General features: G+C 35.3%; 3 protein-coding genes across 4 annotated transcripts; 1 reads left to right on the forward strand and 2 right to left on the reverse strand.

The window, feature by feature from the left end:
- Nucleotides 1–264: 264 nt before the first annotated feature.
- Nucleotides 265–4,047, reverse strand: LOC120267960 (enoyl-[acyl-carrier-protein] reductase [NADH] 2, chloroplastic-like). Its single transcript, XM_039275640.1, has 13 exons — nt 3,859–4,047; nt 3,110–3,386; nt 2,417–2,526; nt 2,248–2,303; nt 2,059–2,143; nt 1,933–1,980; nt 1,644–1,718; nt 1,438–1,549; nt 1,115–1,166; nt 969–1,020; nt 830–887; nt 648–746; nt 265–570 (listed from the first exon to the last, which is right to left on the reverse strand). Exons 1-13 carry the CDS (start codon nt 3,874–3,876, stop codon nt 440–442), a joined length of 1,173 nt encoding a protein of 390 aa, XP_039131574.1. The 5' UTR covers nt 3,877–4,047; the 3' UTR covers nt 265–439.
- Nucleotides 4,048–28,735: 24,688 nt separating this feature from the next.
- On the forward strand, nt 28,736–33,211 carry LOC120267426 (zinc finger CCCH domain-containing protein 14-like). Of its 2 annotated transcripts, XM_039275071.1 has the most exons (3): nt 28,736–28,965; nt 30,053–30,104; nt 32,149–33,211. In XM_039275071.1, the coding sequence occupies exons 1-3, from the start codon at nt 28,884–28,886 to the stop codon at nt 32,951–32,953; spliced, it is 939 nt and encodes a 312-aa protein (XP_039131005.1). In that variant the 5' UTR covers nt 28,736–28,883; the 3' UTR covers nt 32,954–33,211. The 2 variants fall into 2 exon arrangements, with proteins under 2 accessions (XP_039131005.1, XP_039131006.1); XM_039275072.1 differs by lacking the exon at nt 30,053–30,104.
- A 26,794-nt stretch (nt 33,212–60,005) lies between these two features.
- On the reverse strand, nt 60,006–60,731 carry LOC120267915 (11 kDa late embryogenesis abundant protein-like). The gene is made up of 2 exons (XM_039275591.1): nt 60,576–60,731; nt 60,006–60,485 (listed from the first exon to the last, which is right to left on the reverse strand). Exons 1-2 carry the CDS (start codon nt 60,681–60,683, stop codon nt 60,216–60,218), a joined length of 378 nt encoding a protein of 125 aa, XP_039131525.1. The 5' UTR covers nt 60,684–60,731; the 3' UTR covers nt 60,006–60,215.
- Between the last annotated feature and the right edge of the window lie 11,358 nt (nt 60,732–72,089).

Here is a 72,089-nt window from a genome sequence, read left to right on the forward strand (position 1 = left end):
ATGACATCTCTTTTCTGAGTCATCAACTTCATATATAACAAACCACGTATACTCACCAGTCCAAATAATCTTATTATAACAATATTATAACAAAAACTAAAAATAGAGGATTAAATCGTAATTATTTAAAGTTAGGTGTCCAAAAATAAAAAAATCTTCAAAGGACTATTGGGAATTTTTGTTCCTTTCAAACATGGTCCTGCCATAGTCCCATATAATTAACACCAAGCAATTCAAGTGCTATGAATTGAGAGCTGTAAAAGAATGAAAGAGAGAGAGAAATGGACTCTTAAGAGCTCTAAACAAATGTCTGCTTGTTTCATCAAAAGAAAAAGAAAAAAAAGCATGACAAATCATTCTACATTTCATTCGCTACAAATACGAAAATCCTCCATTATTAATCAAAAATTGGAAGTAAAAAAAAACTAAGTCAGATGGCTCATACTGCAAGTGTTGGACTATCACCTGCAAGTCCCATGACATTCAGTCCATTGTCCACATACACAACAGAGCCGGTAATCGCCGAAGCCAATGGAGATACCAAGAACGCCGCAGCGTTACCAACTTCATCTGCATTATTCATTTACTAGTGTTAACAAATTTCTGCATGCATGGGAATCAAATTTCGTTAAGAATTAGATATTCACCTGCACGCAACTCTTTCTGCAATGCTGCATTGGCGTAGGAGTAGTCAATCATTTTTTCAATGAAACCGATGGCTTTTGCTGCGCGGCTTCCTAATGGGCCTGTGCTCGAAGTTTAAATGAATACAAACAAGTTAAAATCTTTCTTTTATTGAGCGTGATGTGTCGAAGAATACTAGACATACCGGCAGATATTGTATTGACTCTGATTTGCCCTTTCTTCCCTGCTTCATAAGCTAGCACCTGCAACCGAAACATCAACCAATGCAGATCATGAATTAGAACAAGAACAAATGAGGATTTGAGGATCTAGAGATATCTTACTCTTGTATCACTCTCTAGAGCTGCTTTTGCTGAACTCATGCCTCCACCATAACTGCATGGTGATCAAAAGAAATCCAACTTCATATCTATAACTGATGATTTGTCTAGATTAGTGATTCAAGCAAACAAGCAAAATAACATTTTACCCGGGTATAGTCCTCTCAGAAGCAATGTATGTTAGGGAGATTGTAGCACCACCTGCGAAATAAACTATTAGTAAATTTCTTGTGAATATACAGTGAAAAATCATTGGAAGAGCTATATATGGAAGCAGGAAAATTTTTGATGATTAGTTTCTGTCTGTCATTAGCACAATACCAACTACAGAATCCATCAAGCTTGATGAATATAAGATCCTCTGTTCTCTATAAGTGCCACTATGCTTGTTGATCATCATAGACCTCCAATGAACCATCCATTATGGGCAAAATCAAAATTAAATAGGTTGCAGTATGCCTAGAGTAACTACCTGGATTCATTATTGGAAGGAAATGCTTGAGTAAGGAGACAAAAGAATAGCTTGATGCCGATACTGCAGTGAGGTATCCATATCTTGATGTCTCCAGCAGAGGTTTACTGACCTGTTAACAAGAAAAAATTGCTTGAGATTGAGTATCAATAAGGATTGCAAAAGGGGAAGTAATAGACAAAAGATTAAAGGAGCAAAAGATGAACCTCTGGTCCATTGGCAAGTGAATGAACAAGGATGTCAATAGTTCCAAAATCCTTTTTCACGGTTTCAACAACTTCCTGCACAAATGTTATTAAAGTCATATGCTAAGCAGATGAAGATTGTAACCATCTCACATATTAAGCATTTTTTATTGAATTGTTGGTCATAACCAAGTGATAGAGATAATGAGACTGTGCTACCAAAATTAATGTTTTTGTACACTGAGCAATCACGTATCCACCAAATCCAGAAAATGCAACTATGTAATAAAACAAGAAGATAGAAGTCTACCTTGACAGTCCAATTTGAGGCACCAGAATAACGTTTGTTTGTTTTAACCTACACAAAATACCACTCAAAATATTAGTTCACTTTACGATTTAGCATCCACAAATAGTCTGTATTTTTCCATCTTACATCCTCAGGAACATCCTCAGGGCCATCATAAACTGCATCCAATGGATAGACTTTAGTAATCTCCATAAGGGAACCATTCCGCAACCTGCACCAAATTCATTGCTGTGCTCATCATTCATATTTTACGGAGGGAAAACCAAACAGTGACTATCGCAGAAAAAGCAATGATAATTGTAGAAAAGCACATACACACGGGACTCATCGAATTTGCCACGTCTTAAACTAGTCTCAAATATGTTCAGTGCCTGCAGAAGTAAAAGCTCCAACTAAGATGGCAAACTCAGATAATATCCTGCTGAACAAGCATTCTTTTATTTTTATTTTTTAATAAAAGACAAGATGACTGCAGATCACATACAGGCACCCATGTACCAACTAGAATTTCAGCACCAGCAGCAGCAAGAGACTTAGCAATTGCCCACCCATAGCCATTGTCATCAGCCACTCCAGCAATAAACGCCCTTTTACCTGGACAAATTCAATCATATACACACCAGTATTAATAAAAGATAGAAGTTTATAGGTATATGGAAAAATGAAGTCCTCCACACAAACACACACACACACACACAAAGTTATAGGAGAAAAAGGATTCAAAAGGACATTAAACCATCTTCTAAAGCCAAAGAGAGAAACTGGATAAAAGACTATCTACATAAAAATTTAAAAGAAGACATAAAAATATGCTTCAGTTTATGATTGATCTTTATAAAATGACATTGTTTATTTTGAATGATAACACAATACAGATAAATGCTTATGGTAGAAATTAATGCAAAATAAGCATTTAATTCCTTAGTTTTACAGAAAGCCAACATTTGAATAGGCACATTGACAGACAAATGTGATTCCCTAAGCTATATGAGAGATTGCTTCTTCAAACATGTTTTAGCAATCCTAAGATGGAAATACAAGCCATGGACATCGGGAACTCAAATAAATTAGGAAACAATAAGGCATGGTGATATCAAAAAGCATAGCTATGAAAGAAGTGTCCATGAATGAAGACTAGTAACTAAAACAGGAAACACAAATAAGGTGAAATTCTTACCTCTCAAATCAATGGGCAAACCTGGAGCACTTCCCTTGTCACTATCTCCGGCCATAGCCCTTGTGACAAATGGATTTGAATTCATAGCAACAGGTGTGCAACTCATAGAGAAGGGCTGAACGGAGGAGATACGCCCAGAGCTTGCAAGTTTATATTGGGCAATGTCTTTCAATTCCAGAACCGAAATTGGTGATTTAGATGTAAACATCCTCCGAGAAGACACCACACTTGGCTTGACTGTCGCCATTTGCAATCCAGTAGCTGCCGTTGACGCCATCTACAATCAGAAAATAAGACTTCAAACCTTCAAAGATTCACTAGCATAAACAACAGCTTGATGGTCAAAGATTGCACTATTTGCTTCCAAACACAATAACAAAAGTTCAAACTTTGATTTCCAATGGAGACTTGCAATGATGCAAAGAGAAACAATAGCACAAATACATCAAAATCATAGCATCAAACTAAGCTCTCGATCCACCAGAACTCATACATTTACCACCATTGATTCAAAGCGTAAATCCACATTAACGTATCCTAACCCAAAAATCAATAGCAACAATCAAACAGAAGAACATATGGAACAAAAATCGCAACTTTATTGCTGTAAACCCAAAAGATCAAACCTTTTCAAGTTAAAATCAAATCTAAATGAACAATCATCAAATAGAGACTATTATGGATCAAATTCTTCAGCGCTTCTCCCAAAAAACCCTTGGAAAACAGAAGCTAGATCAAGAGAAACTCACCAAGCTGTTAGAAAACATAAAGTCCTCCTCGAATGAACTCGTCTAACACTCAAATCACATCTAAAAATAGAAAAAGAAAGAGGGAATCCTCACTCCTCGATGCTATCGAGGGGATCGTTCAAACCGAGGTGGATCTAAAGCTCAAGGCTTCGGAAAGATCGAAGAGCTCGCGCGAGGCCTCGTCTCTATTCACTCTTGCTTTTAGATTCGTGTTTGCAGGATTCAAAGCACCGCATTCGGAGAATGACGAAGGATGAGCTCTTATTCTTTGGACAGCATTTAGAGATTAAACATTACGTGGCTGAATATTATTTGTTGTGATGATATGATGTTTACTGCTGCTGTTCGTAAATGAACAGGTAATTTAGATTTTAGACGTTGGTATTGCTTTGAAAAGCTGAAGGAAAATGCCGAAGTAGTTGGTGAGTTTTTACTTATTATACCCTAGAAAAGATAATAATTGTTAAATTTGCATAACATTGGGGAAAAAAAAAAGTAGGGTGGCAATAATTCGCTCAGACCCACCGGCTCGGATTTACCAAGCCCAGAATAAAAAAAGTTGGGACATAAGTTTTGTAAATGTAGGCCGAGTCAGGATATGGCTTGGTTGTTCAGATTTAAATCCGGGCTGGGTTCGAACATGAAAATTAAAACAACCGAGCCCTATTACCTCCTAAAGTTTAAAAAATCCATTATCTTAGGCCCATTTGTTTTAAATCCAATATTCTAAAAACTTCAAACATATATTGTTTTCTTATTAAGACTTAGATTTTTGTATGATTTGAGTTAAGTTTTAGATTGTTGACGTTGTTTAATTTTCATTTAATATGAATTAAATTATTTTTTTATAATTTAATATTTGAGTAAACTTAAAAATAGTTTATAAAATTCGAATAAATTTGGACATCCGGATAATCCTATTTTAAAATAAACCAAGTTTGAACATGTTAAGTTTGTCTAAATTTAAAATCGAGCCGGGCCGGGTCCGACGCAATTTTTTCTATTTATATTAGAAGTTGTCCGAACCCAATTTTATCTGGACCCGGATTTTTGCTACCCTGGAAAAAAAAACATACTTTATTTAGAATAGAAGTTTTAGTTGAGTTTTATTAAAAAATTCTGATAATAAAATTTTGAGATGAAAATCTTGTCATAGGAGTTGAATTTGGAATTAATGGAACTAATCCTGAGATAAGTCTTAAATAGTGCTAGTTGAGAAATTAATAAGAGAAGCATTTATTAATTATTATTATTATTATTATTATTATTATTATTATTATTATTATTATTATTATTATTATTATTATACCTCATCTCTCATATAAAAAATAAACTCATTATTATCCGGTCATTAACATACCACCAATAACGGTTTTTATTTGATTTTAAAATGTTAAATAGTTATTTCTATAATTTTTTTTAATGAAATGTGGACAACCGGTGTCAGGGACATGGATATGCATAGATGTTAAGTTACTACATCAACACATCGTATAATTTGTGGATAACCATTATCAATTATTTTGAATTATACTAAGATTATTAGTATAAAATTAATTATTGATATTATTTTAAAATATAACACACCTTAATTCAAAATGTCCTAATTTCACTGTAGATATATTTTGGGTCCTAATATAGATAGGGCATTATGAGTTGGACTATCTATATATAACTCTTGAGAGGACCTTGCTTTATGCTATTTATTTGCATATCTCTTCGGTTCCTCATATACGGAGAGTTTTGTTTCTAGCAAGATAGAAAGAGAATAGTTAACTCTCTATTCAGGAATACAAATATGGGTACTCTGCCAATGCCAGGTATGCCACTTCATTTAAGTTTATGTTATTTTTATTTAAGATCATTTTATAATATGCATCTATCTTTATGATCTTTCGTTGTATAATTTGACAATTTCAACATCTCTATCTTGCATGAGATAAGCTTTGAACCCATTTTTTTTTATTATGACACGAACATCCTACAAAAGGGGGTTGGTGCCAATAGACCAAAAGTTTGTTGGTTATTTATGTAACTTTCAAATAATTAAAAAAACTTGTCTATATAATTAGAATGTTTTTTACTTTAATCCGAATAGGTTAACTATGGGGTTTTGTCTTAACTGGCCATTTAATTATTAGTTTGCATTTAAAAAATAATAATAATAAGTCACAAACTCTCCAACTTTGAGTTTGGAGTGCCAAAATATTGGCTATTCTTTGTGGTCTCATGGCTTATTTATTTATTGAAATTTTATAGACTAAAAAAATTTATAATTTAGTATGATTAATATAAACACATGCGTTCATTAAAACATTAAATTCAAGAGATAAGTGATGCAGTTTACTTGAATTTCATTATAAGTAATAGGTATAATTCTTTGAAGAGCCTCTCTATTTTTTAAACTTATTTTTTAGTCTCTCTATTTTAAATTGTAACCTAGTGTTCTGTTTGGTTGAAGATATCCCTAGGGATATCCCCAATTTAACTATTCCCAACACTTTGACAAGACATGGTAGAATTAATTGCGAATTTAAAATAATAATTCATTTTAAACCTAATTTAAAACAATAGTTAGTATTAATTGTTTCAAAAGAAAAAGACCACAATAACCCTCACTCAATTATTAACTGAACCCATGTGTTCAAATAGTGAAATGTTTTTTTTTTAAATCCATGAATGGTTGAGATGCTTTGAACCCCCATTGTTGACTTATGAATTGAAATGGATCACTATCATATAAACGATACCCATTAACACAAACAAATGCAAAAAAATCATGACCGTTGAAACACATGATTAACAAAAGAAACCAAATTAAATTCCTACCTTCATCTTCTTTCCCTTTGCTGCATCACCGACAGACCACTGTGACTCTCTCCCGATCCCTCTCTTCTCCATCTCCCAATCTACACAAAGAAATATTATCCCATCTCTCCTCCTCTCCACCCTCTCGAGTTGCACTATCTAGCTTGCTTCCACGGACCGATTCCTGGATGGGAGTGACACCGTCAACAAGCAAAGCTTGGGTGAAGATATGCTTGTAGAAATCCTCTGTCAAAAGATTTCTCTTCTCTGATTTAATTATTTCGTTTTTTTTATAGATTAAAGAAAGTTACCTTCTTCTTCATGTCTTTTATTTATTAATGGCATCACTTTTTCTCATACCAAAAAAGCTCACTGACCGACTAAATAAAGTGTACATTTGACCCTCAACCACATGATCTAATGCCTGTAAGCACTGATCTATGTTTGGAAGGCATTAGATTATTAAGATCTAATGGTCAAAGTTTTTAGTGACTAGTCAGCTAACAATAGATTAAAGTTGAATTTTTAGTGACTAGTCCCACATCTCAACCAAGAATGTGTAGAATCTTTTATCTATTATACTTTCATGGCGGTTTGATGATCATTTCATACATCTCCAGATTTTCTTCTTTGTCAGATAATGGCAATATTCCACATTCATTGGCATAGTTTGTTTATTTGATTATATTGTCTCCATAGATAACTTATTCAATTTTGTACCTTGTCTCTCATCCTTTCTTTTGTTACTTGCCAGTGTGTCATGCGAAGCCAATTTTAATGGAGGACACAGGACAAGGGAGCCAACCAGTGCCTGGAGGGAATCCCGAACATGTAGGTTCCCATCAAGATGTGCAGAGGCTATCGCGCAGGAATAATTGGACGATTTCTAGTGATGAAGCATTAGTCGACCTGTTGTTGGAGGAAAGCTCGCAGCCCGGTGTGTGTTCGGGTTCCTTTCGACTGTAAGAATGGTTAAGAATATGGAATGCGTACCAAAAAAGGACCAAAGAAGACACCACTTTGCCCCAATTGAAAGGTAGATGGAAGACTTAGAACAAGCTATACAAGTTGCATTCGTCATTGGTTGGTAAGAGTGGATGGTTGACACGTCCGAATATGCGTGTGTGTACCGCAAGTGCACGGGTGTCGAAGTAATAAATACCCGGTGAGTCGGGTAGTCGAATCCACAGGGAACAGGGCTACTAGTACTAACTTCTTCTCTGCTATCTAGCCTAATGATAATGGGATAGTGTGGTGATCTAATGTGCGAAGAGATGAACACCGGAGACAAATATGCAAGGGTAAAATGGAAGAAGAATCTCAATCGAGAAAGTGGGGTATTCGGGCATTGCTCCCCTAGGATTCAGGTATTAGGTACCGGATAAGCAAAGTGTTTCTATGATGAGTAAGTTAAGTCGTGGAAATCCAAACATAATCGGGTCTATCTCTAGATCACCGATACTAGTCCCCTACGAGGTCCCGGTGGAGAAATTGCTCAATCTCAACACCTCACACCACATATGACCGCAAAGCACTCTAGGGATTCCAAATTGTGTATCCAATTCCTAAAGATTGATCCAACCCCTAATTCCCGTGAAGGATCCTAACCCCCTACAAGGTCCCGGGCGGAGAAATCGAGCAATCTCACGCCTCCCACCAAATATGGTTGCATAGAGCTTAGGGAATGGAGATAGAATACACCAATCGGAGGGAAAGGGGATACTTCACTATCTCATGATTCACCCTCTCAACCCTCTTCAATCTTGAGGTTCTAACCCTAATGGAGATCTCTCTCCCACCAAGGCAACAAATCATGCAAATCCAATCAACCACAAGGATTAATTAAACAAACAAGCAATGAGAATACAAGATTAAAAACTTAATCAAACTCGGATTAAATAGAAACACTAAGCAAATCCACAAAAAGATGAGAATCCTAGGGTTCACAAGCCCAAATACCCTCTAGGGTTTTAGCTCTCCATGGAGCAACATACAAAAACACACCATCAATGAATGAAAGTACATTAAAACCATAGAAATAAACCCCTTATATATGAACCGATGGCCTTGATGGAGAGCTTCGACGTCTTGAAGGACCCACTCCAGCTAGGTTCACCGGTGGCTTCCTTTATGCTATGACGGAGGAGGAATCGATCAAAGTTGGTGACGAAGCGCCTCAAAGCCGCAAAGACCTCCTCTCCAAAACCCCTAGCCGCCTCACCCTCAAGAGCCGCACAAAAGATGAGAAAGAATAGGGCAAAACGGCTATTTATAGGCCTTAGATCGCGTCGTCACGTGCCCTCACGCCGCCCTGTGGATTTTTCCACGCGCCTGCGGGCTCGCAGATTTCACGCGGCGCGCTGAATTTCCACGCCGCCGCTGAATTTCCACGCCGCCGCGTGAACAGTGATTCCGCTACAGATCGCTACAGGTGAAATTGCTGCAGTACTTTTTCACAAAAACGCGATCCGAACACTCTTCTCTAAGGCCACATGTCCGGGCACACGTCCCATGTGGTAGGCTATAAAAACTTTTCTTCATCGACGTATCTTTGAGAGGTCTTGCAATCTTCACAAAGAGAAGGAATATGAAGATGTGGGCTGCCTTTTGTGCCCCTTCCAAATGGTGAATTGACTTGAATCTTCTTGGAAGTTGGCACACATCTCCACGCTTTATGAACCGCTCTCGTGTCTTGGTCCTTGAATTGAACAAGAACTCCCAACATTGTGTCTTTATAGCCTATCTTTGCTTCCTTTTTACTCTTCAAGGCATTCACAACCTATATGCATAAAAGAACACCAAATACACAATATGAGACATAAACCACAGTAAAAATGATGCTCAATGCATGTAAAACATATATAAAAATATGTCTACTCAAGCACTTATCAATGGTCATGGGATTTTGACACTCAACGACCAACCCCTGGTTGTCCAATAGTGTGGGAGGAGATTATTAAGGTAAGCATCATTTGTACCTTCTTGCAATGATAGGTTTTTGGCAATAATGGAATCTCAAATATGCATAAAACAAATAGGAGTTCATAAATTTGATAAGCCATTTGGACTGAGTCAAAGATAAAATCTCAGCATAAGCAAAACAACAATTAATGGGAGAAGCCACGTAGAAATTTAGGTTATACAACATCATGGAATTGTGATCAATCTTTAGTAATGATTATCTAGCATTACTTTAACCGCCCTAAAATGCATATGAAAACAGTGACTCTGGATTATGTGAGCCATACAAATGTGGTTCATAAGATGCAAGATGGGTTTGATAACAAAGCCCACTTATTAAATCCAAGTGCTGCATTTCTTTAAAGAGATCCTAATCTTTTATATCACCAAAAATCAAGCCCCGCACTAGAGATCCTAATCATTTTGCTTATACCTAATTCAGTATATTCTTTGAGCCACTATCACATGCCTAAGTTTGTATTCGCTCCTCCTACATTAAGCCATAATTGCAAGCTAACATGCAGCTCAACAAGGAATACAAGGTTTGCCGAGATAAGTCTTTCCCATTGTTTTTGAAGATCCATGATCTTATGGCTTCATCCACCACAAATGGGCAATACGCTAGTCACAAGGGTGGCTTCGTGAGAGGCGATGATCTTGTTGTTAACTTGGACGAGGGATCCGATTCGTCGGATAGTCCCATGCTTGAGGTTGGGAAGGACACAATCCCATCGCACTCAACGGGCAAGAAAGTTTCTTACAACAATGCCGGATCATCCAGGACTAAAAGGAAACAATTAGAGCACCAAGCCCTAGTGTCTCAAAGAAGAAAAGTTCTGACCACACGGTGGATGCGCAGAATCGATTAATATCTTTGAGTGATCGTAGAAGGAAGATCATGGAACAAAGCAAGGAAGAGGACGATAGTTTCTCCTTTAAGACTTGCATGGAGAAGTTGTCCTCCATGTCGAGCGTCAGTGATGTGGAGGTATGTGTTGCGACCGAGGGATTAAAATCGCGTGAAAATAGGATTTTCTTCATGACTATGCGACAATCGGTTATAGATTGCTGGTTGAGTCTACGTATGAAGGAATTCCGTCAGCAGGTAGTGGTAGAATTTTAATTATAATTCATGTGTTTTCTATATAAGAACAATATAATGAAAAACTGTATATTAATTTGTAGTTATTCTGTTTAATTGTGTTATTCAAGCTATGTACATGCATTACTTGGTTTGAAAGACTTATAGCAAAAGCCTCACCTTTCCATTCATCTTATTTTATGTACTTTTTATTCTCTCATCAACAACTTTTGCTTTAGGTTTTTTGTGCTAAGCTTAGTTTTAGTTTTAGACATATCAATCATAGATATTCTACTCTATAGACATGTATTCTTGCCAACAAAAATTGTCTTCGCATGGAGATATGCATGTGTTTCCATTTGGTTTTTATATGCAATTGGTTTTGGTTAGGATTAATTGTAAATATTTAAGACTGTGCTTTTAAAATATATGCATGTGTTTCTAAATTATGTGCAGCTGCTTTGACTAATGATTTTAAACCCAATTCAGGAGTAGTTTCCAAGTTATGCTCGAAGTTCTTGGATGGGGTGATGTTTCAGAAGCTGAGAATATATGTTCTGTATGGACATTATCTAGATAACAAATGCTAGTGGATTTGTTGTATTTCATGAATTTTTGTAAATGCAGTAAGTAATGAACTATTTGATATGTAAGTTCTAAACTTTTTTTGAATAATGAACTATGCTTATGTAACAACTGCAGTTGGGTACTATGATATGTGAGATTTTTTTTATTGCATTGTTTGTTGTGGAGTGTTTAAATGGATGGCACAATTATTTGAGATGAAAAATTATTGGTTCTCAATTGTGTGTGTGTATTATATATTATACAGTTGGCTCTTCAAAGTTGTTCCTAAATGACATCAAATTTTGGAGCATAGCTTGCTATTGTGAGCATAGCTTGTACGGAAATAGATGTGTTGGAGTAATGTGAATCAACAGGACATGATGAATGCCTTTTCTATCTTTATCTCTGTTTTGAATGTGAAGCAACAAGAAGGAATAAATATGAAGCAATTTTAGCAATATGAATGTGCAGCATAGATGATGGAGAGGCCGTGGGAGGAGGAGTTTGAAGAGGAAGAGGTGGAGTTAGGCATAATAACCTATTTGTTGCGGGACAGCTTAGCGTATGAAAAGTTTGTTCCACTAAAACTAATGTCTTCTTCTTTGTTTGTTAGTACATTAATTAAGCTTGCTTGTGATTAACAAAGTTAGGTAGCTATTACCTGATCTCCCATTCTTCTTGCTTCCATTGTAAATTAATGAACTAACTATTTACTTTCTCTCAACATGATTGTATTTTTCATTGAACTACTTATGGGTCTATTATACTCAAGTCTTAAACATAATTATAATTTAAAAGAGCTCAAATGATGTTCGTTCCCATAGATTGGAATAGAATTGCTAAGATTTTAGCAGTCCAAAGCAAAATGTCACATGCATAATCTATTTATCATTAATTAATGGATCTCCCAAGGTGGCTAACAAAGAAAGTAGTTCAAACGGGTTTTCATTTAAAGACCTTAATTTTGTTAGTGCATACACAATTTGTATTAGATAAGGTTTAAACCTACTTTCTAAATATAATACTAACACCTTATACATGGACTTGTTGCCAATAAATCATGATATCACTGCCCATCCTTGCTAACTTGAGATTGTATTATGAAGTCTCCATATTACTAATGTTGTTTAAGTTTTGGTCCCTGTCAACCTTTCCTATGCAGTTACTTTTTAAACTTTAATTATTTATTTATTTATTTTAATTTTTTCATGCATTGTTTAAGAAAAAAACACATTCATTCATTAAAAAACTTAACAAAAACTATAATATGATGAGAAAGCATGAGCATGATGATGAGAAGCATAACATGAAAATACCTACATTCTAGATTAATAATTATTATTACAAAAAGCAATAATCTTTTAACAAAAAATTCTAGATTGAAAAAAATTATAATCTTTTAATAAAAGACATAAGAGAGAGGACAATTCTATAAATGGTTTTAAATTATATTGGGATTGAAATCAATTAATAATATAATTTGTGTAATATTTTTTATAATTTTTTTGAGAAAAAACCTACATTCTAGATTAATAATTATTATTACAAAAAAGCAATAATCTTTTGACAAAAAATTCTTTTGTTAAATAGTTTTTTTTGCTCTATATGAGAAAATAGAAATAATTTTTAATTATATTTTATTTTTCTATCTCAAATGGGATAAATGGTAAGAAATTTAAAATTTTTAATTATATATAATATATAATGTTCAAATTTTTTCTTGCCATTATCAGTGAGACCCACATAAGGATGAGGCAACCACAACACACTTGAACATTCGCAGGTTCTACATTTGTTAGAGACATTTTTGACGGACACCCGAGAAGGGCATATAACCAATGTTTTCAAAACCGGACCAGAAAGTGAACCGGCCAAGCAACTGAGTCATGGGTCAATCGGTTGGACCGGATGACCCAGTTTGGTCGAACCAAATGATGTAATAATTATATATATATATATATATATATATATATATATTCTTCAAAATTCTATACTCACATATATATTCCATGTCCAATTTAATCTAATGACAAAAAACTACACCTTATTCATCACATAATGTCAAATGACAAAAACAATGTTAAAGAAAAACATCTAAATAATAGTACAAAAATCTAACAATATTACAAAGAAAAAAAATTTAACAAGGTCACAATATAAATGAAAATTTAACATGGTCTCAAAAACATGAAAATATTTTAACAAAGTCACAACAACATCACAATAACATGAAAAGAAAATTTAACATTGTCACAAGACTTGTGGCAACATGAAAGAAAATCTAACAAGGTCACAAGACTCACAACAACATGCATACATGAAAGATAAAAGGTTTAGCAAATAAAAATCATAACATCTTCATCTAATTTCTTGGAGGGGGTCGAGGTGGGGATGGTAGCCAATCTTCTTCATCTAAATTATTGCTAGTCATTCCTTGAAAACCGACTATTTCATGGTCACTATCTTCGGTGATTATCACATCATCTTGTTCATCATCACCTAAAAATTCATTTCATGAATTAATATTTATGAATATGAAGCATTGACATTAAATATAATTAATAGTTAAAAAAGAGTTAGAAACTTAACCTTTAGATAGCTTAGTTGATTGCTCACTACCTCTAGGTTGCTCCTCCAACATGTTCTCTAATTCATTATAGTCAAGTTCTCCTTTTGGTTTTTCTTCCACGACCTAAAATTCAGTTTTGTCAATTGATTCATAATCCACTAGATCGTAAGATCTATTTTTAGAAGATGACCTATAAAAAAAAAAGCAAAATATTGAATAAAAATAATTTGTATGTAAAGAGGACTTGACAAATTAAAAGTTTAAAACCATAAATGTCATACCTATGTTGCAAACATAGATTATAGTGAACATACACCAAGTCATTAAGTCTTTGATGCTCCAATCTATTCCTTTTTTTGGTATATATACGTTCAAACACACTCCAATTACGTTCAGAACCAGAAGAAGAAGCAGTTTGACTAAGAACTCTAATAGCTAATTTTTGCAAATGAGGCACATCACAACCAAAGAATTTCCACCACTCATCTATGAAAAAAATACAAAACTATATTAGTAAACAATCATATAACTAAATTTAAAAAAAATCAGATTTATTCTTACCAAGAGTAGTAGTTTTGCAAGCAATTAAAGCAAGTGGCCGACTAAAAGTCTTCTGCCTTTCTCTAAATATTCTCATCTCTTCCATTAAATCACTTGATTTAAACAAACTTTGCCGCTCAATCACATCAAGTATACCACATTGAACCTCCAACTTTTGGCACAAGTTTTGCTCACTAAATTGAAATGCCGGATTCAACCAATATGCTAAAACATGTATCCCCATGCTCAAGGTCCTATTCCATCAATCTTTGATAATGGAAGTATAAGGCTTATACAAGTGCTTCTTATTTTTGAATAAGTCTTTAATTCCCTTGCGAGCCCTATATATCCCATCATATATATATCCCATTGCCGGCTTCTCATCGGAATACAAATTCTCAACAAACATATCAATGGACCCATAATCTTCACAACTATCAAGCAATTCTTCCAAAAATTTTCATCCAAAACAATTTGCTTAACTTCTTTTCCTTTTTGCACTTTGAGGAATTTTTTATAATCTGAACAAACAACCAATGATTGTAAGTAATCTTTGTGGTCATATAAACTCTTCAATGCAATAAAATTTGTGGCAAAACGAGTAGCTCCGGGACGAATAACTTCTGTACACTTTGGTTGTTTTCTCAACCAATTCAAAATCCACTTATGATTATAAATGAACACTGTAATCTTTGAAGCAAGAACTGCCAAACTCTCAACAGTTGCCATTTTAGCAATGTCTTTCATAATTAAGTTTATGCAATGAGCAGCGCATAGAGACCAATATATATCAGAATATTTCTCTGCAATCTTCTTTCCAACAACCTAATAATTAGCTCCATTATCTGTCATCACATGCACTACATTTTGAGGACCAACCATCTCAATGATTTCAGAAAAAAAGATTACATAATGTCCGAGCATCTATAATAAAACCTGAAGCATCAACTGATTTAATTAATGGTATTCCTTTAGGAGAATATACCAAGAAATTGATCAATGACCTCTGCCTATTATTTGTCCATCCATCGCCCATAATTGTGCATCCTATTTCAGCCTAAGTCTTTCGAAAATCATCAATAATTAATTTCACTTGTTGCTTACAATCTCTCAACAAATTCACCCTCAATGCATGTATGTAGGACCTGTGTGCCATGGCCCATACTTGCTATCTTGCTAATTGCAGTTTGATAGAATGGAGAATTGACAACATTCAATGGTATACATGCATCATAAAGCCACATAGCAATTGCCATATCCGTATCATGCCACCTCTCTTTACTTTGCATAGAAGCTTTTTTAGTTGGTTGGGTAGGATCGCCAACTCCATGTTTAAAATAAGACCCAATGGCACAACTAGCTTTTCGTTTCCCTTTAGAGGATATCTCCACACATGTACTACTTTTACCAACCATAACATCATCACCTTGGCATTCATGCATAGACTCTCCATAAAGATCGGTATAATCATAAACTCCTTTTTGGCTTTTTGAACATTTTCTTGTAATGATCCTTGAATAAAGCGAACATCAGAAGGGACTTTTTTGCATGAATCAACATTGCCTTTTGATCCGGCAAGATGTTGTTTCATTCGGTTGATTCCCCATCCGCATTTTGCTTTTAGCAAAAATTACAAATGAAGATCCTTCTCCCTTGAGAATTTTGCCCCTCAGTTACATATCTCCATGCAATATCTTTTTTTTGTTAGATATGTACACCAGAAGAAATTTGCTCATTAGATTCAACTTCATTTGACGGTGTTGATTGAGGGCTTTTTTAAAAAAAATATTACAAAAAAAAATATTTACTAAATTATGCATGTTTGGGATTATTTACCAAAATACGCAGGTCGGTGGAAAACGGTAAAAATTTCCCCATTTTCAGCTTTTTTTTAATTTTTTTTATTTTAAAATATAGAAAATCGGAGAGTTTCTCCCGTTTTCATTTTTTTTAAATTTTTTTAATAAAAAAAAGGAAAACGGGAGTTACTCTCCCGTTTTCCTTTTTTTTTATTAAAAACCTGAAACAGATAAAGCTCTTTTGTCCTTAATTGCTGTTTTTTTTTTTGGAAAAAGTTGAAAAGCCAAACAAGAAAACAGAAAAACAAAAAATTAAAAAGATAAGTTCCTCGAAACACAGAGGTCTTCACTCCTTGGCTTTTTCACCAATGCTTTTATTAAAAAGCAAAAACAAGAACACTGAGTAATAGCCTTTAGTAACGGATATAAATTTATCCGTTGAATTATTTTATTATTATTATTTTTATATAATTCCCACTTCCCACTTCATACTATCGCCTCCTCCATTCTCATTTTCTCCTATTTTAATCTTACTTCAAGTTCTAATTGTGCGGGTGTTTTCTACTTACACGTGTACGGGATTTCTGTTGATAATTTTCGATGGCATTCTTAAGATTACAGAGTGATCACATTTCATCCATTTTGTCGGAAAAGGTAATATTTTTGTATACTTAGATAACTTTGAAATTAATTATTTATTAATAATTATATTAAGACATTAGTTTCAAGTAATAATTTTTTATGTCATAATTATTAATCGTATTAATAATTATCTTATTAGCGGCCGAAGCATGTTTAATTAGATAACACACTATATTTTTAGGATAATTTTTTTATTAATAATTGTATTATGTCATAATTAATTATTGTATTAATAATTGTTAACGTCGAAGCATGTTTACTTAGAATACCTAGTATATTATTTGGTTATTTTTTATTAATAATTGTATTAAATCATTATTTTATATTAATGATTGTATTATATCATAATTATTAATCATATTAATAATTATCTTATTAGCACCCCAATCATGTTTAATTAGATAACACACTATATTTTTAGGGTAATTTTTTATTATTAATAATCGTATTATGTCATTAGGTTTTATGAATAATTTTATTATGTCATAATTAATTATTGTATTAATAATTGTTATATTAACCGCTAAGAATGTTTATTTAGATAACCTAGTATATTATTTGGTTATTTTTTATTAATAATTGTATTAAGTCATTATTTTATATTAATAGTTGTATTATATCATAATTCTTAATCGTATTAATAATTATCTTATTAGCACCCCAATCATGTTTAATTAGATAACCCACTATATTTTTAGGGTAATTTTTTTATTATTAATAATCGTATTATGTCATTAGGTTTTATGAATAATTTTATTATGTCATAATTAATTATTGTATTAATGATTGTTATATTAACCTCAAAGAATGTTTATTTAGATAGCTTAGTATATTATTCGGTTATTTTTTATCAATAAATGTATTAAGTCATTATTTTATATTAATAATTATATCATGTCATAATTATTAATCGAATTAATATTAATCTTATTAGCACCCCAATCATGTTTAATTAGATAACCCACTACATGTTTAGGTAATTTTGTTTATTATTAATAATTGTATTATGTCATTAGGTTTTATGAATAATTTTATTATGTCATAATTAATTATTGTATTAATAATTGTTATATTAACCTCGAAGCATGTTTATTTAGATAACCTAATATATTATTAGGCTTTTTTTTTATTTATAATTGTATTAAGTCACTATTTTAGATAACCTAGTATATTATTAGGTTAATTTTTTATTGTATTAATAATTGTTATATTATGGCTGAAACATGTTTAGTTAGATAACCTAGTATATTATTAGCACACCAATGTTTATGGTTTACTCTTCAATCATATTGAATTTTTCGATGGCATATGTTCGGATTTATGATTTTTTTCGTGTCTTATATTTTTCCAGTCAACCTATTTTATTTTTCCATTTAATATGAAATTGATTAATTTATAACTTTCTACAGCCTAATCGGGTTCTTAGGTGTAGACTTGTGTCTATCGCAGAGCCTCCTCCACAAATCATAGGCCTTTTAAGAGAAGCCTGGTTCTATCATGCGGCTCAAATTCTTAATTTCTGAATTGATGCCGCTCTTGTGAGCGCATTAGTGGAGAGATGGCCGATTAGAACACACACATTCCACCTTACATGCGGTGAGACAACAATCACGTTGGAAGATGTGGTACTATTACTTGGCTTACCGATTAACGGCCACGAAGTCATCGGGCAGATTTTCGGCTTAGGAAGTGCTGTCTGTGCAGAGTTGCTCAGAGTGGTCCCACCGACGGAGCAAAGGAAAGGTCAGAGTATAACTCTAACATGGCTTGAGGAAACATTTGGCATGTTGCCATACGATGCAAGTCAATGACAGATAGAATGCCATGCACGTGCCTATATCCTAAGGCTTATCGGTTGTGTCCTTATGCCAGATATGTCTCATAACATGGTATGCACTGAAACGTAAGAAATGCAATGACAGGATATTTGTTTCAGAAACAAATATCTTGGCCAATATCAAATGCAGTAAACATGGTATGCACGAGGAGCACTCATCTCACGACCAAGTGATCTAAAAGCTGATTTGATAAATTCATGGCGATCAGATATAAAGCATATTCTTTGTTGTGGTGTTACACTGGAACGTAAGTTGCCAAGAAGAAAGTCCATGCACCCAACGTTTCTCCTTCGATAATGGCAAAACCAATCGGCAGGATATTTTTATTACCGTCTTGTGCGATTGCCAACAACAAAGTGCCTTTGTATTTGCCATAAATATGGGTGCCATCTATCCGGACGACCGGGTTTGCAATATTTGAAACCCTCCAAGCGAGAGGGAAGCTCTAGAAAAACTCTATGAAAGATTCGAGCATCACGTACTCGTAAGGTCCATCGTATCGTCGGGTCGGGTCTCAAGATCAACTATTATCCCAGTGAACAAACTGCTGCAACACCGATAGCCATCTTGGTAATTCATCTGAGGACTCCTCCCAATTGCCAAAATGTCGCTTTAACCGCTTTTGCTTAGCTGCCCATACTTTCCTATATGTCGGTGTGTATCCGTGATCGATTTTTTTGATCTCCGCTATTAAAAATCGATACATTGATGCTTGGTCGCGTTGGACTAGTGCTTGTATTTGACGACAAATCATGTTTGAATCCAGACTCGAATGATCCCTCGCGAGATCATTGTTGATGAACACGTGTGAGGCCCAGTGTACTTTGTAATTTCCCAAAGCTGTCTCCGCTTGCTGTAGGATGCGTGAACCCTCCAATTGCACCCATCGCCATATGACTTACATTTACCGGAGTATCGAGTCGAATCAGACTCAATAACTTTGTATTCGATAGATTTAAGTAAGCAGTAATGCTTAATTGCGATCACAGCATCATCTTTGCTTCGAAACCTCATGCCTACATGAAGATCTCCAGTTGTCGTTGCTCCAGTTAATGTGTCGGCATACAATAAAGGGTACTCTGAAAATTCTTGTGCCGACATTGCTTCCAAATCAAGGGTCCGCATATGTGCTAGAGGCTCCATTAATGCCATCATGAAATTATGGCTGGTCATTGGAACGTCTTCAAGATTGCATTCATCTAACTGAATGTCATCAACACTTTGCTTCAGTGTCTTCCCCAAAGCTATCACCATCGTCGTCCTCATCGTCTCCACTGGATCGGCCATACTGACAGAATTCGGTTTCATGAGTATCATGAAAAGAACTTGTTCCGCCTTGTAGATGTTGTGAATTAGTAAAATAATTATTGGGTGGTGGATCATCTTGTGCTCTCCACTTCGTAGAGAGCCGTTCAGGTTCATTAACTTGGCATGGTGATGAAATCCTCTCCCGTCTCAAATTGCGTTGAACTTTGTCATCTGGGGTAGTTTGTTATTGGGAAGGAGCACCCTCGAAAGTTGCAGCGCTGAACTCCACATACAATTCAATAATGCCAATATCTGGATTTCTTTTGTGGCAGTCGAACATCATCCGGACATCTCGGTCATTACGCAATTTGAATGACTGATAGCAAATCTTACTAGATCCTGAAGAAATTGGGAGCCGGTATTTGATACATGAAACTCCTTGGTTGTCAATAGTCTCAATGCTTTCTTCAATCGATCTCTTTAAATTTTCGTAAGAGATGTCATCTTTGACATAAAAATATGATTGATCCTCCGACGAAAATATAATTGTGTCTTCACTAGCAATTATTGAACCATTGTAGTAAACCAATACAAGTGAAGTCTCTGTTATTGTTGAAGACAAGAAGAAGAAGTATGGGTGAGTGAGTGAGTAAATAGTGTGCAAGAGTGAAAATGGGCTACTAATGTTGGTTTATATAAAGAGCTCGAATTTTGAAAATTTCATTTATGAACATTGCAGGTTTGACCGGGCTACTAATTATTGATTGGTGCAGGTTTGACCAACCTATTTTGTGCTAAGTACTGACTGGTGCAGGTTTGACTGTCATACTTTGTCCTAATCACTGAGCGGTGCACATTTGACCGACGTACTTCATGCTGACTGGTACAAGTTTGACTGTCCTACTTTATCCTAATCACTGAGTGGTGCAGGTTTGACCGGCGGATTTTGTGCTTACTAGTGCAGGTTTGATTGTCCTGCTTTGTCGCAATCACTGAGTGGTGTAGGTTTGACCGACGCATTTTGTGGTAAATGGTGCAGGTTTGACTGCCCTACTTTGTGCTAATTACTAAGTGGTGTAGGTTTGACCGGCGTACTTTGTGCTAATCACTGACCGGTGTAACTTTAACCGATCTACTTTATACTAATTACTGACTAGTGGAGGTTTGAGTGACCTACTTTGTACTAATTACTGACCGATGCAGGTTTGACTGACCTACTTTGTGCTAAGTACTGACCGGTGCATGTTTGACCATCTTATTTTGTGTTAATTACTGACCGGTGCAGGTCTGACCGACATACTTTGTATTAATTACTGACAGGTGCAAGTTTGGCTGTCCTACTTTGTGCTAATTGCTGATCGGTGTAGGTTTGACCAACTTACTTTGAACTAATAATTGACCGGTGCAAGTTTGACCGACATACTTTGTGTTAATCACTGACAGGTGCAGGTTTGACCGTCCTACTTTGTCCTAATTAATTACCGATACAAGTTTAACCAAACTACTTTATGCCAATTATTGACCGGTGCAGGTTTAACCGACCTACTTTGTGCTAATTACTGACCGGTGCTTAGTACTGACCGTTGCACTTTTCATTGTCCTACTTTGTGGTAATTATTAACCAGTGCAGATTTGACAGTCCTACTTTGTGCTAATTACTAACGGTGTAGGTTTGACCGTCCTACTTTATACTAACTACTTACCGTTGTAGATTTAGCCATCCTATTTTGTATTAATTAATTACCGGTGCAACTTTGACCATTTTATTTCTAATATTTTTCGAGATTCATAGTTTTTTTTAATAAAAGGTTAATATATATACATATATATATATCAACCATTATTTTTTAATTAAAAATTAATTATATAAAAAGAATTCTTTTAAGATAACAGCCAGTAACTACATCAGTTTTTTTTAAAAAAAAAGGGAAAACGGGTTCCGTTTTCTTTTATTAAAAAAATTTAAAAAATTATGAAAACGGGAGAGTTTCTCCCGTTTTCATAATTTTAAAATAAAAAAAATAAAAAAAAACTGAAAACGGGGAAAATTTTACCATTTTCCACCAACCTGCGTATTTTTTTAAATAATCCCAAACATGCGTAATTTAGTAAATATTTTTTTTTGTAATATTTAAAAAAAAACCGTTGATTGAGACCCAATAATTTCCATCTATTTGCAATCCACAACACAAATGGAAAAAGAATCAACATCTAAACACTCTCCAAAAATTTTGGTACAATTATCATAATAATTAATAAATGAACTACAAAATTGATCATGACTCATAACCTAATCACAATTTAAACATACCACTAAAAATAGCAATTTTGGTACAATTACCATAAAAAATTAAAAATGAGCTTAATTAAGAAATGATCACAATCTATATACTCACCCAATCCCCATAATCACCGCCATCACAAGACAACTTTTTTTTTATAATCATCATCATCATCATCATGAGAAATTAACTCAAAATTCACCACCAAACTATCACATAACATTGGACCAGAAATCTAAGACTTCAATTAATTTCTTTTTTAAAATAATAATAACAATCCCAAAAATTGAGATAATAGTTTGAAATGATTAAATATTAAAAAATAAACAAATTGAGTATGAAGGGATATATGCTTACATTACTGAATTTTGATAACAATACGTTTTAGGTACATTAGTTTCAGTTGATAATTAAGATTAAAATAATCATGGAAGAATATTAAAAACTAATGATAATTGATGGTGTACTAGTTAGCACGTCCAAACCATCAAAGCATAAGATATACATGGACCATCAAAGCAGCTTTTAGTCTATGAAAATTGATTGCTAGCAAAACCAAGCTTTAAGTGGAAAGGATGGTGGATCCAAGAAAGTGCACTTGGAGTGTCATAACTCATAAGACTTAGACATGCATGATTCTGAATTGATAATAATAATAATAATAATAATAATAATAATAATAATAATAATAATAATAATAATAATAATAATAGTAATCATTGTCAAGTCCTAATATCAATTGCCATTTTAACATAGCTGCAAATAAAAGTGACAGTGCCGGCAACAAAGACTACATAAGATAGTAGAGAACTAATAGAAATTCTCATTCCAGTGAAGTTCCTAAATAAATTAAACTCACAACAATCTAATAACAAAAAAAAAAAAATCATACCTTTAGATCTGGACAAAAAGATCAAGCCCAAGCAAAATTGATACCAAGGTAGGCAGCTAAACAATGACAAAACTTATAAAAAGATCTCCATACCCAACTTCTTCCCAGAACCGAAAAGAAAAAAATGTGAACAAAAAGAGTAAATCATCAAAATAATAGCACTGAGATCTATAAAAATTTCAAATAACAATTTCTATGGGCAAATATGAAACAAGTCAGCATCTTTGAACTTTGAGAAATAAAATGACATTAACTAAAAATCTAATTTTCTCAATCAATTCACTAACAATCATCAAAACACCATACAACACAACCAACAGGCCCAACACCCAGCCTTTAACACAGATTAATCCTCAAGAAGAAAACCAATCAAATACCTTGGAAAACAGGTTAAAAACCTGAACATTCAACTTTCATCCTCTTGTTCTTCAGCACAAAATCCCACAAGAGTACTCTGAACAAGAAATCAACTAAAAAAAAGGGAAAACAACTAAAGCAAAAGAGATGGATGATGGATCATAGGCTTATAGCGAAACCCTCACCAGATGGTCCAGATCCAAGTGAAACCCTCACAGACTCACAGTTGAAGCTTGAGCCAGAGAAATGAGAACAACTACTCTGTTTGTCTTTTTTCTAAAGTTAAAGCCAAACTTTAGAACCGGGGTCAACCCGGTTCTGGTCAAACCAGGCGGTTCATCGAGTTTGACCGGGTTGACTCCCAGTCAACCAGTTCTAGAGAACCGGACCGGACTGCCGACCGGTTCCCGATTCTGCCGGTCCAACCGGCCGAGCCGGTCTGGTTCTGAAAACATTGCATATAACGTGTTTCAAATGGAGCCACACGTATTTAGGGGACTTGCGTCATTACTTGAGTCACGCAGCCTACTACACAGTAGCCGAACTGTATTTGTTGAGGAACAACTGGCAATTTTCATGACTGTTGTGGGACATACAGCACCAAATAGAGTAGCATGCGAGCAGTTCTAGCATAGCTCTAAGACCATCAGCCGTTATTTCCACATGGTACTTTGTGCTATTAACAGTTTGGCCAATGAGATGATCCAACTGCCTGGTGGAGATGAACCGGCTCATCCACGGGTCCTCAATACCCCGTTTATGGTAACAAGAATGTGTGTTGTATATTTAAATTTGTGTGTCACCACTTAAGCAAATTTAAATGCTTGCAGGACGCTCTTGGAGCAATAGATGGAACCCATGTGCCGGTTATTATTCCCAAAGAAATACAAGAGAGATTTCGTAATAGGCACGGATGGATTAGTCAAAATGCAATGGTTGTTGTGTCCTTCGATATGCACTTCCAGTTCCTTTGTGCAAATTGGGAGGGATCGACAACAGACATGAGAGTAATGCAGTCTTGCTTGGACGATAGAAGTTTCTCAATCCCGGAAGGTAATGTCATGGATGAATCTGTCATACATAATACATTTGTAGGTAGTGAACCGTGCCAAAATCAAAACTTGCATGTGCCTTGTAGGGAAGTTTTATCTTGTTGATGTGGGCTACGCCAACACCACAGACCTTTTTGCACCATACAGGAGAGAGAGATACCACCTAGCTCAGTTTATTGGTGGCTGGACACAATATCGTAATATGAAGGATAAATTTAACCATAGTCATGCTCATCTAAGGAATGTTGTCGAGAGGGCTTTTGGTCTTCTTAAGCGTCGTTTCAAGATCTTGCGTGTTTCGGCACCTTTCTCAGTAGAAACGCAGCGTGACATTGTCATCACATGCACTGTAATCCACAATTATTTATGCAAGCACACCATCTGCAATCCCAACCTGGAGCAAGATTAGAACCGTCATGTCAATGAAGATAGCTATCTAGACGTGGAATGGCCACATCAGAGCAGTGATGGTGGACGTGGCACAGGTCAGTCCGTTCGAGATAGTATAGCTCGACAATTGTGGTTATCCTAATATGTCGTGTATTCTATATTTTAAAAGTTTTCATTATTAAGAAAGTGCAAAAATTTGTTTTTAAATTTTCGATATTTATTTTTTTTGAAATTAATAATTATTAATGAAGGTAATAACTAATTTGCATTTTTTTTAATTATTATATTAAACACATGATAGATATTATCCCAAGAGAAGTGAGGGTATTAAAGTCAATTTTTTTTTATACAATATCATTACTTTTCTAGTAAAAAAGGATAAGGAGATAAGCAAGTATTTGTTTTGTTCTCTCCAAAACATATTTGCAAAATTTTGAAATCTAATCCCATGAATGGATATCCCATGTTGGGATATCCCCCAACTAAAAAGGATGAGTTTGGGGGAGACAAAATACCGGCTATTCTTTGGGGTTTCATCGCTTATTTATTTATTGAAATTTTATAGACTAAAAAAATTTTATATTTTAGTATGAAAAATATAAAACGTGAGCTTATTAAAATATTAAATTTGAGAAATAAGTGATGAAGTTTACTTGAATTTCATAATAAATATTAAGTATAATTCCTTTAACAGTTTCTCTGCTTTTTCAAATTTGCCTTAAGTCTCCCTATGTTAAATTGTAAATTTTTTAGTTTTTTTTACTATTTTAATTTAATTGTGTCAGTCCTCCTAAACCTTAAACTTTTGAGCGACACTATTTTTATCGAATAGATTTACTAAATAGATTTCCCGAATGACGTGGATGCCCAACTTGTCATCCACATCCTCATCCATATCATTATTTTTTTTATATAAACTTCGAATTTGAACCTTAAAAATTTTTAAATTTTTAAAATTTTAAAAAATTATAAAACTATATCTAAAATTATAAACCCAAATACTACAAAATCTATACCCTAAAAATCTAAAAATTTAAACCTGAATAATAAATACTAAACCCTAAACCTTAAATCCTATGCCCTAAACCCTAAACAAGACATCACAAACCCCCTGCGGGGTTTGTGATTTCCAGTTTAGAGTTTAGGGAGGGGTTTTCAGTTTATCATTTACATGTTTATATTTTACGATTAAATGTTTAAATTTAGAATTTAGATAATAAAGAGAAATTAATTTTTTCTTAAAAAAAAAAAGGTAAAGAAAGAATGACATGGATGCTTAGATGCCAATTTGAAAATATCATTACTCTAAATGTTTAAGGGGGGCTGATATGACTTACTTAAAAGTAATAAAGAGATTAAAATGCTACAATTTAAAGTAAAAAATTAAAAAGATAAATTTTAAAAAAATAAATAGACTATTTAAGAAATTGTACCTAAATAATACGGATAAACATGTTCCTATTTAAAATTTCATATTTACATGTACGTCTATTAAACTTGATAATTATACTTACAACGTTATAAACTTGACATCCTTAACTTATAGAAGTCCTTATTTATATTTACAACCCTGTAAAGTTCATATATACCGAGGCACCACTATAAGTGTTCACTTTTGCTTATGAAACCCTATAATTGTTCATTTTAATTAACATTTCTATGTACTCCTCCACACACACACACACACACATATATATATATATATATATATATATATATATATATATATATATATATATAAGAAAAAGGTTTATGCGGATGCCTGCAAAAATGATTGAATGGTTCAGATCAGAATACTGTATATCCTGTTTTTTATTACCATACTAGTCATAAACACACTAATCACTGTTCATATATATATGAAAACAGTTTAATTGAAATTCAACAGTCCACACGAACGTTCTTACTACTGTTTACCTATATCTAAAAGTCACAGGATTGAAATTCAACGATCCACATGAACATCCGTAAATTTTGAATATACAAACATTTTTAGAGTACGCAACCTCTCATTCTATATATATTCTAAGATACTTAAATAATTCTCTTTTAATCATATTTATCTATGTATATACCCTCATGCTTGTGGTGATATTTGGATTGTAATTTTTTAGAATTTTTGCATATTATCTTAATTTGGTATTTTGTTATGTACACAAGTGGTGAGGAGAGCGTGTCACCAAAAGACTGGCCTATAGGGTAGGGGTAGCCCCAACCCTATGACATGGTGGGCCAGGTACGCTTCACTCAATGACACTTCACTCAGACCCCAGTGCTAAGCCAGCCAGCCAGGTCAGAACCCTTCGTTGGTCATCCCCTCACCCAACCCACACACAACACACACGGTGGGATTCACAACTCCACAGACCGGCTTATAGGGTAGGGGTAGCCCCAACCCTATTGCATGGTGGGCCAGGTACGCTTCACTCAACGACACTTCACTCAAACCCCAGCGCTAAGCCAACCAGCCTGGTCAGAACCCTTCGTTGGTCAGCCCCTCACCCAACCCACACACAACACACACGGTGGGATCCACAACTCCACAGACCGCCCTATAGGGTGGGGATAGCCCCAATCCTATGGTCATAGATGGGACAGGTACGCTACACTCAACGACATTTCACTCAGACCCCAGCTCTAAGCCAGCCAGGTCAGAACCCTTCGTTGGTCAGCCCCTCACCCAGCCCAAACACAACACACAAGGTGGGATCCACAACTCCATAGGCCGTCCTAGTGGTAAAGGATGCCCACCACTTATATGCACATAAAGAGTCCATCTCATAGCCGATATGGGACTAAAGGGTTCATTACATATTTATATAACATTGCGCATTTTTATTTATGTTTATTTTTGGAATTTCTTTATTAACCATCTAGCTTGATATTTTGTGAGAGTAATTAGATGCTGACAATTATAGAATGTAGTTTTATCAATCTTGATAAATCTAGCGTTCTTTTAGAATTATTTAGTTTTTTTTTTAAAAAATCTAAATAATGTGGTTGGACATTGAAAAATTATAATGGTATGCATACTTTTTAAGGTGACTTGTCATATAATTAAAAAAAAAAAACCACACACACTACTCCTTCCTTGAAGGTGGAGGTATATTCTCAACCACAAAATAATTTGTTAATATTCTAAAAAAAAAAATACAAACATACAAACAAAAAACTTGCATCTAAACACCGCAACAAAAGACACATGTAAAAAAAACTTCTGCCATACCCCGATCAATACACACCCCATGATTAGCTCCATAAATAAGAATCCCAATTATAGAGAAATTTTTTCAAATATATGCATAATTTCAGGGTTTTATATGGGCATCTTTTTAAATCTCTACCATGACCAATGACATAATCACATAATTCGGAAGCAATATCAATTCAAATATTAGCTCACATGTAAAAAAAAAGAAAAAAATTCATAATTTCTTTTTTAATTTTTATTTGTCTCATTTTAGAAATTTTTTTTATCTTTTTTTATAAAACATTAAATATTATTTTATTAAATTTATTTTTTATATTTAATTTTTAATAAATTATATTCAAGTACATATTTTTTTAAAATATTTTAAATAAAAATAAATTTTAAAAATTAATATAATTTTTATAAATTTTAGATTACTACCTAACTGTAATTCACCTTCCTAATCCATTAAAATAGGTAAAAGACCAGAGGAGTAATAGTTAGCTAACGGGTTCGGATCTCATTATATTATCGGGTTGGATCTTCAATCGTACGCCCGAATCCGCTCGGAATCCAAGCCCCGAACTAAAAATCCGATTAGACTCAAACCTTCACGTCCTCCCTATAAATATAGCATACCCTTCTCACGTTGCTTCTCTCTTCGAAGATCGAGGCAGCTGTGTTCCTCTTTTCGCAAACCCTAGCTAGGGTTTATCTCCGGCCATCGCCGCACTTCTCACGGTTTCCAGGCTTCTAGGGTTTGTTTCTTGAAGTCTTCCTGGTACCTTGGTCGGGATCCCTAGTTTGTCATGGATTCTGGTGCGGCAGCTCGTAAACGGGGGAGGCCGGACGCCGCCCTCAACGGGAACGGCGGTGCGAAGCGGCCGAAAGGTACGGGATGCCTTTGGGTTGCTGTGTTTTTTGGTTTTCTTTCTTTGTTTCAATTTTTTTCTTTTTGGGTTGCTATGGTGGATCTTTAGGTTTTATGGATATGGGATGAGATCTTGTAGTGTTTGGATTTTTAGTAGCTTTGCATTGGTCTTGTTTGAGCTTGTGATCTGATGTTACTGTTAATTTTGTGATCTAATGTTAATGTTAATATTATTTTTTTTAGAGTCTGGTCGCTGGATCTGTTTATCTATGAATTGAATCTGAACAAACTGATAGTTTTAGTGTTTGATTCTGAACATATTTGTGTGGGCTATTGGACTAATGCTGTTTGCTGTGTTTGGTTTTGTTATTCTTTTCTTTTGTTGTGTTTCAAGATACCATAAACAAGGGTAAAAAAATGCTTATGCGAATATTAATTATATTTATTGTTGGAGATTTGTGCTTGGATGTATAAATTGCTTGCAAATATTAATTTTTTGTATTGTAAGTAATTTTTGTGAAAATGTATCAATTGTTTTTTTTCTGAGTGCTTTGTTTGTTTGTGGCTGTGAACTGTGTGATGCTGTCTTTGTAAGAGAAGGATTATTAAGGTTTGAAATTGACAGGTGGATGTGAAGAGCATAAAGTAGGAGTCTCTGCATTTATTTATACGTTTGGGCTTTAATGAATTAATTAGTCATCATTTAGATTGTCTTTTGAAATAACTGAAGTTTATCTTTGTTGTTTTTAGTGAGTAATTTCCCTCTAGCCCTTCTTTTCCCCTCTATTTTTCTTTACATAGAACGAATTTGCTTTGCTTTTAAAAAATGAACATGACAGGATTTTGAGTTAAATTTGGACAATAAATTTGAAAATTTCTTAAATTTAATCAACAAATTTTTTCATAGATAGTATACTTCTCATGGAGGTCATATTAAGTGTTTAGGTTTGAAAGAATATTAATATATGCTAGTATAATATCTGCAAAAGTTTGTTATCTGAATTATGATAAAATGTTTTAACTTGAATTATCATTTTTCATGAAGTATGGAGATTAATGAAATAGCCAAATCTTAACTGAAGAAACATAATTAATGTCATGTAACAGAAACGGAGTCTGGTTTAGGAAGCAAATCGAAGCCATGCACGAAGTTTTTCAGGTTCTAATCTTCACTTGCATAACATAAATATTTTAAATGCCCATTTTACTCCATTTTTATACACTTAAGCGGTATTTTATTTATAATTTGAGGTAAATATTAATGTTTTGAAGACTAATGAATTGGACGTTTAAGCTGTGATACAGGTTCATGTGCTCTAATCAAGTTAACCAGTATATTTGAACGGTTTAATTTGGCGACACAATGGAGTACACATGAATTATATGCCAAATCTTTCTTCAATTTGATCATACTCTTAACATAATATTATTCAATCATTAGTATATCATTTGCTTATGACGGTTATAAACATGTCCAAATTGTGGGTAAATTTTCATCCTTGTCATTTTATTCTGAATCTTAAGCTAGAATGAATGCTAGTAATTTGGTTTTTCAGTCTTACGGATATGCTTTCAACCTACCATAGTAAAAGAACAGAATTAATATGGATGTTATGAGATAATTGATTTTAACTCGATTTCTACAAGTTACAACCCACTAGAAGTTTAAGATGGGGAGTATTAATTTGAATGGACAGCTAAACTCTAATTTGCTAAAAGATTCTAATTTCATTTCCGAGCTTTGACAAATCAAAAATCTAGTGTAGAAGATGATTTATTGGAATGTTTGTTTGTGGTGTATTCCTAATCTTTTTAAGACATTATGGTGGAGAAGGTTCTTTTCTGCTACCCTACGAGTTGGAAATACTTCTACTTGACAGGATTTGTTTGCCATTATGCTCTATTATTTTATCGGAAGAGTACACCTAGTAGGCTATTTGGATTGTGCTTCTAAGTTTTAATGCTATCCTTTGCATGCTTCCTGTTTTGAATGCTCAATTTAAGCATAGCTTCCGTAAAATGGCAAAAGGTCTGGTGATGACTCTGTCCATTTTTTTTAGTGTTTCATTTGTTTACTGCTACCTTCAATTAGTGCTTGCATTGCTATATTATTTGCAATTTAGAGTGAAGTTCTACTCTTGCTGTTTTCATTTGCATGCAGTTGTACATGTTATTCACAAGGACCTTTGTTTTTTAAGACATCTATATTTACATTTAGTTCTTCGACAGTTGATTGTGTGGCAATTTTCTTGATAGACTAGGTGCTTTATTGCCAATCTCCTATTTGAATTGACTTAAAGTATGCACAACTTTCAGTGTCCATCATTTTTAATAGACTACCATGGTGTTAAACTCTTACTAGCTTGTATTCTGGTGCATTCTTTTGGATGTTTCAAATTACTGATTTGCTAGCTTTCCATGTGAACTTCAGATGGTTCTTTGACCTTTGAACTTCTCCCACTTTTGCGTATCATCTGATGAAATCTATTGTAACTCTTAACCACTTTGCCGGTCAATTTTTGATAATGGGAGTATTAGAGTTGGTATATTCTGGTCTCTTCTGTTGCATGAAAATGGTTTTAGGTCACGCATTGTTTGTTTCTCTTTGTTCTGGCCTGCTTCATGATGCGACTAACTTGGTTACATCCATCATTTCACTTCTTGAATTCTTTCTTTTCTATATGTCTTTGCTTGGCGCTTATTGTTGGCTTCTTTTTTTGACATTATTATTCATCTTTTAGCTGCAACTTCATAGGATGATGCTTGCAAAATTTTGTTATTTTGCAGTTGTATGACTGTAAAATTAGCCATATTTTGCTAGTGCATGAAGAGGCAGTTTGACGAGCATCACCATAAATGTGGACAGAATCACAAGTTCTGGACATAGGGTTTTGTGTTGTCAAATCAATCCTGGATTCCCTTTTTTTCCCCAAGTATTAATGCAGTATATTCAGGGAGAAATAATGTGCTTGGGCAAATTGTCCTGTCAGTTTTTCTATTGTCTGTCTGCATATTTCATCTCCAAGTTCCATAGATTCTTGAGTTATAATTTTGTCATCATTATAAAGCCCCCATCTTAGATTCGTCAATAATCTATTTCTGCTTTATTTGCATTACTTGCCATCTCCCATTTAAGAATGCTGCGAGCTTGTAGTGCCTCTATCATTGTATGATAACTCACAACAAACTTCTTTATGATGCAGTACTTCTGGATGCCCATTCGGTGAGGGCTGCCATTTCCTGCACTATGTTCCTGGTGGTTACAATGCTGTTGCGCAGATGGCGAATCTTGGCAATCCGGCACATGCTCCTCCTAGAAACCTAATGGGACCTCCCGCCATGCCGGATGGTCCTGCTCCTGCTGTGAAAACCAAGCTGTGCAACAAGTACAATACTGCAGAAGGCTGCAAATTCGGTGATAAATGCCATTTCGCCCATGGTGAACGAGAGCTTGGCAGGCCCATCATTCCATCACATGATGACCGGCCGATGCCACCTCCAATGGCAGGTAGAATGGGTGGTGGTCGCTATGAGCCACCCCCACCTGCTGGACTGGCAGCTGCAAGCTTTGGTGCCTCAGCAACGGCAAAGATCAGCGTGGATGCATCCTTGGCTGGTGCCATTATCGGGAAAGGTGGTGTGAACACCAAGCAGATTTGCCGCACTACAGGTGCCAAGCTATCCATCCGGGAGCACGAGACAGATCCTAACTTAAGGAACATTGAACTCGAGGGCACCTTTGATCAGATCAAGCAGGCCAGTACATTAGTCCGTGAACTGATAGTTAACATCAGTGCAACCTTTCCTATGGCAGCAAAGGTGGCGGCTGGCATGGCAGCCAGTGGTGGTGGTGGTGGTGGTGGTGGTGGAGGTGGGGGTGGTGGGGGCGGCCCAGGGAGCAATTACAAGACGAAACTCTGTGAGAATTTCAGCAAAGGATCATGTACCTTTGGAGATCGATGCCACTTTGCACATGGAGCAAGTGAACTACGCAAATCTGGAGCCTGATGTCCATTCTGCTTCATCAATCTTGAGCTCTGGTTTAACCTTTTTTGCCCCTCCATGCCATGTGATGTATACATCATGTGTCTTCCTTTGTACCTGTTGTTTTTCTCTGCTTTAAGTTAGTGATGACATTCTGGACTGGTAGTGCTCTTTCGGTTAGTCTTCTGTTACATAATTCCAATCTTGGTAAGACGTCATTTGCTACATTTCATCTATTAGATTTGTTGCTAATGTTTTGTATTAAGGAAACCTTTTCTTTTCTTTTAAAAAATTCAAAAATATTTCATCATTTCATTTAGTGGTGGCAGTTTTTTCTGGACAGGCCTCATTGAATTCATGCATCTATGGATTTGTCCAAAACAAACAAAACCTTTATATCTTTGAGAAAAAAAAAATATTAACTATTGTATAAAAATGGGTAGACGTGCTATGTATTTATGAATATAATTTTTTTTATGAACATGTTGGATGTGGCTTTTTTAATATTATAAAAAAATATTTACTAAATTATACATGTTTGGGATTATTTATAAAAATACGCACACGTTGGGGGAAAATAGAAAAAAACTTTCCCTGTTTTCAAATTTTTTTAATTTTTTTAAATATAAAAAAACTGGAGAGTTTCTCTAATTAAAAAAATTTTTGAAAAAAACAGGGAGAAATTCCACTGTTTTTCTTGATTTTATAATTTTTTTTAATAAAAATAAAAAAACAGGAAATTAACTCCTATTTTCTTATTTTTTTAATTTAAAAAAAAAAACTCAACGGTTGCATGCACCTGCCCGTTAAGTTTTAAAAATATTCTTTTTATATAATTAATTTTTTAAATAAAAAAATAATTATTGATATATATATATATTAATATTTTATTCTTTTAAAAAAAACTACGAATCTTGAAAAATATTAGAAATAAATCGGCCAAAGTTGTACCGGTAATTAATTAGTACAAAATAGGATGGTCAAATCTACAACGGTAAGTACTTAGTACAAAGTAGGATGATCAAACCTACACCGTCAGTAATTAGCACAAAGTAAGACGGTCAAACTTGCACCGGTTAATAATTACCACAAAGTAAAACGATGAAAAGTGCACCGTCAGTACTTAGCACAAAGTAGGTCGGTCAAATCTGCACCGGTCAGTAATTAGTACAAAGTAGGTCGGTCAAACCTGCACCGATCAGTAATTGGTACAAAGTAGTTTGATCAAACTTGTATTGGTAATTAATTAGGACAAAGTAGGACGGTCAAACCTGCATTAGTTAGTAATTAGCACAAAGTAAGTCGGTCAAACCTGCGCCAGTTAGTAATTAGTTCAAAGTAGGTTGGTCAAACCTGCACCGATCAGTAATTAGCACAAAGTAGGGCAGTTAAACTTTCATCTGTCAGTAATAAGTACAAAGTATGTCAGTCAAAACTGCACCGGTCAGTAATTAACACAAAGTAAGACGGTCAAATCTGCACTTGTCAGTACTTAGCACAAAGTAAGTCGGTCAAACCTGCACCGGTTAGTAATTAGTACAAAGTAAGTCAATCAAACCTCCATCGATCAGTAATTAGGACAAGTCAAACTTGCATCGGTAATTAATTAGAACAAAGTAGGATGACCATACCTACACTGGTCAGTAATTAGCACAAAGTAGGCCGGTTAAAGTTGCACCAGTCAGTGATTAGCACAAAGTACACCGGTCAAACCTGCACCACTCAGTGATTAGCACAAAGTAAGACAATGAAACCTGCACGAGTCAATACTTAGCACAAAGTAGGTCGGTCAAACCTGCACCAGTTAGTAATTCAGACGGTCAAACCTGCAATGTTCATAAATGAAATTTTCAAAATTCGAGCTCTTTATATAAACCAACATTAGTAGCCCATTTTTACTCTTGCACACTATTTACTCTTTCAACTTACTCACCCATACTTCTTCTTCTTGTCTTCAACAATGGCAGAGGCTTCACTTGTATTGGTTTACTACAATGGTTCAATCACTGCCAGTGAAGACACAATTATCTTTTCGTCGGAGGATCATTCATATTTTTATGTCAAAGACGACATCTCTTACGAAACTTTAAAGAGATCGATTGAAGAAAGCATTGAGACTATTGACAACCAAGGAGTTTCATATATCAAATACCGGCTCCCAATTTCTTCAGGATCTGGTAAGATTTGCTATCGGTCATTCAAATTGCGTAATGACCGAGATGTTCGGATGATGTTCGACTGCCACAAAAGAAATCCAGATATTGGCATTATTGAATTGTACGTGGAGTTGAGCGCTGCAACTTTTGAGGGTGCTCCTTCCCAATAACAAACCGCCCCAGATGACCAAGTTCAACGCAATATGAGACGGGAGAGGATTTCATCACCATGCCAAGTTAATGATCCACCACCCAATATGTATTTTACTAATTCAAAACATCTACAAGGCATAACAAGTTCTTTTCATGATACTCATGAAACCGAATTCGGTCAGTATGGGCGATCCAGTGGAGACGATGAGAATAACGATGGTGACAGCTTTGGGGAAGACACTGAAGCAAGTGTTGATGACATTCAGTTAGAAGAATGCAATCTCAAAGACGTTCCAATGCCCGACCATAATTTCACGATGGCACCAATGGAGCCTCCAGCACATATGCGGACCCTTGATTTGGAAGCAATGTCTGCAGAAGAATTCCCAAAGTATCCTTTATTGTATGCCGATACATTAAGCGGAGCAACGACAAATGGAGATCTGTATGTAGGTATGAGGTTTCAAAGCAAAGATGATGCTGTGACCGCAATTAAGCATTACTGCTTATTTAAATCTATTGAATACAAAGTTATTGAGTTCGATCCAGCTCGATACTCCGGTATATGCAAGTCATATGGCGATGGATGAAATTGGAGGGTTCTCACATTCTACAGCAAGCGGAGATAGCTTTGGGAAATTACAAAGTACACTGGGCCTCATACGTGTTTAGCAGCAATGATCTCGCAGGATCATTCGAAGCTGGATTCAAACATGATTTATCGCTAAATACAAGCACTAGTCCAATAGCAGCCAAGCATCAATGTATCGGTTTTAATAGCGGAGATCAAGAATCAATACAGACACACACCGACATATAGGAAAGTATGGACAGCTAAGCAAAAAGCGGTTGAAGCAGCATTTGGCAATTGGGAGGAGTCCTACAACGAATTACCAAGATGGCTATCAACGTTGCAACAGTTTATTTATGGGACAATAGTTAATCTTGAGACCCAACATGCATATGATGGACCTTACCTAGTACGTGATACTCGAATCTTTCATAGAGTTTTCTGGAGCTTCCCCAAGTGCGTGAAGGCTTTCAAATATTGCAAACTGGTTGTCTAGATAGATGGTTCCCATATTTATGGCAAATACAAAGGCACTTTGTTGTTGGCAATCGCACAAGATGGTAATAAAAATATCTTGCCGATTGGTTTTGTTATCGTGGAAGGAGAGACATTGGGTGCATGGACTTTCTTCTTGCGCAACTTACGTTCCAGTGTAACACCACAACAAGGAATATGCTTCATATCCGGTCGCCATGAATCTATCAAATCAGTTTTTAGATCACTTGGCCGTTAGATGAGTGCTCATTGTGCATACCATGTTTACTGCATTAGACATATCTCGGTCAATTTCATGCGTCATTTCAGAAACAAAGAAATGCAACGGATACTTTTTAATATTGGCAAGTTACAAGATTAATTTTTTTTAATCTAACTCTTACATTGTTGTTAATTATTGAAGTTATGTTAACTTTTTAAGTTCATTGTTGTAGGTTATTCGAAAACCATTCAAGATTTTAACTACTGGTACGGTTTACTGCAGGACAACGATGCAGAGGCGACGAGATGGTTGGATAACATACCGCGAGAGAAGTGGGCTCAAGCGTTCGATAAAGAAGGGAGAAGGTATGGTCACATGACAACCAACATCTTAGAATGTGTTAATTCAGTGCTTAAGGAAACAAGAAACCTCCTTATAACAGCTATGGTTAAATCAACGTACTTCCGACTTGCCGAGTTGTTTGTGAGGAAAGGTATACAGGCGCAAGCTCAGATCGCATCAGGCCTTATCTTCTCAGAATCACAAATGAAGGTAATCCAAGAAAATCAACAAGCAGTATCTAGCATTTATGTTCGTCAATTTGACCGTGAAGAGAAGTCATTCATGGTAGATGAGATGTCACCCCCGCAATGTGGGTGACAAGCTAGCAGTTTTCGCATCAACCTAAGATCACATTGGTGCGACTGTGGTGCTTTTTAGATGCTACATTTTCCATGTCGGCATGTCCTTGCAGCATGCTCGCATATTCGTCTACATTGGGAGGAATATGTTGACAACGTGTATAGGCTTCAGATAATTTTTAATGTATATCGTAAAGAGTTTGAGCCAGTATCAAATGAGGGATATTGAAACCCTTATAATGGTCCACGTCTATGTCCTGATATTACGATGAGAAGACCGACGAAATGAAGACCAAAATCTACAAGGATTCGTAACGAGATGGATATTAGGGAAGGCGTCCAGCGAAAACGTTGTGGTTTATGCCGCAACGAAGGACATAGTCGCCAAAATTGTCCCAACATTGCCGGTTCAAGTACTCGGTCATAATGTACTCTAAATGTCTTCTTTGTTGTAATGTTTTTATAATGTAAGCCTTCCATATAATTATAACATGCAATAACTTATCATTAAAGCCTTTTGTTAAAGCATATGAAGAAAAAATAAATGCAAAAAAAAGTAAATTTAAAAAAATACACAACATTAAACACCAAACAAAAAAATACTACAAATGGTTTTGCGCACACAATAAAGAAAAACAACAACTAATACAAGAATCTATTCTACCGTCTACGTTGCCACCTCTCAATAAAACATTGAGGTAGATGGATATCTCTATCAAGTAGTCCCCGTGGCCTAGGTCTTCGTGCTTGCTCAGCTGGCAGGTCGTAATCAGATGATTCATCCGAATTGTGTATTGCTTAAGCTGGAGTGTTTAGGTTCGCAGCAAAGTACGAAGGGTTTGGAGGTGATTCCCAATCTTGTTGCCGAAATGAAGTTGAACGACTAGATTGTCCGCGTCCAATAGGTGGATAAGGTTGATACTCAAAAAGATTTCGTACAAAGTCCATCCCGAAATCAATCGAGTATCTTCTGGGCTCAACTGAAGGAAATCCATGAAGATGAGATGATCGAGTAACATTGATATCATCTGATGAGTGAAATGACTGGTACCCTTCGTGATGTGGTTGTCGAGGAATATGTGCCTCGTCGTGTTCGGCCCGAGAATTATGCCGGCGACGTCTTCGTACAGGAGGACTCAGTAGTGGCACATCTACAACTACTGTTGGAAACACTTTGAGAAACACTGAAAGAGTGGTCCCTCTCGTATGAGGATCCAATAGGTCCTGATCTGTCGATAAAAATAGTATGGTGTTAGCAGTATACCAGTCAGAATATTCCACCGACATTGCGTTACTCTCGGCAGGAACATGGAGGTTGAGGCAACATGACGCTCTATCTCTCCAGTATCCAATCTATCTTCTGTGTATCAATGCCCAATCTGTGTCAATTAAGCCACGAAGATTATGATCATGGGTCGGTCTAATGCAAACTGGATCGAGAGGAACACCTTGGGCGAAGCCAAATTGTTTTGTCACTCGATTTGTTTGGTACCACTCAACATCGTCCATGCAAATCAATGATGTAAACGCAGTCCTGTGGCACTTGTGCGATTATCTCATTCGCATCGTAAGCCCGCCATATAAACTGTTCAAAATTGTTTACCAAATAATCAACGATTATTAATACCTAACATATGTGCATGAATTATCAGTTTTTTTAACAACGTTACCTGTTGCATCTCCAATCGATCTAGTAATTGCCTATATACCTTCACATTATGCTTGTTACTGCGGCTATCATCATACACTTCAATGTGTGACCACTTAAAAAATGAGAATGAATTATAATTTCAATGTATTATAATTGAGTGTAAAATGAATCATCAATTCAATTTGCTCTCACCTACGAGCCAGAGGAAAAGATACGATAGCACGGGTTCGAGGGGATATACTTGAAATCTTGTACCATGCCCATGATTGAAGTAATATCATAAATCCATTGATATTTTTCATATCCTTGTTGGATGTACGGCATAAAAACTTGTACAGGGTTGCTAGACATGCTGAACCCCAACTATATCTTTCTGCTTCTGTAAAATCCTTTAGAAGTGGTAACCACTTCAGATGAACCCTGTTCTGAGACATATCTGGCATGAGGGCACAACCGATAAGCCTTAGGATATAGGCACGTGCATGACATTCTATCTGTCATTGACTTGCATCGTATGGTAACATGCCAAATGTTTCCTCAAGCCACGTTAGAGTTATACTCTGACCTTTCCTTTGCTCCACCGGTGGGACCACTCCGAGCAACTCTGCACAGACAGCACTTCCTAAGCCGGAAGTCTGCCCGATGACTTCGTGGCCGTTAATGGGTAAGCTCAGTAATAGCGCCACATCTTCCAACGTGATTGTTATCTTAGCGCATGTAAGGTGGAACGTGTGTGTTTTAGTCCGCCATTTCTCCACTAATGCGTTCACAAGAGCGCCATCAATTCGGAAATTAAGAATTTGAGCCGTATGATAGAACCCGGCTTCTCTTAAAAGGCCTATGATTTCTGGAGGAGGCTCTACGATAGACACATGTCTACACCTAAGAACCCGATCATGCTGTAAAAAGTTATAAATTAATCAATTTCATATTAAATGGAAAAATAAAATAGGTTGACTTGAAAAAATATAAGACACGAAAAAAAATCATAAATCCGGACATATACCATCGAAAAATTAAATATGATTGAAGAGTAAACCATAAACATTGGTGTGTTATTTATGTAATACATCATCTATCTAACCTAATAATATAATTATTAATATGATTAATAATTATGAAATAATACAATCATTAATATAAACTAACGACTTAATATAATTTTCGATAAAAATTAACCTAATAATATACGAGATTATCTAAATAAACATGCTTTGGCCATAATATAACAATTATTAATACAATAACTAATTATGACATACAATTATTCATAAAAACTATTGTCATAATACAATTATTAATAAAAATTAACCTGAAAATATAGGGTTATCTGAGCAAACATGTTTGGGGAGCTACTAAGACAATTATTAATACGATTAATAATTATGGCATAATACAATTATTAATATAAAATAATGACTTAATACAATTATTAATAAAAAAATAACCTAATAATATATTAGGTTATATGAATAAACATGCTTCAAGGTTAACATAACAATTATTAATACAATAATTAATTATGAAATAATAAAATTATTCATAAAACCTAATGACATAATACAATTATTGATAATAAAAATTTACCTAAAAATATATAGGGTTATCTAAGAAAACATGTTTGGGGAGCTACTAAGACAATTATTAATACGATTAATAATTATTAATATAAAATATTGACTTAATACAATTATTAATAAAAAATAGGGAAAATTACTGTTCACCACTCGTCATTTTCAAAACTTCCCAAAAACCCCCTCCAACTTTTGCACACCCCGGACAGCCCTCTGTTATATTTTACATTCCCTTTAACCCCCCGCCGGTAAGTTGAAGTGGGCCCATGATATGAAATTCCTTTTTTGCCCTTGCAAAAGGAGGGAAAAATGACGAGCAATCACATCATGTCCGAACTTTATGCATAGTTTTCCAATGCCTCCTGCTTGCTTTTTCTCAAACAAAGTTTAGGGTGCTCATATCTTGTTCTTCTTGTTCTTGTTTTTATTCTTGTTCTCCTTTTTCTTTTTCTCATTTGGTGTACTCAATTTTAGCTCTTCCGATTAAATTATGGAGAGTTTTTGTGCTGTCGCCATTGCCACCCTTCCGGTCCGCAAGTTGTGTTGTAGCCATTACCACGCTTCTGGTCACAATCGTAGATCGTGCAATGAATCTGTTGCCGAGTAAGCATTGTGTATATACTTGTTAGTATTGTTTAAATATTGAACTTTAGATTTACATATATCTGTTATTGTTTAAATATTGGCTTCTATGTTTAAATTTGTTCTTTTATCGTTTAAACTGTATTTTTATCCGCTTAAAATATACAACGCGATGGTGGCAGCGGTCTCCAAGCGTAATTAATGCACGCTCGGTTACCCAAGCGTTTCCACTACCGTCGCACATAAAAATCGGAAGCCGAAGCGGCAACAGGCTGTTGGATTTCGCAGTATAAATGGGAAGGAAGAACCATTTCGTTGAACATACTCTACTGGCGCAACCACTCCTCTTCCTCTTCCTCTTCTTCTTGTGTGATGGTCATCCTGTCGAGTCGAACATTTGGTGTTCACGACATTCGCACCATTCAAACCACATTTTTTAGATCATAGACTTTTTACAGGATGTGTCATGATTGTTTTCCTCTTGTCATCCCTAAATAGCCTGTAGGTGAAAACTTTTTTTTTCTTGCCCAAGTCGAAATGCTCGCCTTCTTGCTCTACTCTACGGGTAAGCAATAACGGAAGTGCGTTTCGCCTTGGGTCAAGAAGAAAAAGTTTCACCTACAAATTGATTGCGGATGATTACCAGAAGAAGGTTCATCACATATCCTTTAAAAAGAACTTGATCAATAAAAAAATGTGGTCTGGATGGAGCGAGTGTTGTGGACACCGTATTCACCGGTGTACTTGATCTATAAAGCAATGACTGTCTGTGATGGTTACGTCGTGCGTTAAACGGAGAGTTTGAAGCTTAAACAGAGAATTTTTGTATTGTCTTACGTTCTATTTTTATCAGAGATTTGTATTTTAAGTGATGGTCATTTGTAATTACGCTGATATTTAATAATAAAATGAATGTTGTATTGTATTGTATTAAATGTATTTTTATCAGAGATTTATATTTTAAGTATATTTCATTGTAATTACGTTGATACTTCATAAGAAAATGTTAAACTGATAAAATGAAATTTAAACAGGGCAAAATAAAGTTAATATTGAATAAGAATGTTATCAGAGATTTGTATTTTCAAATTTAAACAGAGACATAACAAAGAACGGCATTGTAAACAATACAAACAGTTGGTCGTTGTGTCGATGATAGAGATAATTGTTGAGGATAGCCGAAATCTTCGCGTTGGTCGTTGTGTCGATGATCGTTACGAAGTGATCGACCAGTGCAGCAACTCTATAGATCTTGCCATCAGAACTTGTTCATGTTGAAGGTGGCAAGTTTATGGTATCCCTTGCAAACACGCTTGTGCTGCAATAATGCAGACAGACACCAACGTTCATCGATTTATTAGCGGCTACTTCACCGTCGACAATTACAAACTGACGTATAAGGAAGCTATATTCCCCATACCCGACGATGACAGGCCTGTGACGAGAAGGCAGCCTGGGCGTCCTAGAAGAAAGAGGATCGAGTCGCAAGAGTTTGATGTCTGCGAGTTACATTGCAGCCGCTGCCATGGATCCGGTCACAATCGTAGATCTTGTAATGAAACTGTCGCCGACTAGGCATTGTAAATAAGCTGACTTCTAAAGAGAAACAATTTGAATTAACTGCCAATTTTTTATATTTAAACTCTTATTCTTCACAGTGTTATCCGTTATTTAAACAGAGACAGTGTTATGTTAAACAGAGAACCTGTAATTTTAAATGTTTCAAACTGATATTTAAACAATATCTGGTAAAGTTAAATAATTAAAATGAAATGTAAACAATCACACGCCATGGATCCGGTCACAATCGTAGATCTTGTAATGAAACTGTCGCCGACTAGGCATTGTAAATAAGCTGACTTCTAAAGAGAAACAATTTAAATTGACTGCCAATTTTTCATATATTTAAACTCTTATTCTTCACAGTGTTATCGAGTTATTTAAAGCAGAGCAGTGTTATGTTAAAGCAGAGAACACTGTAATTTTAAGCTGTTTTCAAAGCTGATATTTAAGCGATATATGGTAAAGTTAAATAAGTAAACTGAAATGTAAACAATCACACTGTAGATTAAACAATGAAATGAAAGCCCGAATGGAATTTAACATGCTTTACAATTGAAAAATCAAACAAAAATTTACATTGACATGTACAAGTCATGTTCAACGAAAAATGAAAACAATGAATTGAATACAAGTCCTCTTCTGAGAAAACAAAATTTAACCCGCTTCGGACGACCCCCCTTTCTCATGGACGCCGGCTGCCCTCCCCTCCTTAAGTATGCGGGTAACATACTTTAATCTTAGGTAAGGAACGTCTGTCTGCGGTAGCCGTAGCTTCTTACCCCAAAGTAATTGCTCGATAAACCGCATGACATAGAGCAGGCGCAATCGGCGCTTCCTTGTTTTTTTGTCGTGGGGTTTCCATGTCGCATGCAGTGGGTACTTTGCGGTCGCCGACTCGCTGAACTCCATATCGACGGTACGTGTCGAATAGATTCCATTGTCGAGATATGCAAGTTGAGATTAACATACCGAATTAAATAACAAACACTATCAGTCGGAATAATTAAAGAACTTACCATGTCCGACGCGTCTTTTTCGTACCCCGCGCATAAAGAATAATGCATGTATTCTTGTTTGTCATTGTCAAGGACGACGACATGGAAGTGGCCATTCATTATGATCGGGAGGATGACAATTTGAACTTCATGCAAGCTGCGCACAGCATCTCCGATCATAGCCATAGTTGTCTCATGTGCGTCGTCCTGCTTTGACATAAACAGCGCCAACGGTCTTATGATGGAGGTGCGCTTCTTGTAGGGATATGGCACTTTGCTCAGGGACTTTTGTATTATGCATACAAAAGCGTCCATCACATCATCTGTGACCATCTCCTTCCCCTCAAGCAGAGTGTATAAATTGGCCCGTGTGGTGCTGACAGCGTCATTCTTCCACACGACAGTGCTGAGATTAAACGATAACAGATATAATTAGCCCATATTCTAAATAGTTAAATGATATTATCAATGTTCAAATGATATTATAAATAATTAAACGGTAACTAGAAAACTTAAACGATAACATATAAACATTTAAAAAATATCAATAGAAAGTTAAACACTATAAACAAAATTTAAACACTATCATGAAAACTTTAAACTTACCTGTCCATACGGCAATTAAGGAAGATCCTCATCAACTCCTGCTCGTACTTGTTAAGCCGAGATTGACCAACCCATTTTTTCTTCTTCGGAACGAAGACTTACCGAGCCGTCTTATCCCATTGTTGATTGGCCTTGATCATCTCTCGCGTTGATCGGTCGGGGTCTTCATGGAGCACTGTCGTTGTGCCTTGAAGGTGTTCGACACCGACCGCATCTTCCTTCGATGCGGGGACGACGGCGACAACATCAATCGCAGACACATCCTTACGTGGTTGTTCTTGTTGTGGGATTGTGTCCGGCTCGATGCTTGGACGACGGCGACGAGCATCAACCGCGAGACACATCCTTACATGGTTTTTGTTGTTGTGGGATTGTGTCCCTACTTTGATGCGATACGATCGGCCACGCGACAGCGAATCAACTATCTTCTCAGCCGTGGCCACGGCAACAGCATCATCGGGAGACAAATCCTTAGCTTGTTCTTGTTCTTCAGGGATTGTGTCCGTCTTTGATGCCGCAATCTCGGCAGCCGGTTCCACCGGGTCGTGGATTTCGTTAACAAGAGAGTTAACGATCTTTTGCACCGCGGCGACGGCCACATCATCTACGATGTCCTCCACCGTTATGGCCATGTCATCAACGACGACAGACTCAGTAACAACATCCGCAGCCGATGGTTTTGCTATTGTTTCATCGTCAGCCGGCGGTGGAGACAGAGGCAGTATTGTTCTCCTCTTTTTCTCAAGTTTCTTTGAATGTGGCCGTCTTGGAATGACCACCCTGATGATGTCGTCGTCGTCGTCAAATTCCTGCGCCTCGTTCGTCCCGGGTGCTTTAGTTGTTTAGAGGGACGGCACAGTCGATTGTGAACGTCCTTCCAGAGCCTCAACACGAGCGACAAGCCGAGGAAACTCGGTCATCAATATCTGGCATGCCTGCATAAGAGTTGCAGTGACATCTTCGCCTAATGTCGCTGGTGGGGCTGCCACGGTCGGAGGGGCTGCCATGGTCGGGGGGCTGCCACAATCGGGAGAACTGTCGTTGTCGTGGTAGGGGGCATTTGCAATCGGTGTGGTGGGGAGGGCTTCTCGGCATCGAGGAATGCGTGCGGCGTGGTGGGGTCGGAAAGTACGAGAACGGGGTTGGCAGCGCAGCGATAGAGGTCGCCTCTCATCCTGCCTTCGGGCAAGTGATTCCGGAGCAATAGCATCCCTCCGTCGGTTGGCCCCATCATATATTTCTTCTTCAGCACTCGCCGGAACCAACTCAGGAAATTAACATATGTAAACCAAACAATTTCAGCAAAATCATTCAGTTTAAACTATAACAACTAAAGTTAAACATAGTTTTTATATATTAAACATTATCGAATTTATTTAAATGGAAAACACAATGTTTAAACCTTTAAGAATAAATTTTACACAGTAAATAACACATTTTAACGCTAAATACAATGTTTAAACATCAAAGACTTATGTTAAACATTGTCCATGATTTATTACCTCTTTTCCTTCGAGCGATGACAAGTTGGTTTCTACCGTCGCTTGCTTCCGGTAACTACTTTCACCATAGCACAACATCCTTGGGATCTTGCCGAATCAGACTTTCTTTCCCGTTTTGGTCAGCTCGTAAAACCATACGTTAAGCGCGACCGAGCACCCCTTAATATATCCTGTGTTGGTCTTCTTCCCGGCGCATCTATCTTGCACTCGAGCGGCTGCTTGTGGAATGCCCTCCATCAGCCACTTGTGCGTCGCCTGCGCCCATGCGTATCGCCCCATGGCGGGTAGATCATCGACATAATCAACGATCCAGTTCGGAACCGAGCATGATGTATTTGGGAAGAGGACTGTACCCATGAGGTACACCATCAGGAGTTTGACAAAATTTTCTTCTTCCCCCCTCTGTCGAACTAGTTGGACAAGAGCGCTCTTGATGGAGTCTCTGTGTCTCTCATAGGTTTTTGATAAATACCTACCTTCGAACCCTGATCGGATTTTATTCTTCTTAAACACAACTGCGTCGCCATCACAACGCAGACCAAGAACGAGGGCCACATCTTAAGGCCTGAAACTCAGCAGGCTTTCCCCGATCCTGAATTTATTGGTGCGGCCATCGTACCTTTACAATAGAGAATCAAGAAGGGCCCTCTCTTGGTAGATAGCTTCCAGCTCAGTGAATGCTGCAAACGGTGTCCTTCGGATGATCTCCCAGTGTCGAGGGGTCATGTTATCTTTCAGTTCAGCTAAGGTCTCCACTACCGGTGTCAAATAACATCACCCATTAACTAGGTTGACCACCATAGTCAAAAGCCTGCGACAATAACAACACATTAAGCGGAAATATAAGATTATAAACGGTAACATTCAGTTGATAAACGAAGATATCATTTGTTAAACAGAGAACTAGTTTATTAAACAGAGACAACAACATTTAAACTGTAACATCTCATTTCTTAAACGTAAACCTCATTTTTAAAACTGAAACCATATCAAATGAAAGGGGAATTGTACATTATAAATATTACACAAATCATAACAATCGAAAAAACTATTCCGATAGTGTATACAACACAAAACCCTAGCCGAGAAATCTCCCAGCAGACTAACAAAACCCCAGCAGAGAAATCCCACAACAGACTTCAATATCTTCCAACAAAAACAGGAGCACAAAACAAAACCGAAAAATCTTTCTTTGTAACAGAACAGTTAACATAAAACCATACTCAATACCTTAGTTTGCAAATTGATGAAATGCCAACTACTTGCGCAGGGGACTTCTCCTTCGAGATGCTGGTGGAAAGGGAAAAGCTGCAATTACAGAGGCTGCGCCGGTAGAGACAACTTCGGAGACAGCTTCGGAAATGGTTTAACTGAAGACTCTAGTTGAGAAAAAATAACTACAAGGCTCCAGTAAATTCCTCTCTTGGGGTTACCCTACGGAAAACCCCCCCCACTTCCTCTCATACCGCCGAAATGGCTGCAGTCACGACTCCCCATGCAAGGGCATTTTTGTCCATAAAATTTTAAAATAACACCATTGACATCCGTTACATGCTTTGGGGGGTTTAAAAGCATGAAAATAAAAAGGAAGGGGTTTTTGGGTAGTGCAAAACTAACAGGGTGTTTTTGACAATAATGCAAACTTAGAGGGTGTTTTTGGCAATTTCCACTAAAAAATAACCTAATAGTATATTAGGTTATCTAAATAAACATGCTTAAAGGTTAATATAACAATTATTAATACAATAATTAATTATGACATAATTGAGTATATACCCCTAAAAATTCTATAATTGCATATTTACTCTCAGAAAAAAACATAATTGTGTATATACCTTGAAAAATATAGATAATTACAGATTTGCCCCTACCGTTAAATTCCTTTAACAAAAGTTAATTAAATTTATTAACTATAGTTATAATCTTGATTAAGATGTATAAAATGTCTAAAATAACCTTCTACAACTTTACCAATAATATCAGATCTCTCTCCCATTTCTCATCTCTCTCTCTCTCTTTCTCTCTCTCTATTACTCTCCCGTTCAGCCCGACGATGAGAAGCCCAGCGACAAGAAAGAGGGAGTTCGTCAAAATTGGAAAGTTGGGAGCTTGAATATGTGCTTGCCTGTCAGTATACACCAACAAAGAAAGCTGTTCTTGGGTTTTTGCTGTACAGGAAAACCACAACCTAGATTCTCTGATCATAGTGAGAATACCACTGATGTTTGCTATTTTCTTTGTCCTTTTGTTTTTAGAGGATGGAGAACAAATGATTCCTCTTTATCTTTGCCCATGTTCTCTAATACCACTAATTTCTTTTGATTTTGTTTCTAAACTTCATTCTTTTGGTTGTGGTTCAGGTTGTCTGTAGAGTAACTTTTGGTTTCCATTCAAACTGCAGCTGGAGGCGTCCATGTTTTCATGCGAAGATGCTAGGTTTATTTCAATTTTCTTCACCCCCTTCTCTTGCTTATTGTTATTTATTATTTATTATTTTTTTGGGAAAAAATTTGGAGGTTCTATGGTACTTGAGTATAACTTTTCATCTTGGAAAGCAATTTAAATTGGTAGACAAGAGAGGTATAAGAATTGTCCAATAATCATAGCGTTGACTGAAGACAAGGTCTCTTCGGACTATATATGAATGTTTAATGGAATGCTTAATTAATGGGGTGTTAATAACTAATTTTTATTGTTATATATTGACTTAGTACATAGACTTGGTAATATGGATTGAGATGCTTTTATCTTTATAAATCTAATGGTGGGTGTGCCATATGCTAATGAGATCCAAATTCATTTAGAAATTAATTAATTAATTAGAGGCTGCAGATATACCACTATATAAAATAGAAATACCATCAATCAAGTAACCAAAGTCTACAATTTCAAACATAGATGTTATACTGAATTTAAACAACATATAGGATTGTGTCGAATTTGGTAGCTCACGCAACAATCTTAGTAGAAAATATATTTTATACTAGTCCATTATTACTTGTTGAACCTTATACTTATTGTAAATTTTCATGAATCTTTATTGCTTGTATCTAGCTCTCGTAGAATAAAAGATGTAGTTGTATCTTTATGAATACCTTTCCTAACTTTTTTTTAAGATCTTCCATTAGAGATTGCAGTATGCAATGAAATGTTCAAAGTAATATATTTTCAATTTTAGGAAGTATTCTAACACTCATTCTCTTCACTCTAGTCTTTATTTTGAGTCTAATGTTTCATGGTTGAATGGAATGGATTCGGTTTTGTTATTCGTATTGAATAAGTTCATCATTTTAATAAGTGCTATAGCAATTAGAGAGTCTAGCTTTGTTGAATAAAGTTGCTACCATTTTACTGGCTTTGGGTTATGCTTAAAAGAAAAATATGTGGCTAGATAAGGTTGTAGATGTTTGTCTTAGTCTTGTTAAACTTTGTAAAGATGCTAAAAATTACATAACTTGTAGGTGGTGGTTGCATTATTAGGTGTCTTGTGGATTGCATTTGCATCTTTTTAGAGATATGAACCTTTAATTCCTAAATGGGCCACGAATGCAAGTATAGGTTGGTTGAATGTTTTAAGGGAAAACGACTTAATGGTCCTTTGTGAATTTCAAAAGAACCTCCAAATGTCTTTAGAACTTTTCCAATATTCTAAAATCACTATTTTTTTTTTCTAACTCATACCTTAAACAGGTTACTAGTAGGAAATTATCATTTTTTTTTGTTCGTTTCTTCATAATATTTGGTTGGGAAGGTCACTTATCAATGCTTGTTTGACCATATGCAAACCCTTATGGTCAAACAAAGTTTAATTGGTGACATCGAGATGAGGCATCTAAGTTGGTGAAATCTCCCTAGCCTTAATCTTAGCTTGAATTGATTGATCAGGGTGCAAGGGCAAGCTCACTTCCATGCTAAAGTAGGAGAGCTCACCCTGGCTTGGGCTTTGTCTCGCATCAAGGCTCTTTGGGATAGATAATTAAAGATGTTGTTGTACATTGGTAAAATAATAGTATTACATAAGTTTAATTAAATTAAAAATAGGAAAAATGACTAAATGCACCTTGCATAGTTTTGAAGTAATCAAACTTGGCCTATAGTTTTGTAGGTGACTAACAAGTCCTTACTTTTTTAATTGACTAGATAGTTTGTCTTTATTTTCCATCAAACATGCCTCCTAGTATTCACATAGATCACAACTACCTTCTTGACACTATTTTCCCACCCTCATCTCTTGTGTCACCATCAAGGCCTTCTCTTGGTGTAGTTTTGTGGCACTATTGGTGATCTTAGCACCTACATCTCTATCGTGTTGGCCATCGCCCTCGTCAACTGCCTAGATTTTAGCACTCATAGCCCTTTACAATGCCACTATCGACTAAAGCTTGAAGATGCCGACTCTGAAACAGATGGGAAGTGGTTTCTGGAGAAACCTCAATTTGAGTATCGACGGAGAGGTGACGATCCTCAATACTACCTTGGTAGCCATTATCGGTGTGGAGCTCGGAAGTGATGATGTTGTTACGTATCTATGGAATAAAATTCTATAGAATCTAATTTGTAGAAGATGGAATTGTATAATTGCATGGAATAATCTTTCATCATTTTGAACTTTCTACTCTCTCTTCATTGGCTCTGCAAAGTCTTTCTCCAATTTCTTCATTCTACTATTACTAAGCATCTTGCCATGTCCATTGAATCCACAACCACAACATCATCCTCAACCATACATGAACTTAATGAGAAAGAAAGTTACCATCTTTACTAGACTATGCTTGGTTGCTTGATGTTTGCATGATATCATTTAGCTTTTTTTATTGGAGTGAAACTCATTGGTTGATGTTTGTGTGCTTTGATTTTGGTGTGTATAGCTTCACATCACCTGGATTTGAAATTGTGTTTCATGATCTCTATAATTTGGGGATAGAATTGATGCCACAAGTATAATATTCTATTTGATAGTTCAAGACAGATATCGACCTTTCAATTAGTGATATATAAATTAGCATTTCCTATTGGCCTCTTCGTATCCATTCAATTGATGAAGTCTGTTGTTGCCGTCATTATCTCCATATTTCCCATGTTGTCACTCCCCGACCCATGGGCCCATGGGGCACGACAATCGCAGTGACAACCCGAGGAGGGATGCCCTACCACTCAACCCTCGAGTCACCACAAGGCTGACGAACAAACCTAGAATCAACAACCTCAAACAACAAATACAAAAATAGGGAAGTTTAAATGTATGCAAGAGAAGCATCAATAACATGACCTGATAGCAAAGTTCAAGAACTATACTGATCACAAGTACAATGAAGTTTCCAAGAAATTAGACAAACATACAAACCATGCAACATGGTTCTTTACATACTAGTGGATCCAAGACTCAATAACATGTGCATAACCAAAATAAACATATATGAACTAAGAGGACAAAATGCAGAAGATAGAGCAGTAGCAAATGCCCAGCACGCTGCCACACAGCCGCATCTACTACCTGCAACAGGCTCGGAGGAAGAAAGAGGGGTGTGCAACTAAAGTTACTCAGTAAGGGGAGGTTAGCACAACTCTACCAGAAATATACCAAAATACAATAAATATAAATCTTCAATATGATATTTTACTAATAAGATAACTAGCTTAGAGTATGAATACTTAATATAGCAAACATTAATACAGTAATATAAAAAGATAGTCAAGTAGGCAATCTACCTCAACTAGGGTTTTACCACTTCAAAACCACAAAATACTGAACATAGGGTTCCAAATTAGGAAAACAAGCTAATCATGAATCCAATCATTCACCATAAAACATATAAATCAAAATGGTTTCAAATACAAGTATAACAACTTAATAACTTGGTTTTTGAATAAGTAATTATGATACTCGTGCCAGATCGAATTTATGGGAGACTGCTCTTTTAAGAGTGACAGTTGGGCTTTGCCCCCTCACCAAAAAATTCAAGATAACAAACAAAGAAAAATACAATAAAATAAATCTCAACTCAAAAGCAAGGAAACAATAATTCAAAAGAATCTCCTAACACACACCCAGCATGAAATAGTCTAAAAACCTCTCCAAACCTTCGCCGTGGTCGTGCCTAGGTTCAGAGCCGTCAAGGTACTCATGTCCTTAATGTTGACCCATCGGTTCACCATATGGTGCCTCCGACTCGTTGATGACATTCAATCAAGGCTCTACATTCTCACCTGAATTGGACCAATGAAAGATCAGCCGGTCTACTACGCCACCTTTACAAGGCTGGCCATAGAGACCGTCTACTGCAGTAGGATACCACCATACAAACTAAATAATACAAGTATACTCTACACGAAGTCCAATACCAAGCACAAAAGTTAATAATCACGAATCACTACCATTTCCACAAGGACGTGATGAACATACAAGCATGTCCAAAGATTTTAACACAAATCAATTCATAACTTCCAAATCAAGTATCAATCCAAAATCCTTTCCTTTGAACAATATTACTTTACAAACATGAAGCATTAATAAATAATCTTATTTCAAGGCAATAAACATCTCGATTCAAATATAAAAGCCAACAAGACCTTACTCAAGCAATATAGTATATATATATATATATAGGTAATTTCCTAGTAAAATTATGCTTAATCAATCGCATTCACAAACTTTGATGATTTAATTTCCCTGAACGTTAATCCTCTTCTAGCTCCTTGCCTCGAGCCAAAGCTTCACCTCCTTGCCAAAGCACAACAAAACACCAACAAGATTTAGCTAAAATAAATCAAACAATGAAACCCTAAGTCTCTTTAACAAATAACCCTAAATTAATTCTAGGGTTGGCACAAAGCTAGGTCTAAAGGTTACCAATGAATTCCTAAGGGTTTGAGCTTCACTCTAATCCAAAAAAATTAAAGAAACAACTAAAGCTTATCGGTGCTTCTAGGAATGGGGGTGGGGCGGGGAATCCCCGTTCCCCGCGGCCCCCGCGGGGATTCCCCAAAAAATATAATATATATTTTTAATATATTTATTAAAAATTATTTCAACATTAACATAATATTATATATATATATAATCAATAAATATTTATTTATTAATATTTTTAGTTATTATTATGGAACTCACAATTATTTCATACAACTTATTAACTATTTAAATTTATATATTTTATTAAAACATATTTATTTAATAAAATCTTAAATTATTTTAATAAAAATTATTATATAATATATCTACAAAAATTTAAATTCAAACTTCTAATTTTTCAAATTTCTAATATTCACAAAAAAACTAATTATTTATTTAATTTAAATGAATTGGATAATTAGATAATTGTCTAGATTTTTTTATTCAAATATCCATGTGTTGCTACATATAAGAGAAATCTGACATATTATTAGATCTTCAATTTTTTATTAATCATTGGATTCTAAAGTTATATTCTCTCGAAAACTATCTCACATGATGAAATTACGGATGTGAGAATTAAGATAATTTTTTTATAGAGAATGTGTGTTCATATCAAATTGTTAAATTAACTTTATATATATTTCGATGTCGGGCTTTTCATAAAATATAACAAATATTGTAATTTTTACTTTTATGCGAAATGTGATTATAGCAAAAAAATTTTTGTTCACTATAAAAATTTTTTTCACTACAAAAACGCTAAACGACCAACCAACCATTTGATGGCAAATCTCATGTATAATAATCCATCATTAAATATTTTTTTAATAGTTTCGATTTAAGTGATTTTTATGTTTAAAAATCCAAAAAAATTACGTACCTTCTCCTCTCCAAAAATCATTCAACAAAAACATCTAATCGATTTAAATATATCAATTGAATAGATACTTATAAAATTATTATTATTATTAAAAAATATGATCAATTAAAAACATACAATTTTAATTCTGAAATTATTTATGTTAAAAAATAAATATTATTAGTTTCTAAACTATTTTCTTTTTTCTTTCTTACAAACCCATCATTTTAATGAAAGTAAATTAACCCGGGTTTGGTTGGGTTTTATTTTATTTTATTTGTATACATCACATTAATGAGAAAAAAGAATGGATGGTTTGACTGTAAACAAACATGACTTTTAAGATATATACCTACAGTTTTCCATATAAATCAAATTTTAATTATTTTTATATTAAGAAAATCTTAAATCACAGCTTATTCTAATCCGAACTAAATAATATTTTAAATATTTTAAAATATTAATGACAAAAATGATGGTGTTTAAAATATTAAGAGCATATTTTTTATATATAAAACGGGAACAAAGTCCAAACACACTCAAATTATGCAAACTCCGGGGAATGATACTTCATTAATGTTTTCATCCAAAAACACCTTGATAGCATCAGGAGGTTAAGTAAAGATGGATATTATTTTAAACATATTAAGGTGCAAAGTTTTTTAAATATATATTTTTTTAATGAATTAGATCCGTATAAAGTTTTCACTAATATGTCTTTTTAATATGAAAAAAATAGTGTTTGGTTAAAAAAAATTACACATGGCCTAATCTAAATTTTTTGGACAAAAACCTCAAAATAAAAGTGTAATTCAAGTGATAGTCATAAGAAACAATAACAACATAATAAATTAATATAGCTCAATTCATTAAAAGCCCTAAAAAATCAAAAGGACTTATCTTGCAATCAGATAAGCAATTAAGCAAAGGCCCAACATTATCCCCAGGGCCCAGTAGAATCCAGCAATCCAATTATCCAAACCGCAATACGCAGTGAGAGGCTTAGAGAGGTCGGAGACGAGGACGGAATCAACGACCTTGGCCTCATCCTTGCGGATCTAGGGGTTTATCATTCCTTGGGCTCGCACCAGCACCGCCATTCTTCGGGTTCCCTGCCGCTGCGGCTGCAGCTGCTATTGTCTCGATCTGAGGACCTCTGCTACTCTGTAGTAGCCCAAACTTGGCTTCATCCCAACCACGATCGAAGACGCCATTGCCATTGGATTCCCTCTCAAGAAAGGTATTCTCAAGAGAGGTGATGTGTTCAGTGTTTTAAGTCATGGCTTTTGTTTGTCGGTTTTATATTGATTGTGTTGATGCAGGTATTAAGTGTGAGATTAGTTGTTGCGATTGGTCGGAAGGGAGGCCAAAGCAAGGTCACTTGCAAGAGTCCACTCGTGAGAAGAGGTGTAGTTTTCCTTTCTCTATTTTGGTATTCATTGAATGGTCATTTTATGTAGTCTCAAATATATTCATTGTAAGAAGAAAAAACAGAACTTGGTAAACATTCCAACCAATACTTATGATTGGAATTAATTAAGAAACAACCTTTGGAGTTGGACCTGCTGGGCATATGCTGATTGGCTGCTTACTTATTTTCCTATGAGATTAGAGATGATGTTGTTCGATAAATTGTTTAGACCAGATAAATGCCCTGCTCTTGGGTTGTATAGGACATAGTATGGTGATATTAAGTCATAGCAGAACTGATGTTGTCTTTAAACAAATAAATATATCCTCATTTAGTTATAACACTTTTGTTTGTTTAATTCATGTCCATTTGTTTGTTTAGCTAAAAAATATTATAACACTTTTAATTATGCAAACCTTGAATTAATATGTTATTTATTTCAATTGATAGGTAAAAAATGGCCGACAATGCTACTCAATCCATGCAAAATAATGAGTCACTAATGCATAGTGCTACACAATCTACAACAAGAGAAGAAATTCAAGAAAATGCCTCGACTACAGTTGGATCAATACCTTCTACATGCCAAAAGACCCAAGATGAAGAATTAATTTTGAGTGGCAAACGAGGGTTAAAATCGGAAGTATGGAATCACTACAAAAGACAAAAGATTGATGACAAGTGGAAAGCGATATGCAATTATTGTGGGAAAAAACTTGGAGGAGACACAAAAAATGGAACAAAACATTTACATGATCACTACGCTATATGCCCACGAAGGAAAGGACAAGATATAAGACAATCATTGTTGAAATCTAATGTCGATGTTGGTGGCAAGCGGTCACTTGGAACTTATGTTTATGATCAAGAACTTGCGAGGAAGAAGATGGCTACAATGACTATCATGCATGAGTATCCTCTAAAAATGGTGGAGCATGTTGGATTTCGAGATTTTCTTAGTTCTATTCAACCATTGTTCAAGCCCATTTCTAGAAGTACATTAAGAAGTGATATAATGAAGATTTTTGAGCATGAGAAATCAAGAATAATGAAATTTTTTGATCAAAGTCGGAGTAGATTTGCAATAACTACAGACATGTGGACTTCCAATCAAAGGCGTGGATTCATGGTTGTCACTGCACATTACATAGACGATGAGTGGATTTTGAGAAATCGAATTATAAGGTAATAATCATTGTCATTTATAATTTCAAAAATAATATGTTCTTTGTTAATTGCATTCTTTAATTATCTTTAAATGATTTTCATAAATAGGTTCATTTATGTGCCATGTCCACATACTTCTTCAGTTTTGTGTGAAGTACTTGTGAATTGTTTGATGGATTGGAATCTAGATAACAAGTTATCTACATTGACTTTGGATAATTGTTCTACAAATGATTTGCTTGTGAGCTTGATTGTGAATAAATTGTCAAGTAGCAATCTTTGGATGGATGGAAAATACTTGCATATGCGTTGTTGTGCACACATCTTGAATTTGGTTGTTAAAGATGGGCTAGATGTGATTAATGATGCAATTGAAAATATTCGTGATAGTGTTGCATTTTGGGTTGCTACACCCAAAAGAATTGAGAAGTTTGAAGAAATTGTGCACCAATTGAAAATGAATTTCACTAAAAAGTTGGTCTTAGATTGTAAGACAAGGTGGAATTCAACTTTTTTGATGCTTAATGTTGCCATTGGCTATAAGGATGCTTTCAAATGCTTGAAACAACGAGAATCTCTTTATACATGTTGTCCATCAGATGAAGAATGGGAAAAGGCTAAGGAGATTTGTGAAAGATTGAAGATATTTCACAGTGTGACCGAATTGTTTTCAGGGACCAAGTATCCTACAGCAAACCTATATTTTCCTAAGATTTGTCAAATTAGCATTGCTTTGGCAAAATGGGTTAGTTGTGTTATTGACTATATTGAATTAATGGCATTGAGAATGAAGTCAAAATTTGAAAAGTATTGGAACAAAATTCATGGTATTATAGGTGTGGCAATTGTTTTGGACCCAAGATTCAAGTTGATGTTGTTGGAAATGTATTTTCCCATTATATATGGTGAGAATAAAGCAAAAGATGAAATTCAAAAAATTCAAACTCTTTGTTATGATTTGGTAGGAGAATATTCTTCTAAAGCAAATTTGAATGAATCAAGTGAGTTTGTGGATAATTCTTCACAACTATTGCCCAATGATGATGATGCGGAATTTATCAATAATTATCAATTGTTTGTTGCTACTTGTGGGTGTCAAATGAAGAATGTGAAGTCAGAGTTGGACAATTATTTGGAAGAGTCTATATTGCCAATGAAAGCCGATTTTGATATTTTGAGTTGGTGGAATAATACATTGAAGTATCCTACTTTACAATTAATTGCAAGAGATATTTTGGCAATTCCCGTGTCTACCGTAGCTTCGGAATCGGCTTTTAGCACGAGTGGGAGATTCATAAATCCACATCGTAGTAGACTTCACCCAAACACAATAGAGGCGTTGATGTGTACACAAGATTGGTTGAAAGGTATTATTAATATTATTACATGAATTTATTTCTATTAAGTTAATGTTATTTGTGAAAAAAAAAATTGCTTGTTTATTTATGTATTTCTTTATTTTTGAAGATTCATGTTTATGGTCAACAATTCAAGCTATTTGTTCTACATTTGATGAAGAGGAGGATGAGAATGATGAGGTAAATATGATTTAATTTTATAAAATTTTATCTTTAATCTTGATGTTATTTATAATCTTATTATATATTTACAATTTTGTTTATTATTGAAGGGGGAGTTATCATATCAAGATGCTAGTGGTAGTGGAATTGGATTCTCAATATAAATAATTTGGAGAAAGAACAAAGAAGAAACAAATTGATGGAAGCATGAAATTATTGTGCTAGTTTTGCATTATGAATTTTATTTAATGGATTTGTAATTTTAATTTAGTTTTAAACTTTATGTTATTTGTACCTTAATGTTGTTGTTTCATCAAACATTATATTATGACTTGTTAGGAGAAATATTTTGTGTGAATTTTTATTTTATATATAATGTGCGTATGTTGTAAAAAAAAAACTTTGGTTGAGAATTTTTATTTTATTTCATCATACATTATATTTTTTATTTTCAATTGTATATAGCATCTTTAGCATGTGTAACATAAATGCATTAGAAAATAGAAATATTATAGTTATTTATAGAAAATTTTTATATTAATGTTTTGGGCGGGGCGGGGATTCCCCGTGGGGTGGGGATCCCCGCGGGGGAGTGAGCGGGGGAGGATTTTTCCCCGCGGGGAATTTTACCCGGGGAATCCCTGCCCCGCCCCATCCCCATTCCTAGGTGCTTCAGTAAACTTAGGAATGCTATAGTAAAACTGGCCCTTATATAAAAATTTTCTCCAGATTTACAATACCTAACCAAGAAATTTCTTTAAAATCAATCACACAAATGAATAACAAAGACATTGGCTTCGATTTGAGCCTACAAACAACCAATCCATGGCGTATTTCTAGGTTTTCAAAGATTTTTAAAAGCAAAAAAAATACGAGAGAAATACGGAAGAGAAAAACCATGGATCAAAGCCTTACCGAATTCAGGAGTAAGAGAGGAAGAAGTTTGGTGTTTTGATTTGCCAGTGATGGTTGCCTGATAAATTCTCTAGGGTTTTGGTGCTCGAACGAAAGTAACAAAGAAAGAGGAAGAAGGAAAGAAGAAAGAATTAATGAAGAATTCGTGCTGCTACAATAACAGGCTACTACAGTGTTGGGCTAAAAAAACTACATTGCTTGGCTGATTATAGGTACAGTAAAAAAACTGGTTATAGCTACAGTAAAAAAACTGATCATAACTGCCTTTTCTTTCTTCTGTTTCTTTATTTTTATATGTTGTTTAATTGTTTGCCCACCGGTACAATGAACCCACAAAGCTTTGTGCTTAACTTTTTCTAGCACTGGCCTCTTTGACAAGTGTTCCCTGTAATGCTCTATCCTCTCGTTGACCTTCCTTTGTTTGCCCATTCCCTAAATTGTTGACCAATAACCATAGTCCACCAACTACGGACCTCAGACCTCAGTCCTCACTCTTCATTCTCCTAAATCTCCTCCTCTTTAGAATCCAACAAGCGGCACTCTGGCGTCACCGGCAACTCGACAAATGTCAAGAATCAAAACCCACATGCATTTGTGATTCAACATGACATGACAAGTTTTGCCAAGGCTCAAGGGGGACTGAAGCGCTGAAGTGCAAACTATGCAGTGAAGAGGGGAAGGGGGGAAGGGGGGCTTCTTTCTTTGGCAAACTCTGGTTAGGCTAGCATGACATAAACTTTTCCGACGGCAAAAGGGACTGAAGCCCCTACTCGTCCCCCTCTTGGTTCCGCCACTACATGCAATCTCAAACTTACCCCTAAAAAAAAAATGTGGGCTTTGAACAACTGCCAACAATTTCTAAAAGATTTTAAAAATTGAGACTTGTTTTAATCATTAAATTAATCTTCCAATTTTTTTCATCAAGAGAGAATCCTCCAACTTGACTTTTAAAAGATTCTCTCTTAGTCCATATCTTTGATGAATTATATATTGTCTCTCTTCTAATCACACTACTTTCACTTCTGGTAGATTATGTGTTGTGTTTTTTTTTTTAGTGTTTTTTTTAACCATTCTCCTATATTTCTCTTTTTCATTGTTATTTTACACTCTCTCCTATGTTTTTCTTTAGTGCCCTATAACCATCGTTTTATTTTCAAATAACTTGATGATTTATCTATTTTTTCCATAAATAAATAAATAAGTAAATAACCTCTGTTAAAGATATACATAGAAACGTTGGTTATGAGGGATACAATTAATATTTATTAACATAAATAATTTTTAAAATTAAAGCTTAGCCACCAGCTTGTACGTTTACTTGGTTATCTAATTAACACAACTTCGTGCAATGGAAAAATATTCAAAATCCATTTCTAGAAAGAAAAATTACCAAGGGAACAAGTGTCTCTTGATCCCCTCGCGGAGCCATGCAGTTCCATTGATGCCAATAATCAAACCAACCTACCTACCTACACCAAATGCTAATGTATTGCACTACTTAACAATTTTAACATCGCACAAAATGAAACAATCACCCTCTCTCTCTCTCTCTCTCTCTCTCTCTAAAAAGAACAGAATTTTAGGACATCTATTTTGGCACACTGCTCCAAACCAATCTCAAGATAAAATTCTAGTAGAACAGTACTGATCCATTAGTTGATTATTTATTTCTCATGACACAACCTAAATACTTAAAATAGTACAACAATAGTACAATAAAAGCACACACTAGCAAGTGCTTATTACTTAACAATACACACACACACACACACTAAAACCAGCCATCCAAACACAAACAAACAAACAAGAAAAACTCCTTCAAACTCTTCTAAGTATAACGAGCACCAGTAGTCCCGGTAGTCCCAGTAGTGGTTGTAGTGCCGGCGGTGTGGCCGGCGGTGGGTTGGTGATGCCCAATAGCTATTCCACTCATCCCACTAGGGTAGCCAGAGACAGCACCAGTCCTAGTCTGCTCCTTCTCCGCCCGGTTCCTCTCTTGCTGCGCCCTCTTCTCCTCCTCCGCCACCGCCTTCCTCTCCTCCTTCCTTTCCTCCGCTGCCTCCTTCTCCACCGGATTCCTTGTTGTCATCTTGGCCACCTACACCCCATTCATAACCAAATAAATAATAACCAACAAATATATATATATATATACTCAAACCCTAACCCTAATTTATGATTTTCTTACATTTTCTTGCACAGTGGCCTTAGTTTTCTCCATGCCGGCCTTGGCTGAAGCTGCTGCGTTCTCAGCCTTCTCCTTTACAGAAGCCATGGCATTCTTTCCAGTTTGCATCTTCTCTAAGGATTTTTCTTTGTTTTGGATGTGTTTGAGTTTGAATTTGAGTTTGAGGAAACCCTAAACAAATGTGGAGTTTATATAGCTAGATAATATTAAGGAACAGATATGGGACACGTGTAGGTCAATCAAGCATTTGCATGACATTAGGGGTTTACGTGGCTAAAGACGTGGTAATAGTTAAAGCGGTTCAACCGTTATCGTTTGGCTTTCAGCGGTCTTTTTTGCGACAAGTGGAGCATAGAGATTTGATGGACTGATGTATGTGTAAGGCTGCGATTCGTTTGATGGAGATTAGACTGATGAGTTCGGTCCATGGCCTTTAGAGGTGAGCAAAATCGGGTACCCGATCCGATTTTTAAAACCAGGTATCTGATTTTTCGGATCGACAAAAACTTAACCTGTATCTGATCCGGTTTAAACTGGGTACCCGATTTTCAGTACCAGTACTGAAAATCAGGTACCCAGTTTAAACCAAATCGGATATACGGATCTGAATTTAAGTTTTATTTACTCCATGAATTTGATTTATATAACAACATAACATAAAGAAAACAAATATGAAAAACTTACAACTTAGCATTAAACTCTTATATTATTCTTTGACACAACAAAAGTCATAACAAAAATAATAAAGAGTTTTATAAAAAATTAAACATTACAAAAAAAAGAATTCAAATAACTTCTGAAGCATCAAACGTCTCATCAATAATGATCATTAGTTGCTAGAGAGAAAAGATTTGAATGAAGACTAGAGACTAGAGACAATAGACGGGGTAATGGCTATCGGTGAATGGGAGGTTGCTAGAGAGAAAAGATTTGAATGAAGACTAGAGACTAGAGACAATAGACGGGGTAATGGCTATCGGTGAATGGGAGGCAAAGGTTTGAAATTTTTTCTTTTTTATTTTTAACCCTATACAATTTATATATATATATATATATATGAGTATATATACTCTTTAAGTTATTTGATTAGGCATTTGGATATTTTTTATTTTTGATCCTTATAAAATTTAAATTTATTAATGACATATTATATATATATAACTTTTCAAGGGTTGAGATGAGGGATTTGGTTTTTATATACTTTTTAGACCATATAAAATTTAAAATTATTATATATAATAAAAATTAAAAACCGGATCGAATTCGAATACCCGATTTTTAATTTCTCTCGACTCGGATCCGACCCGGTTTGCATCTAAAAAATTTGGATCGGGTACCCAAAAAATTATGGTCAATAAATCGGATATCAGATCGGATCATTGGATCCGGAGTTTTTTACTTACCCCTAATGGACTTCAGGTGTTATAAGGACTTTTATAAAATATGGAAAATTTCAAGGGTATATGTGCAACAAAACACTTTTTTGAGTTTTTCTTTCACATATACACCTTCAAAGAAAATGGACAAAATTAAGGCACAGTAACAAGTAGTGTTTTAAAATTTAGGTTAATGATTTTACACACTAAAAAGAGTTTTAGCCTATCAGTACTGGCTCTATTGTGAAAAATAAAATTTAAGTTTTGTTGAACATAATGATGATAATGAGTTTTCAGTTGTAAGTATAGGATTGCCATCCAACACCCACATCATCAGATGTAGTCTTCTTGTTTTTATTAAAGAAAAACATAATTTTTTTACTTTAAATATTAATATAAATATATTTTGAAATGTAATTTTTGTAACTGCATTTTAATCCAAAGGACTGATGTAAATTATTAAAAGAATGAACCTTTCAAAATTTTTCATAAATCTTTCTATTTACATAAAGAGTCTATATTTTATAATGTTTGTGTAGATGGTTTTGCAGGGATGTGCATACATATATAACTTTTTCTAAAATAGGGCATTTTTGGGGTTTCTTTTATATTAATGTGAATAACTTAATATTGGTTTTCCACTAATTAATTAAGCTCACATTTTTTTTTACAATGGTTATTTGTAAATATTTTTTTGTAAGTTACACTTGTTTAAGAATTAAGTATACGTAAATAAAACAAACACATGTCTCACATGCGTCAATTCTAAAAATGAAAAATTGCCTTTGCGCTACTATTTCAATTGGTTACAAATAATATGGGTTTTAAATTTCTTCTATATATCATGATTTCTTAATAAAACTAATTAATTTCTAAAATACATTTTTTACTTGATGAGGGGTAAGTTTTCATTTTTGAATATTTCATGTACATGAGGGAATTTGGGTTGCAGTGCAAGTTTCATGATTTTTTTTAATTAATAAATTAATACTATGGGAAGATTTTTTTCTTCCAATGGATATACAAAAGAAAAATATTTTGATTTGATTAAACAAATTAATCTTATTTACTATTTAAAATAGATTAGTGATATATGTTATATATTTCATAATATTAGAAATATGTATATTTTAAATCTCTTATGTTACCCTGAACGTAAAGTAAAAATTTGAAATTAACAATAATATAAAAATTCAAATATCAAATTAAAAAACTTTTAATTTAAGAAAATAAAGAAAATAGCTTATTAAAAAATAGTAATTATTACCGCCTAAATAGAACATGGAACTCTACCCGCAATACTAGAGGTTGGGTGATTATGTTGTTAGATTTCATCAAACTTAATTACAACATCTATGTCGTATATTATATGCGGAAGCAGGATCACTTACCTCCAGTCATAGCAAATTGTTGAAGACGACGAGAGCTTGGAGTCTACGCTTGAAGTAACTAGGGACTCTTCCACCGATGGAGCTAGGCAGTGGCGGAACTAGGATTAACTCTACTTAAAACTTAAGTAGCCCATTATCCAAAGTGCTAGTTAGGGTTAACTTAGGACTCATATTAGATAAAGTCATGGACCACTTTATGTAGTTTAAATTTAGATTAGATTAATATCATCATGAAGTTAATTCAGAATAGAACTCAAACTAACATTCTTCCACTTGGTCCAACTTTATTATAGGTAACTTAATATTCATTCACATCAACCCATAAAACCATATGTCTACATCAAAGAAATAAATTACACGAATCATGGCGGTAAGTCATCATTATAACTGAGTATTACCTTCCATGCATCACGATACAATCTCTCTTTAATGCAAAACCTATATATGCCATTTTATCATAATGAATAAGCCAGATGCTTATTCAAATCCAACACACGCAAACTAATAATGCATAAACTTAATAATTGTCATTTTCAAACTTAATGTATATGCTTAAAAAGAAGACAAATAAATAAATAAATAAATGTTTAAGAGTTCAATACTAAAGTGATATTAATTGTTCATAGAGAATAACCAAACCCATATGTTCAACATGATCTCTAAACAACTTCGGTGAGATTCCTTTCGTCAAAGGATCTGCAATCATCAACTCTTTGCTAATGTGTTGAATGGTTACTTCACCGGCATTCACGCGTTCCTTTCATGCCAAATACTTAATGTCGATGTGTTTACTTCGACTACCACTCTTATTATTCTTAGAGAAAAAAACACAGCAACAGAATTATCACAATACATCCTTAATGGCTTAGATATAAAATCAATAATTCTAAGCCCTGATATGAAACTCCTCAACCAAATACCCTGGGAACTCACCTCGAAACATGAAACAAACTATGCTTCCATAGTGGAAGTAGCAACCAAAGTGTGTTTTGAACTCCTCCATGAGATAGCACCACCAGCCAACATGAAAATGTAATCGGATGCTGATCTCCATAGTCAAGACAGCCAGCATAATCTGAATCTGAGTACTCAATGACCTCCAAGTCATCTGATCTTCTGTATGTAAGCTTATACTCCTTCGTACCATGAAGGTACCTGATTACTTTCTTTGCAGCTTTCCAGTAGTAAATCCCTGGATTACTTTGATATCTTCCCAACATCCCCATAGCATACTCAATGTCCGGTCTCATACAAACCTGAGCATACATAAGGCTTCCAATGGTTAAAGCATACGGGATATTTTCCATCTGTTTCTTTTCCAAGTTATTTGTAGGACACTGGTCCAAGTTAAACTTGTCACCTCTCACAATAGGCGCAACACTAGGCGAACAATTTTTTATCCCGAATCTCTCAAGAAATTTATTAATATAGGCTTCCTGAGACAAATCCAAAACACCATGGGATCTGTCTCTATGTATCTTAATGGCAATGATATAAGATGCCTAGCTCGTCCATATCTTTCATATCAAAATTTTTAGAGAGAAATCGTTTCACCTCATACATCATACCCTTATCATTGGTTGCAAGCAAAATATCATTAACATATAGGACTAAAAAGCAAAACTTACTCCCACTGTCTTTATAGTATATGCATTGATCCTTATAGTATATGCATTGATTAATGTTCTCAACAAAACCGAATGTTGAGACAACATCGTGAAACTTCAAATACCACTGTCGGGACGCTTATTTCATCCCGTATATAGATTTCTTAGGCTTGCAAATCAAGCTTTCACCTCCAATAGAGAAGAAAAGCCGTTTTCACATCCATCGGATGAACTCCAAGTCAAAATGAGTAACTAATGCCATAATAATACAAAATGATTCCTTTTTCAAAATAGGAGAAAAAGTCTCACTATAGTTGATGCCCTCTTTTTGAGTAAATCCTTTAGCAATCAATCTAGCTTTGTAACGCTCAATGTTGCCTAATAAGTCTTTCTTTATTATGTAGACCCACTTACACCCAATGGCTTTCGCCCCTTCAGGCAACTTGACTAGACCCCAAACACCATTATGTGCCATGGATTCCATCTCATCATTCATAGCTGTAGACACCAGACGATACATCGAAGCACAAATATCATATTTGCTTCGTGGGTTATTTCATTTCTAATAGAGGCAAGCCTCTATTATTAATTACCCTAGATAGTATCTTGGGAATCTCCGATTAAGAGCAAAAGTACAAGTAAAAGCAAGAAGATTTGTGAATTATAAATCCTGTTATTTTATTATATAAACATATTTATTACATCACTTTTTTATATATATATATATATATTATATCATTGCCGCTGCCTGTACCTTGCCACTGCGTTGGCTGCCTGATTGCCATCTTAAAATAACAATTTTTTTCTTTTGTTGTCGTCTCGAAATAAGTCACCACTGCCTACGCCTTATCATCGCATTGCAATATATATCTCATTGTTGCCTTGAGATAAATTTAGCTACTACCTCAAGATAAGCACCCTTATCGGTGCTTTGAGATTAACAGTGCATATTTCTTTGCTATCCATTTGCTTGCATATCATTTTCAGCTTCTTTTCTTTTTTTTTATTATTTATTTTAATCCACACTTTTCATAGTGGGCTCTATTTATTTATTTATTTATGTATTTTTTTTAGAATGCATGTGAGTATATCACATGCACACTTCTCAACTTTTTTTATTTTTCATTTTCATTATTTTTATTTATTTATTTTATTTTATTTTTTACTTTTGAATTTATATATAATGACAACGGATGCACTACATATTTCATGTGCATTTATTATTATTATTATTATTATTATTATTATTATATATTACAAATGTCTCTTTCGTGGTGTGGGATGCCTTTTTATTATTATTATCATTTATTATTTTTTTTTTAAACATGCAAGTATGCATGCTGCTTCTCTTTTTTTTAGTTTTATATATTTTATTTTTCTTTCCATGCATGTATGCATGCTTTTCATTTTTTTTTTTAATTTCTTTTTATATCAAAAGTCATACAGACATCAACCAAGTTAAGGACATTGAAAAGAACAAAGTGAAATGTCCATGTCTGATGCTTCAAATGCCACATTTCCTACAGGGTTTACACCAGCTGTTCTTCCATGATGGTATCTCATGCAAGGGTGTTTTATCGAATGGAACAAAGTAGTGTCCCCATGGCATACTACATATGCTGGTTAATTATGCTGGAGATCATGGTCATTATCCCTGCCAAGTTCCAGTCTATCACCATCATCATCCTTCTCCTTCTCCACCACGCCTCCAGTGATGCAGCCACAAATTACTGGGTTTTTGGACTACTTAAACAATGATAACACGGTTGGTTGCCGAGTGATGCGAGATAATATATGTATATCTATATTTACCATTGATCCATGTGCCGAGCTTTCTTGCATACTAAACGTGTTTGGTGGGATTGGCATGGAAAGGAGATTCCTTGGTTGTTCTTTTGATTGTCTTGGAGTCATGAGAATCCTTGAAATTAATTATGGGGAACATGATTGTTTTGAATTTTGCATTACTCACTGGCATATTTTTCGTTAAACACAAAAGCCATACCATATTCTCCAAACATTGGGCAGCTGTTGTTTTACCTCATTATCATGTCGAAGATTTTGTGAGTTGCCTGCAAACTTTCCTCTTCCAAGAGCATGAAGAGCAATTTGTTATATTTATTATGCTGTGATATATTGCCAAATGAGACTATTTCCTTAATTAGCCTAAATGCAAGATTGATAGCATGACTTTGACAGAGGCAGTCAAGTATTGAAGATTTGCTAGGTAAAAAAAAAAAAAACTTTCTCCTTCGACTTCTCAAACTCATTTTTATCCAGCTCTTCTGATTCTTCATTCATTCTAAGAGCATCATTTTCTTTACCTCTGAGTTCCCTTGAACCAGACTCTGTTTCCTTTACTGATGGACATGATTCATACTTCTCAGTGGAGGTATCAGGATTATTACCTCCATCCTCATCCTATAACTTTTCAGGAACAATCTCATTATTCTCCCCAGTCTCTCCCATTCTAGACTCCAAGTTGATATCTTCATCACCTTCAGCCTCCTCAGCAAGCTTCTCTGCAACAAGCTTCTTGTTCACGGACAATATGGGACCAAGTGGATCATTGTAGATGTGCTTCTTCATAATCCTTCTGAAAACCGTCCTGAAAGCTCTACAATCCTCAGTGAACTTTGATAATCCCTTGCTGAGCTCTATCCCCTTCATCATCACTTCCAAAACTCATCTTCATGTTCAGGATCATCCGAATTATTTATTTTATTCATGCATGCTGCTTAATTATATATATATATATGTATATTTTATTTCATTATTTCAAATCTTTGACATTCACTCTATATGGTATTAAACTATTGAACTCAAAGCCTCCTTGCTATTCACTGACAAGGTTCATCTCCAGTGTGTTTGACAGCACCAAATGATTCACGGTGGAGCACATGACTCATCCATCATCTCCGATTTCTCAACCCTGAACATATTTGTTTATTTCCCATACAGCTCTTCATATGAACCAAGGGCAGAAAGACCAAGGGTGCCACCTGTTGAAATTGATTGAAGATCAAGTAAATTTCAGAAGTCAATTGCAGAGAAGAAGCAGTGAAGCTGCAGCTCAGTTTGTCCTGGTGTCATTTGATAAGAAGTAGAGGGTATGTCAGTCTTTTCCTATGTTTGAAAGTCTGTTAAGTCAGTTGAAGAATCAGTGGGAATGTGATGGATGGTCAGGATTTGAAGATCAAGAGAATACATAGTTTGAGGCAGGAAAAATCAATCTCAACGGGGTTAGCCAAAGATCGTGTGGTCAAGATTTCATCCATCATGACAAGGGGTTTAAGTTCGAGGCATTTGAAGAGATGTGGATTGTGTTTGTTCTGGATGGCTGAGATTTGATGATCAAGGGCTTTGTATTAAGTTCGAGGCATGGAAATGACTCAAGCGGTGCAGCTGAGGAGCATTTGACGCGTGTGGTGTGACGAAGCATGTTCAATTCAATTCGGTCACTAAACTTTCACAGTGATATATTATGAGTTCTTATGTAAGAATGTTTTGTTTTTTCTTGGAGTATTGGTTGATGTATGAATTTTCCTGCTTCTTTGAGTGTGTTTTGATCCAAAGTTTCTATAAGAAAGTTGTTGTACTTGATCTTAGCTTCGTATGTATTGAGTTTGAGAAGAATCAGAGTTATATACAATCTGGTATCATTGTTTTTGTAACATTGATTTCTGTTTCACTGTGTTTACTGGTTTCTTGAGCTTTTGTGAATTTTCAAGATCAAGTGTGTGAGAATTACAAGTTGTTTTCTATAAGAAACTTGTTCTACTTGATCTAAAGTCTCTATATAGTGATTATCAGTGGTATCAGAGCTGTATGGTGAAAGATCTGGGTTTCTGGTGGTGGTTGTTGTTTTATGTCTGTGTGTAGGTGTTGGAGAAGTTGAGATTGTTGTTTGCTGGTGTTTTTTCGTGCTGCTGGTTGTTCTTATATTTTTGTTGAACTGTGTAGTTGTGTGAGGTGGTTTAAGAAGGCTTGATGAGTAAGGAGGAAGTAAAAACCACTCAGTCAATGGCTTTAAGCTCATCATCTGCTCCAACACCTGATATATCTTACACACTTTTGCCTATTTTCAGAGGAGATGGGTATGAGAGTTGGAGCTATAGAATGAAGACCTTTTTTAGATCCCAAAGGCTTTGGAAAGTGATTGAGGAAGGCATTAGTGCAGAAAAACCAACTGAGAAAGAAAGTGAAGATGATGCAAAGGCTCTTTTTTCGTTACAGCAAGCTGTGGATGAGACTATATTGCATAGAATTGTGAGGTTTGACTCTGCAAAGGAGGCCTGGGATCATATAAAGAATGAGAATCAGGGGACATCAAGAATGGTGTCAGTTAGGAAGCAAACTTTGAGACAAAGGTTTGATCTTTTACAGATGAAAGAAGATGAAACAGTTTAGCATTATATTACAAGAGTTTTAGCTATGGTAAATCAGATCAGAGGTATGGGAAGTGATTTAAAGGATTCTGAAGTAGTTTTGAAGGTGATGAGAAGCCTGTCATCAAGATTTGTACATGTAGTGACTTCAATTGAAAAGGCAAGGGATATGTCAAAGGTGACTCTTGATGAATTGAGTGGCTCTCTTCAAGCTCATGAGGCCAGATTTAATCAATTTACTGAAAGGCCAGATTTAATCAATTTACTGAAAGGCCAGAGAGACATGAAGCTTTTATGATGCAGGGAGGTTCCAGGAGTGGTGGAACTAATTGGAGAGGAAGAGGTAGGTTTGGAAGGACTAGAGATAGAGGAAGAGCTGGTGAGAGTTCAAGATATGGTGATCAAAGAGCAAGTATGCAAGCACAACATAATTCAGGAGAATTCAGTAGAGGTGGTGCAAGAGCTTTTGGCAGATTTGGAAGAGGTCAAAGGCAGTTTGGAAGGGGATTCAGTAGAGGAGGATTGCAGAATATTCAATGCTTTAAATGTAAGAAATTTGGGCATTATCAGTCTCATTGCTGGTCTACACAGAATAGAAATACAAATGAAGCAGGCAGTTCATCTAATGTTGTAAATGAGGGTGAGTATGGGCATTTGTTCATGGTTCATGATGGGCAAGGTGTGGAGAACTCATCTATATGGTTGTTGGATAGTGGAACATCTAGTCATATGACTGGAAGAAGAGAGTTATTTCATAGTCTTGATGAAACATTGCAACACAAGATCAGACTGGGTGATAATAAAGAATTAAATGTGTGTGGCGGAGGTTCGGGTTGCAATAAAAATGTTTGATGGGCAATTGAGATTGATTGATGGTGTGCAGTATGTACCTTTGTTGGCACATAATCTATTGAGTGTAGGACAGCTAATTGAGGGAGGTTATGATGTTAATTTCAGTAAAGAAGATGGCTGTGTCATTAGAGATGGGAGAACTGGCGTAATCTTATTCAAAAATTCGAAGAATACTAATAATCTGCTTTCCTGTGGAGTTTTTCAAGTCAAGAGCGGATCAATTTAGCCAAAAATGAAGAATTGGCAATGTTGTGGCATAGAAGGTATGGGCACCTGAATTTTTCAGGGGATTGAAGCCGCTTTGCTCGGCAGGGAGATGGTTCTGGGTTTACTCGAAGTTGAAAAAAAGAAAAAAATCATTGTGAAGAATGTATATTTGGAAAGCTAACAAGGTGTCCATTTCAGTCTGGCAAGTCTTGGAGTGCTAGAAGAAGACTTCATCTTGTACATGCTGATGTATGTGGTCCTATGCAGACAGAATCTAATGGTGGAGTTAAATATTTTCTGCTTTTCATTGATGATTTTTCAAGGATGTGCTGGGTGTATATTCTGAAATTCAAGTATGAAGTACTCAGTTGTTTTAAAAAATTTGTCACAATGGTGGAAAGACAATCAGGGAATCAGTTTAGGATTCTCAGAACAGATAGAGGTGGAGAATTTATGTCAAAAGAGTTTTAGGATTTCTATGATCAGAGGGGTATAAAGCATGAATTAACTTCTCCTTATTCTCCTCAGCAGAATGGTGTAGCTGAAAGGAAAAATAGGACTTTGGTGGAGAAGGCAAGAAGTATGCTCAAGACTAGTAACTTACCCAAAAGTTTCTGGGCTGAGGCAATTTTAACAGCAGTGTATCTGTCCAATGTATCACCAACTTTTGCAGTTTGGGGAAGAACACCTTATGAAGCTTGGTTTGAATTAAAGCCCAAAGTTTCTCATTTAAGAGTATTTGGTTGTGTAGCTATGGTACATGTGCCTATACAAAAATTACAGAAGCTGGATGATAGGGCAGTAAAAGGGATTTTCATTGGTTATTGTTTAAATGAAAAAGCTTACAGAATTTATTTGCCAAATTCAGGGAGAGTTTTGATCAGCAGAGATGTGAGGTTTGTGGAGTCAGAATTCTGGCAGTGGACAGCATTGGATGATCAAACATCAAAGATGATAGTTTTACAGAAAAGAAGATTAGATTCAGTTGTAGAAACTCAAGCAACTAGAAATCAACTTGAATCAAGTGCTGGAATTGGTAGAAACAGTGGGAATGGTAATTCTGCAGTTCAGAAAGATCCAGAATCAGATTCTAGTATTGATGAGTCTCCAACTCAGAAAGTTAGAACACTGAAAGATTTGTATGAGAGCTGTTCATTTGCATTAAATGTAACTGATCCAAGCTGTTATGAAGAAGCTGAGAAATCAGATCATTGGAGACAAGCAATGTCAGTTGAAATTGATGCAATTCAGAAAAAATAAAACCTGGAAGCTTTGTGAATTACCAACAGGAAAGAAGGCAATTGGAGTCAAGTGGATATACAAGACCAAATTAAAACCTAATGGTGAGATTGACAAGTATAAAGGCAGGCTAGTTGCTAAAGGCTATGTTCAAAAATTTGGGATTGATTATGAAGAGGTCTTTGCTCCTGTGGCAAGAATGGAGACAGTGAGGATGGTTTAGCACTTGGAGCACAAAGAGGCTGGCCAATTTTTCAATTGGATGTTAAATCAGCCTTTCTGAATGGAACACTTGAAGAAGAAGTGTATGTTTCACAACCCAAGGGATTTGAAGTGCAGGGAAAAGAAGATCAAGTGTATAAATTATTTAAAGCTTTGTATGGTTTAAAACAAGCCCCAAGAGCCTGGTATGCAAGGTTAGATGGATGGTTTGAGTCACAGAATTTCAGTAGAA

The sequence above is a fragment of the Dioscorea cayenensis genome, chromosome 8 (genome assembly GCF_009730915.1).
Source record: "Dioscorea cayenensis subsp. rotundata cultivar TDr96_F1 chromosome 8, TDr96_F1_v2_PseudoChromosome.rev07_lg8_w22 25.fasta, whole genome shotgun sequence".
Taxonomy (NCBI): domain Eukaryota; kingdom Viridiplantae; phylum Streptophyta; class Magnoliopsida; order Dioscoreales; family Dioscoreaceae; genus Dioscorea; species Dioscorea cayenensis.

What these genes read in the sequence shown, in the direction of transcription:
- LOC120267915 (XM_039275591.1), bottom strand. Translation starts at nt 60,683, where the DNA reads ATGCAAACTGGAAAGAATGCCATGGCTTCTGTAAAGGAGAAGGCTGAG. An exon ending in AGGCCACTGTGCAAGAAAAT is followed by an intron (nt 60,486 to 60,575) that starts GTAAGAAAATCA and finishes AATGGGGTGTAG; the next exon opens with GTGGCCAAGATGACAACAAG.
- LOC120267426 (XM_039275071.1), top strand. Translation starts at nt 28,884, where the DNA reads ATGGATTCTGGTGCGGCAGCTCGTAAACGGGGGAGGCCGGACGCCGCC. An exon ending in CGGTGCGAAGCGGCCGAAAG is followed by an intron (nt 28,966 to 30,052) that starts GTACGGGATGCC and finishes GTCATGTAACAG; the next exon opens with AAACGGAGTCTGGTTTAGGA. An exon ending in CCATGCACGAAGTTTTTCAG is followed by an intron (nt 30,105 to 32,148) that starts GTTCTAATCTTC and finishes TTTATGATGCAG; the next exon opens with TACTTCTGGATGCCCATTCG.
- LOC120267960 (XM_039275640.1), bottom strand. An exon ending in CACTTGCCAATGGACCAGAG is followed by an intron (nt 1,550 to 1,643) that starts GTTCATCTTTTG and finishes TCTTGTTAACAG; the next exon opens with GTCAGTAAACCTCTGCTGGA. An exon ending in CTCTAGAGAGTGATACAAGA is followed by an intron (nt 888 to 968) that starts GTAAGATATCTC and finishes TTTCGGTTGCAG; the next exon opens with GTGCTAGCTTATGAAGCAGG.